The 72,089-nt window shown below is 36.4% G+C and overlaps 1 protein-coding gene across 3 annotated transcripts; it reads right to left on the bottom strand.

Moving 5' to 3' along the window:
• Positions 1-27,924: 27,924 nt before the first annotated feature.
• On the bottom strand, positions 27,925-64,937 carry CRISPLD1 (cysteine rich secretory protein LCCL domain containing 1). Of its 3 annotated transcripts, XM_014870693.2 has the most exons (15): positions 64,850-64,937; positions 63,612-63,934; positions 45,883-46,001; positions 45,617-45,749; positions 44,092-44,207; positions 43,105-43,205; positions 41,835-42,014; positions 41,682-41,742; positions 41,491-41,557; positions 40,746-40,876; positions 37,842-37,885; positions 37,686-37,758; positions 35,538-35,613; positions 31,485-31,615; positions 27,925-29,507 (listed from the first exon to the last, which is right to left on the bottom strand). In XM_014870693.2, exons 2-15 carry the CDS (start codon positions 63,867-63,869, stop codon positions 29,456-29,458), a joined length of 1,542 nt encoding a protein of 513 aa, XP_014726179.1. In that variant the 5' UTR covers positions 63,870-63,934; positions 64,850-64,937; the 3' UTR covers positions 27,925-29,455. The 3 variants fall into 3 exon arrangements, with proteins under 3 accessions (XP_014726179.1, XP_014726180.1, XP_088032505.1); XM_014870694.2 differs by lacking the exon at positions 64,850-64,937 and having other exon boundaries at positions 63,740-63,882; XM_088176379.1 differs by lacking the exons at positions 44,092-44,207; positions 45,883-46,001; positions 63,612-63,934; positions 64,850-64,937 and having other exon boundaries at positions 28,788-29,507; positions 45,617-45,678.
• Positions 64,938-72,089: the final 7,152 nt, after the last annotated feature.

Here is a 72,089-nt window from a genome sequence, read left to right as displayed (position 1 = left end):
GTTTTCATTAATTGTGCACAATAAGAAAACTTTGACCATTACTACTCAAAACATATGTAGTTGTTAATTCCCGTGGTTCCAACTGACCTTGAAACTGAAAGTGCACTCAAGGAAAGATCATTCCTCAATGGAGACAGCTCTGCCTAAGCGATAGTTAATCACAGACTCTACTGAGGCACATATAGAGCCCAAAAATGCATTAATCTCTCAAAAAAATTGTCCATTTAATTTCTTTGCACAACCAGCAACTTTTGTTACCATGCTTTTGATCAAAACCAGTGAGCAAGCCTATGTAGGAACAGACGTCCTAGAAATGAAGTGCAGGTTACTCTAAAACATTATCTTAATTTACCTCAATTTTCTCTAATGGGGCATTAAAATGTGGCATTATTTTTGGTGTCATTTTACATGATGAATAATTGAAGGTTCAGCTTTCTTGTCTGAACCTTGCAGAATTTTTAATTGTTGTAAAATGGCACAAAAAAATTCGACAGAATATTTTCCAGAAAAAATTATTATTTATCATCCATCGGTTGACAAACTCATCAAGAAGCATTTTCAGAGAAGTCTGCAGTATACAATACCTTGGGGATAGTCTGCATTATGTGCACTATCATGCAAAAGTAATCAGATAGAGACCACACATTTCCATATTACAGTTTCCAAAGCAGCTGTAACTAATCCAAGGTAAGTTAGAGATAGGATCTCTAATTTGAAACGTCATCATCTTCTTCATACATAGCACTTTATATCTCTGTAAACTTTACCTTCTTTTATTTATGCCTCACATATATGCATAATGTGCTAACTTAACATTGCTGTGGGAATCATAATTTGATTGGTAAGTTTCTGACTTGTGCTGTTAAATTCTCAACAAATCTCATGACTAATATTGCATTAACATATTATTTGCACAAAATTCTTTTGCTCTTAAAAACTCTGGTGCACAATTGCACGTAAAATGAAAAAGCATTCTGTGCCTCTTTTGAGTGTGTGTAATATTAAAACGTTAAAAAGGAAATAAATCCAGCAAGGGGAAAAAACACCCAAACAATTTACTTGATTGCAAATTGATATAAATGCATGGAGTAATTTGTTTTAATGTGCAGTGAGATTCAAATGTGATAATATGCATCCACATGACATTCTGCTTAATGCTTTCTAAAACGGCTGCACACTGAAATAAACATGATGAATTTCAACCTAGAGAATAACCTTTCCAGAAAGTTATAAGAGCTTGAAATTTGCTGTTTGGAAAGAATACACCTTCTGGGCCATAGAAGGAGACCATTTCATCTAAAGTTTTCAAGTTTTATTCAGATCAGTTAAGAGCTACAAAGAAAGAATGTATTTTGACTGCTTTTTAAACAATAAATTATTTAGGATTTTTTATACTGAAGAAATTAATTTAACAAGCAAACAAAAATTACAAAATCCTAAACTAGTTTTTGAGAAATAACTTCAAACAGTTTGTGGGTTCGAGAAACGAAGTTGCAAAAATATTTCATAATCTTAAGTTTAGATCTCTGCCAATGCAGATCACACACTTCAAGCCTTTTCTATTGTGAGAAAGTCCCACACCAAACATTCAGGATTCAATACTAGAGTCAGTTTGCTATAGTCTTTCCAACTATATTTGCACATTCACCTGAATCTCTTTGCAGAGTTACACTTCACTTCTTAACTGAGTACCAACACAGATGGAGATTCTGAACACAACTGCTCTTTACTGCAGAAAGCATAAGCAGTCCTCACATCATCATCATCATTATACTATAGACTTTCCAGAAAATTAATTCCTCTATCATAGCACCTTATGTTCCACAGATGTCAGGTGTGGAGCCTTTTTTTGTCAGACCTTTCAAAATAGTACTTTTCAAATAATTTTCTCCTAGTTTCATCACTGTTAAATACTAGATGAGCCTTATGGATTTCTCAGTACAAAGGTGCAAAATTCTATATTGATAAAACAAATTTAAGAAGAGTTTCGTGTGAGGAGAAAAAAAGAAAGAAAATTAAAGGGCATGCTGTACCACTCTGAGATCTTTTTCAGCTTCCTATCAAACCCAGTAGATCATGTTCATAGGATGAACAATTTAACGGAGTAAACAAAGCTATTTTAAAAGCTTCATGTCTTCATTTTTGTTGCAATAAATCCTCTTTGAAGCAGAAACCCTTTTTTGAAAGTCTGCAGGAGACAAACTCAATAAGGTTCTTTGTGGCAAAGTATCTTGATCGTAAAGGTTATGTTGAAATCTGTCTTTTAAAAGTGATATACGTGCATACATGGGTTACAAAATGAAAGGTATTTATGCCCTTGCTTAAAGGCAAGAATGTGCATAAACACTGTTGAATGATAATTTTATGATTGCTCATTGTCTAGAATAATTGCTCTTGTAGAGAGTAAGATTCTTATGTAACTCCCATTTTCTTCAGTGGGAGTCTTTTATTAGCTCCAAGGAAAATTGGAAAGAATCTGGTATTTGTATGCAGAGTTAGATGTTACCACTTCCTTCATCACTTGACACTCAATATATGCTAGAAGAGTGTTCTTAATGAGGAGAGGAGGTAACTTGGAGGGGGAGAGGGGGGAAAAACCCCATTAGTTTCTCTGTTAAATCCATGCCTGGAATTCTATGAAAGGACTCAAAGAAGTTGTAATGCAATAGTATCCGGTCCTCACAGCTATTTGCTCAACAGCCAGTGACAAGTTCAGATGATGTAATGCTCCTAGCACGTACATTGTTACTTGAGTGAGTTGCTAATTAATACCATGCTGAAAGAGATTTGCTTGGGTGTCAAGCTACTCAGAGCTGGTCTCTGCAGCTTAGGGAATGTTTCTGCTTCAACTCCCTCTGCTCTTACTGTGCACAGTCTTCTCTTAGCAAGTATTTTTTTTCATTTTCAGGGTTGTGTTGTTTGGGTTCCCTTCCCTCGATTGCCTCAGGGCCCTTAATTGCTACACACACAGCACATATCAAACGCTGCTCCCAAATGAGTCTACCAAAATGAAATTTCTTGTGTGTCCTGGCAAATTATCATTAATTTATTGACACCAGAAAATCATTTTGGCAGCAGTTTTCTAGGATGGGACCTGGACTATAAGAATAAATTTTTAATGGAATGGAAAAGCCATTTGAGAATGATCCTCTTAAAATGTCTGTGAGAAAGCATAATGCACACATATGCTCTAGGGATGCATGTGATTTTTTTTTACATGCAGCTGTTTTTCAGTATTTGCTCTGGAAAGCAGTTGTAGTGATTAACTCATATGCTAGGAATAAAATACATGTCCAGAGTCTGCAAGGAGCTTGCTAGATAAATTAGATAAGGCCTTCAACCTCAACAATGTTTAGAGGTCTAAAACCTACACACAGTTCCTATTTCCAACAGAAACAATAGAAGTTGAACATTTACCTAAGTACTAGTCATACAAATATTTTCAAGAAACTAATCCTTAGCAGAGTCTTACATTAGTAATAGTTAATTTCTTAGTGATATTTCCTGATAGGCATTGAATATTTTTATTTCGAGAAATGGAACTGGAAATAGAATATAATGCATATAAATAGAATCTTAGTTCTTTCAAAGGAAAATAATTATTGTCTGCAGTGATGTAAAACAAACTGTGATGCTCAGGCTTTTTTATTTACAAATCAGAGACAAGCATATTTATATCTTCCTGCTTTAGGTAGAAGATTTATAAACTTCAGCAAGAATTTTGTTTATTTATTTAAATAAAGAAAAAACAATGAAGAATGGGCATTGAATTACACACATACTTCTCATTGCTGAAGTCACTGACCAGAGTTAATATGAAATAAACCCTCATTAAAATGTATTCACAGAGTTAGAGCTGTCTCTGTCTGGGACTATCTGCTCTCATAGGTATACAAACACATCAGCATGCCTGCATCAGGGCCACGCTTCCGTGCCAAGGCCTGGCACTACATCACAGGTTACAAAACAAAGCTTCCAGCAAACACACGAACTTTTTTCACAGATCAGCTCCAGACAGTAATACACCTAACTCACTCATTGAATTAATAATTAGATATGATCTATCTATCCGTAATGCTGGAATTTCATTCAGGATGTCTGTCTATTTTGGACAGTTCAAAGGAACTGACTAAAATTCTATCTGTTTCAGCTTTATTCCTATTCTCTTGTAAGATTACCTAGACCTGGAGCACATTTTTATTAATAACAAGGAATTGTAATATTTCACTATAACTACTTAAACATTATTGCAAATAACCCATTCATCCAATGTATTGGAAGAGAGAGAATTAAAAGTCCCTAAAAGAGATTAGTGTAGGTTTGCTGAAAGCCAGCTTCTCTGAGACAGTCATGAAATATTCCCAAATACCAACTAGATTTTCTACTGGAATTACAGCACAGTTCCCTGAATGCCATGCCTATAAAATGGCAACAGAAAAGCTGTTTCATATAATTAATCTATATGGTGAATTTATGAAGGCTGTGAAGGTTAATCTAAGGCAATAAGGTACAAGTAAGCAGGCATAATCCGAATTATATTTATTGCATTTTTAGCTGAAATTTTGATTGTATGATAATTTGTGAACAATAGAGTGCGAAGGGTGAAGCTGGGATCGATAGAAGTCCTTGGACATAATGCTTGAATGTCTTAATTGTTTACAAAGAGTAAGATTAAAACCATTTCAATGATAAAGTATGCTTGTGTCCCTAGCTAGATTTCTTGTTTAGAAATACTGTCATTCACTAGGGGGCTTTTTGGCAATATTACTCCTAGGGTCTCTTCAGACGGCCCTAAATGCATTAGCAGTAGGCTCAGAGAAACAGCTAAGTGGCAGAATATCTGTATCAAAATGCATATGTCATGGCAGCAAGGCATGACTAGGTTGCTGTCAGGATGATTTGTTAAATGTAAAATCAACAGGCATCCCATAGAATTATATCTTGACAAAAGCTCCAGGTAAGTTCTTTATCTTATATCTAATAATGACTCAATTTCTTTGTGAAAGAAAGCATAAGGAAAGCTCAGATGAAATTTTATGTTCAAACTTTCAAACCTAGAAGATACCAAATGCTGATATCAAGATACTGTTTTTCTCATATTAAAAAAAAAATAAATCATCAGGTACTTAGAGCTAGAAATTTATCCTTTTGTGCTTGTTTATGGCAATTTGGAAATCCTAAAATACCTAAAAGTTCCAGACAGGTTTTTCATATGGAAGTTGGCAGAAGTACAGAATTGTCTTTAAGGACATTAATGGTTTTAGTACACATGGATAAATTTTTATCCCAAAATCCTCTAGTAGATGACTGGTCCTTCCTCTGGACAGCAATATAGATATGCTGATACATTACAAGAATTTTCCTCCATGTCAGTTCAATCCTTTTAGTTTAATAACCTAAAACAACTAGAAGAAGGTGACATCAAGGTTGGACTTGATTTCAGAGTCTGTTTCCCAGTCTAATTATTCTGAAATTGATTCTATGATAATATTATATCATCCACAAAGAGCATCTAAATCTGACTTCAAAGGCATGAGACACAAATGCAACATTTTCCTTAGTAAACTAAATATGGACTCAGGTTTAATTCTCTAGCACTGAGGACATGCTGCACAACTCAGCCTGAGTACAAATACTTTCCTGTGTTTTCTAAATCTATATGTTTTTCCTTCCAAAAACCTATTCTCACTTGTCATTTGGAATAATCTCTGGACAATTATTTTCCCAATATTTTTCCAAGACAGTATCTAAAAAGTTCCCATCAACTGTTAGGAAGAGCAATGCTATCCTCCATAACCTGGCCACTTAATAGTTACACCTGCAAAGATAGTACAGCATTTTTGTAGAGTATACCATTTGGTATATAACAAGCACATACTGCTTCTATAGTTTATATAATATGTTACAATAAAAATAGTGGTAGATTAGTGGTAGATTGCACACAGGAGTTATGGAAGCATCTACACCTCCTCTTCAGGATGCCCAGGAAGCCCAAAGTATCCTAAGTGTCACCAAAAGTGAATGACTACAGTCCTTGGGAACAAGGCAGTGGATGTGCACTTGGGGTGAACTACATCTCTTTTGTGGCTTTATTAAACATGTTGATGAGTTCTCTATTGCTCTTAATTGGACCTGGCAGGTATGCAGAAGTCTCCATATAGACACCTAAATTCTTGTCAGTTTAATTTAATCCAATCCACGATTAGTATAAGGATTATCTGTTTGTGCCTAAGACATCAGATCTGAGGTCTTCCTTCACAAAGTAAGGACAAACAGAATGATACAGAATCCAATTGCTGTTTCATGTTTTTCTTAATGAAAATAGTGAATGCTCTGCTTTTTCCAGCTTTTCAAATTCAGCTAGACAGGCCTGGATATGAAAACAACCTGCAACCATTCAACACACACAAAAAAAAAATTCTCAAGAGAGCATCCATATTTTTTTCGACTATCATAGAGCTTCTAGCTTTGGCTTAGTTTCAAACTTTGGAAATTTTTTTTTAAATTAATATTTACTTGAAAATTATGTGTAGGTGTATATAAAATATATTATAAAAAATGTATAATAGTATATAATATGGCAGAAAGCCACACTGATCTAGATGTGCCTTTGTTCTTCTAATGAGACAAATTATGCAATATATTAAGAGGTTATAAACTATCACTATATAAACTATAACTTTATTGACTTTTGCAATTTCTTTAAATTATAGAAGTGCTGTGTTTGATCTTGTTTCCCTAAGCTGGAGATGCTAAACACTTTAAGCATAAGCACAAAATCCTTCGTGGCATAATGCATCACACCCATCTAAACCTGACGGAGTACACAGTTTTAGTCCAGCGTTTTTGTGTAGTAAATACTTTTACGTATCTGGCAGGATAAAGTAATCAAGAAATTAGGCAGTAAAAACCATTGGTAGTCTTCTTGTCTAAAATGTGCAAGCTTTTTTTGACGATTATTCCCTGAATGGGAATAGAATGACCAATGGAAGGCATGTAGCTATGTAGTGATAACAGCCCACAGCTTGTGTAAGACTCTGTGTAGTTGGCAGCATACAGTAAGATTATTGTTCATAATAGAGACTGGTTATTAAATAGTGTCATAATTTAGAGGAGATTCTGAATGGAAAAATGCAGACAATGGGATAAACTGAAGCCACCGTATCGACTCAGTTTAGAAGGGAATTTGCCAGATGAGTGAAGAAGACAAACAGTGGTTTCAAGTGGCACAACCATTGGTTCTCCCTGCATATATGGATGTGAAAAACAAAGGCAGTCTGCAGTTATTTTAACTCTGCTAGTTCCCAAACCAGATCAACTGAGATAATAGTAAGAGTTCTAATTATTCAAATATCATCCAGATTATCTGTCCTTCTCTCAATGAAGAACTTATTGCATAGAAGAGTCAAGAGACAATTTTTAAATGCTCTATTGTATGACAGTGCTTCTTGACTCACTGATGAAGCCCTTTTGCATTTTACTGGCTTTTGATTTTACTATTACCTAGGAAAAGGCAAAAATAAGTAAGAAAAAGCTAACAGAGTCTTAATTTTGTTTTAACATCTAGGAAATAATACTGAAAATTATTAAAACTAAACTAAAGTTTAGTAAGTCCTGAAACTGACACTCTTGTTAGTGTGAGAATAAATGCACAAGGCTAAGGTTTCTATCTTAACATTCCTGAGTAATTCCAGGTGTCCTTACATCCTCAGACTTTGACAGAGGTATGCCAGCTTTGGGAAGCTTTTGCCCCTGTCCTATCTGCCTCTCAAATCTGATTGATTCCAGTTCCTTCCACCACAATTAAATGCAACTCACTTTTGTGCCAGAAAAGCCTTTCTGTAGGTCTGGGGCATTAATAGAATATTTTTTATGAGACACATTTCAAAAAGATGGTGTTCTGGGGTAAGGGAGCTGGAAAAAGTCTAATCAGTTGCACTCTGGGTAGAGTGTAGAGCACGGTCTTATGGGATATGTCAAACACCTTTTCATGAACAAAGGGAAATTTTTCCATGAAGCAAAACAGTCAGGAACATAATAGTATAGAGTAAGGCAAGATTTGCCAACATATTCTTCTGAAGAGAGGAAACATTTGGCAGATCATCCATTTGGGAAAATTTCTGCCTGAACTACTCTGCTTGCTTCCTTCATGAAAGGAAGAGGGAGGAATCTGTCTCTCACAGTCACATACTTTTGCCAGACCTGCCATGGAGAATGAAATAAGTGAATCCATTTAAAATAATCAGCTTCATTGCTTTAACTCTATACCAAAAATGCCATCTAAGTTACTAAAAAAATGAAAGAAGGTATTTAATGCTTGAAAATGTAAATAACTTCTAAAATAATTAATTGGGAAAAAAAATCAATTTTTTAAACAAAACTCTCAAACGGTATTAGCTATATAGAAAGAATTAGAAATAATTTCATATATTTTCAGATAGAGTTAATATAGGAAAAGGATGCATTGAAATGAAACTTTTCACTACAATACTACATTTTTGGTCCTTGAAATTGCTGGGTGGGCAATATGAAACTCAGTCAAATGTGACTGGCAGGAGGTGTCAAGCCTCATATGAGCATGTAAAACTAGCCAAGATTTAGAGAATAGCATAATAGATTGGGAGTCACGAAATATGGTTCTAGTCCTAACTGCTCTGCTTTCCACCTGTGTCACACTATAATATGAACAATTTGCTAATAATCTAATTTGCAGAACCTTTGGTTTGTCTTAATCTCAAAGTTGTCCTCCCTGCACCCCCCAGAAAAATCAAAAACCTAGGTAGCATTACTGATATTCTCAGGTATGATTATTAAAATATTTTACTGATATATACTTGCTAGATATTTTTAAAGTATGACACAGAAATTAATATGTGGGAAATCTTGAGGAAATTCAGATTTAGGATCACCAAGCAATTTTTCACATAGTCACTTATCCTTCCTTTTTCCCTTCTTTTTTTCATTCATTTCTTGCCTTCTTTTTGCTTCCTGTTGTGTCTTTCCATCCAATACACAAACATAAAACTGAACCAAATCTTAAAAAAACCCTAAATCACAAATTATTATATTAAAATAATTATTTTTAAATTTTTGAAATTATTGATTCTGTGTGGATTGTTTCCAATAGATGATGAGCAGTACACAGATATTGTCTTCCATTAGCTGAAAGAAGAAAGAATAAGAGGAAAAATACCCTAACAGATCTTTTAAAGGAGGGTGTTTAAGGTATGGGCTAAGTGTAAGAGAAAACACAGAAAAATAAAATCATGTAATGGTTTTGATTGGGAGGGGCCTAAAAGATCATCCAGTTCCAACACCCACTGCAAGGACACCAGGTTGCTCAAACCCCATCCAGCCTGGCCTTGAACACTTCCAGGAATGGGGATATTATCCAAGTGACTGATACTGATGAGTGATGTAAAACATCTGTGTTATGGCAGAGGAAATTGGTAACTGACAATTGCAAAGAGACTTCAAACATTATATAAACCTCTTAAGCCCTTACAGATCTTTTGAAATTCAAACGTGATTCAGCATCTTGCCTGTGTGTATCTGGTCCTGCAAAGTTTCATATTTATTCAAACGTTGGTAAAGACGTTCTAAGGACATGCATTTGCAGTTGTTCAGGTATCTTTTCAGTTGGTTACATGCATGTACATCATTCCTCAATTCATCTAAATTTTGTCAGGTTAAATTTGGGGGTTTTTTCCCACATACTTGTTCTGAGTGTCTAAAGAAACAAAATGATACAGCCCAATGCATATTTTTGGACAACAGAAATTCTATACTGTGTGTGAGGCTATACCAAATGAATAGCAATCTGAAGCCAATTATGTAAAGATCAGTAGGTTGTCATATGGGTAATTGGAAGAGTTTAAACACGCATAATAATTATTTCTTTAACAGGGGATACTGAACATGTTTACAAACATGGTGTGAGAAGTACGGTTTGCTATACATGTTGGTTTTGGATTTTTTAAAAATTATTTTATGCCCATAATAATAAAAAAACTATTTTAAGGCAATTAAAAGATAAAATAGATATTTTTAAAAACTTAATTATTAACTACAACTCTCTGCACTATATCTCCATTATATGTAAAATGGAGACAGTCCTAATATGAAAAGAATGATATCTGTGTCAAACACCAAATCCTTAAACACATTTTTTTTAAATTGCAGTATTTTTTTATTCCATGGTTAAAACTGGTGAACAGTTTGCTGTATAAATATTCCTCACAGAAAGCTATTTAAGAATAAAATTTATGGCAACATCATTATCCCTCTGTAGACAGAATATGCATGAGGGTGTAGATACACAAAAGGAATTGATTATTTAGACTTCTGTCAACATTTATCACTGTACCAAGTTAGTCTAAGACCAATGAAATACTTAAGCCCAGCCTAAGAACAGATAATGAAAGGTAAGTGGCTTTGGACACTTGCACCTTTGAAGATAAAGGTGAATTTCATGCACAAATCTAAATATACATTGATTTTGCCACACAGTAATTTAAAATGTATAATAAATCATGTTTAGTGAATACAGAAGAGAAAACTGCTGTGGTTTAAGAATGGAACTTATCAGTCTTTACCAGCAATATAAAATAATAGGAAGAAGCACTCTCCAAGGGAACAGGTAGTATAAAATTTCCAGAAGTATGCAAATGAAATGACATAAACTAAACTATTCTTTCTTGTCTCCCATACAAAAACAAGAAAAAATGTTTTGAAATAAAAACCTGGTTTAGCTTTGTTTTTTTGTTTTTATAAAGGCATACAAATAGGCATACAAACAGGAAACAGGCATGCAAGCAATTACTAGGTAAGGATTTATGCTGAGAGGTATGCAGAGTAATAAATCTAAGTCTCACAGAGGGCATTTAAACAAATTTTAAAAATATATTTCTTATAATTTTTATTTCCTATCCTAGAATCTATTTAGTTATAGTCAAAGAAATACATAAAACGGTGTGACTTTTCTAAAATTGTCCAGTGTCAAATATTGAATCATAATATTTGTTATGTCTTTTTAACTTAGGTATAGCACGTGAAGAGGCAAAGTAGATTCATGGAGGGAGATTTTTATAACAGTCCTTTCATTCCTCCTATGGAATGAATAAGATTTCAATCATGTTTTAGTATATATTTCATTAATATAAAAAGGGCAAGAGGCAAAGTCAAAGTTTCACGGTTTGATTGTCCTCTCCAATCAAAATGTTCAATAACTGCAATGAAGTGAATTCTGCTAACACTGCTCACCTTTGTTCATGGGACAATAAAAGGACCACAGATGACTGTATTGCTTATTAAGACCAGTAGTGCAAGCAATGCAGTCTTTATGCTTGGTGTCTAAACAGGGGTGAATTCCACCTGCAGGCAACCTTGGCCTTTTGTGCTAGCAATTATATTATTATAAAATATGAGTTTTACAGAACTAAATACCATCTAGAATCTTCACCCAGAAAAAACAGCACTGCTGTGCCTTGTTGAAAATTTTTCTATTCCAGAGTTGGCATCCAAGTGTGTGCTTGAAAAATATCTTTGATTTGACATCTACAATGAGCATAACACAATTTAAAAGCATAGATGCCACAGAGCTTAATTTAGAAACTGCTGCTTTTATTAAATTTAGCTACTTTTCCCCTGCAGTTTTACATCAATATTGACTTCAAAGTGCTAGTAGCTTTCATTAAATTGAATTACTTTCTCCTATAATTTGGAAAGTAATGAGGCAGTTACTAAATGAAGCTGTTTACAAGAACAGAGGCTATTAAAAATTACATGGCAAAGTGTGAGTCATAAACAATGATGGTTACTGTTCAAGACTGGTTTCTGGATAAAATTGCACAAAATTCACAAAATTTTTCTAAGTCATCTCCTCTGTGCATCTAAGATATGTGAATTCTACCTGATTAATTATATTTTTGCTCTTTTTCAAACAGATTCTATGATGATGCCCTGCTCATTGTATCTTCCAGTTGAGCATTAAGTGATAAAATCAGTATCTGCTATCAGTAACTTCTGGTTTGTGTCATTTGTTCTCTTACTGAGGGTTGGACTTGATGATCTTGGACGTCTTTTCCAGCTTTAATCATTCTACAGTTCTGTGAATTTCCCAGAAAGACAAGTAGAATTTGTTACAGAAACATTTTCTGTTTTGGTATGCTTTGTAAGTGCCTTTCACTTTCAAAGGGAAAGTTTCTCAGTTTACAGAGGAACATGTAAATATGATGCTCTATGAAACTGATTAAAAGCATAGCAAACAGTATAGGAACAGGACGAGTACAATGTACCTTCTGTATTTTTCAATGATTTATGCATTCACAATAACTGCAGTTTTCCAAATCCTAAAGCCTTTATACCTGAAGTTTATTTTCCTGGATTCTGTAATGATTTTCAGAGCTGCAGTAATGGGAAACTTGAGTCCTGTTTTACTGGGTGACAAAGAACTGCCCACTCAAAAAGAAATAATCTGAACATAGTCTCCTTTGATCTTGAATCTTGAGCATACTTTCCTTTGATCTTACTTCTGTCTTACTTGTTGGTTGGTAATTTAATGCTGAAATTGACTTTATCTTTGCAAGTGGTCACTTGATTGTAGTATAGCAGTCCAATATGATGGAACTTTGTATGAGTAGCTCATGATCAATTGAACCAAATGGAGAAATTCTCCACTGGTACTCTTTGGACGTCTGCCTTTGCAAATGGTGCAGACAGGAGGTTTGATTTCCTGTGATGTTATAGTTTCAGGATCAAATATCTACATCACATTTTTGCATGCAGGGAAGTTTTTTATTTTATTTTATTTTATACCATATATTAATAATGAGAAAATTGATGAAAAACTTTATGTACAAGTTGGAAGCAAGGCATTCTAGATAGCACTTGGGTAGATGGCTTCAACCTTGTTTCCATCAAAACACACATCTTCAGAGCTTCAGTAATACACTTCAGAGTATACAGAAAGACTCCAAGTGGAGCTATAAGGAAAATTTACACCAGAAATAACCCTTCTCTAAACTCTGTCACTAATATAGGTGTGCCCTTTGTGACCATTCCTTCTATAGAAGCTCAATTTATCATAATACAAGGTCTAAACAATTCACTCTGTTTCTGGAGACCCAACATTCTTCTATAATCAACTCTATAACTAAGTGTGAAAAAGCGTTTTTAGAGACTAAGAGTATATATTTGCCCTTTAAGCATGGATAAAGAAGATATCTATTGTGGTCAAGAACTAATGTTTCCAGCGAGGAATTTTGGGTTTTTTTGTGAAATTCTAGTGCTTACTATTTGGGTGGGCAGAACATAGTGAGCACCAATGAAGAATGTGTCTCATGTGAAGCAGTGCAGGAGCAGCAGTGGCCTGTCCAGAGCTGGTTTTGTTGCCCAAAAACTTTAGGGCAACACATCACCTCTCCTGCCCCAAGTGATCAACATAACTGATGGAGCCCAAAGTGGTGAATGAATTCCTTGGTTTGGTTTGCTTGCTTGGGTGGCTTTTGCTGTCCTTACTGAAATGTCTTTTTCTCAATCCTCAAGTTTTGCTTTTCTGATTCTGCCCCTTATTCCACTGCAGGGGAGTGAGCAATGGCTGTGTGGTTCTTTAGCTGCCTACTGGAGTTAAACACAACATATACAAAACAAACATAAATTACAAAAATAAAAATAAACATTTATTTAGATTTGCTTACTCTTATTTTAAATTTAAATTCACAAAGAAGCCCAAGTGCTCAACAGCAGTGAATGTTGAGTAAATCACTCAATTGCACATGTACGGATTCAAATAGGTAATTTTTGACATTTCTTTAGAAAATGTAAGATTCAGTATCTTGCCTTAAGAGCTCAAAGTGAGGTCAATGTCTTGCTCAAAAGCAAGTGCTTTTCTATTAACAAGTGCTAACTAAAATCTCTAAGAGGAGCAACTCCCCACAACTGCCCCCTCCCAAGTATTCACATTACTGTTTAAAAGCTCAATTTAGTAATGTGACTGCCACCTCAGGCCACTCAAAAATATTTGAACTGAAGGCAGTAAATGTTGTACTGTTAACTAACTCCAAAGATCTTGCCTGTTAAACAAGAAACCTGTTCATGACTTCTAAATAAAGTAGTATCACAAAAGAGTCTTACTAGAAGTATTGCATGCTTCTTATTTGTCTCTAAAAGATCTCTGAAACAGGCACTGAGCACAGTAGTCAGTAAGTATCTTTATTTGCTGAGTTGCAAGGAGACTTACCTATGAAAAATGGTTCTTAATTATCTGTTTCATGGGGGATAGCCAACTCTACTACAACTAAATGAATGTATATGGCAATATTATTGACTCTTCTTTCCAAAAGACCATGTTAAATGTTTAGTGTACAGCCTGTACCTGAAAAGGGCTATGGATCTGACAGGAATTTAATGATTTTTCAGTAGCTGGCTTGTTCAGAACTGCAAAGCAATAGAGCTGAACACAACTGAATGCCTGCTCAATGCACGCTCTCAAACCTTATGGGTTAAAGTACCAAAGAGTGGAAAAGAAAAACTAGTAGTAGTGTCTAATCTGTCTCCCAGTTAATTCACCACTTCAGTGCAATTTGATAGTTCATTTTATTTATTTACCAAAGTTTCATCAGTATGAGAGGAGTTTTAAGGACCAGAAGATCAAAATTTTTTGAGAAACTTTACATTCGGTGAGAACTTAACAAGCATTTAAAAAACTCCACCTCTTCTGCCAGCTGAACATGACATTGAAAGTGACCGGTTCTCTTGAAGAAGGGCCTGGTTGAATACTTAACATTTTTGCACTCCAGTAAGTAACTGTAGTTCTCATAGCATAATACAATCTGCAAAACCTATGACTCTATGTCATATATGTCTACCCTATTTTTTAATGTTGTAAGTCATAGGGGGCTAGAGTGTAAATAGAATGAAGGTGAGAGAAAGGAAGGAAGTGTAGCTTTGCATGTGGAACAATTTTTCTAGTCTTGCATGAAGTAGAAGAAGATAGTAGAATGAAAATATTAATAACATACTTGGTTCAGTTTCAGAACCAAAACACTTTTCAAGGAACTCTGGAAATTATATCCTGCAGAAGTTGGGGCAGACAGAATGGGAAAAGTCAATCTCCAAAAGCGAAGTACTTACTTTTCCTGAGTAATTTTTATTAGGAAATTCCTTATGGCAGGAAAAACAAAATCACTTTTAGTATTGATGTGTTCTGAGACTGCTGCAGCCACCTATCAGCTTGCTGCCTTTTTGTGGTCCTCCGTGTTAGCACAGCCTTCAGGGCACAGCTGAAATCCTTCTGTAGACAGCTTTGACATCATTACACCTCCGGTCTGACCATAGGGAATTAAATCTGGCGTGGTACAAGAAACTTTGCAGCCCCACTGTCACCATGCCAGCCTGATAATGCCCTCCTCCTGGATGGGTTTCCTGGCCCTGCCCTGCCCCTCCAGGGAGCCCTGGCTGTCCTCAGGCCCCTGGGCCAAGGGAATTTCTGGCTCATGGGTGGCCAAGAGTCTGAGAGACCAGAAGTTGATGATTTCCAGGTGGTTGGATGAAAGGGGGTGGTAAATATCAGCAGCAGCCTTTTGACCCACCACCAGTGTATGACATCTTTCCTAACTGGAGGAGTTATGCTCGTATATAAAGGAAGGCGTGTCTTCAAATGACACACCTGATGGACATACAAAGCCCAAGCTTCTTTAAAGGTATTGTTTTTGAAGTTATTGCAGGTAATCTCAATTAGCCAAATTCAGGGATCTCATTCTCAGGTCAGGGTGGGATAAATACTTTAAGATATTAGTAATTCAAACATATCAAGATAAATGTTTTGTTGTAGCCCATAAAACTTTGCCCAGCCAAGTTCCAGCCAAATCTCAATTTTCATTTCAATAACTTTTCTTCTTCAATAGCCGGTAGTAGTAGTTTATGCTGGAACTGTATATTTTTCTTCTGTATAAAATTTAAGGGGTTTAAAGAGATTATTATAAAGGCTACCATACTTTTTCCCCCTCAAACATTGTTAGAGGCTCATCTTACCCCAATGACAAACTATTTTGCCTTCATTCAAATTTGCCTATTCACTTTTACCTCTCATACTAATACATCTCATTTTGCTGTGCATACAAACTTTGTAGCTCTGATTTTATTTTTACTGAGCACCTGGCACCAACAAAATCAAAATTATACTTGATTGCTTATACATTCAAATAGAAAGAAAACACTGCTTGTGGGGATAGAAATAATCATCTGCAACTTAAACTACCCCTCAGGACCCTCCAAATATGGAGGATGTTAAACAGTAATATGTGGACAAAAGACCATGTGAGTGATGATACTTTAGAAAAAGCAAATTTTGGCATGGGAGTATAGTCATTAATGTAAAAGGAAATAAGTAAATTTTATTTCAAAACTGATCATGAGCACCTACTTATTTCTCAAGCAGGACAATTTTTGGGGTTCAGTTTTTCCTTGAAGGTGGTGGTGTGCAGCATACACTGTTTTCCACTGTACATCTGTGTTAAATGGTGGAGCAGAGGCACGGGCTGCTCTCAGAGGTTGTACAGCCTCCATCCTTGGAAATATTCAAAAGCTATCATGGTCCTGGGCAACAGACTCTAGATGGCCCTGCTTCAGTAGGGGACCAGAATTCCTGCAGAAATTGCTTCTGAGCTCAGCCTTCTGTGATTCTCTGAAATGTGATGTCAATTGTGCTTATATGAATTATAGTATTCCATGTAAAAGATTTTTACTGAAATTTGACAACCATCTTGGCAGAAGATAGTATAATATTTTTCCAGTGTTCAAATGGTTTGATTTCAAACGAATAAATGCCAGGCCAATTGTTAGCACATTTTACATACTACCTGGTTAGAAACTGGCTCTGCTTATCTATTCTGACAGAATGCAAAAATTGTCACACCTATTTTAATATAGAAATAATTCTGCCAGTCTATAAAAGTCCTTTTTTCCTCTTTTTATCTTATTCTCTTCCTTTTCCCACTCCTTAATATTTTCTTCATATATATATATATACACACACATATATATATACACATACATACATATATATATATATATATATACACACTGGTTTGCTAAAAGGCTGATGGAAACAAACAAGAAAAAATATAACTATCACTGTTTCATAATGTAGTTTAAGTATGTTCATGATTTAGTAGCTATTTTTCCCCAGAATCACATACTAAAATGATTAATTATTGAAATACCTCTGATCGTATCTAGCACCTTCTACAAGATTTTTCAAAGGACTAATTGCATTAAGTATTGTTTTACTCTGATTTTATGTATCTACTCATAGTTTCTAACCCTGTACTCCAGAAATTAGATTTTTCAGAAAATTTGTCTGTAAATGTACAGGTAATGTACCAACAAACATATATGAGTATCCCTATGTGTACCTATTAAATAAAAACCCACCATTATTACTTCATTCAGGTTCAATTAGGACCCTTTGAATCATTAGATTTTTGCCCTGATTAATAGAAAACAAGAGATGTGTGTATTTTTCCCTCTGAGTGTTCCTGAAGCAATGCTAAGGAGGAGAGGTTTGGGCTCTGCAATATTATACATATTCTATATTCTGACAAATAATAGCACATATTAAATCCACAAAACTAATTTTAAAGAGGTTCTTGTTCAGTCCCCCTAAATATTCACTAGATGCAGAGAAAATAATTCAGAGCACTCCCATGGGATTTGGCACATTTTAGGGCCTGGCAAATTATCATCTAGAACTGGCTCACCAGGACACACCTATAAAAACAAGTACCTATTAGTTTGTATGAGTCTGCTCTAAACACTTGGCTTTTAACATTGCCCATTATTTTCACTGTGCTTAACTTAAACTCTAGCTCTGAGTTCAGCTTGCATAAATCGGTTGTGTGCTGGGGGCTCTGCAGGGGTTACCAAAAGAGCCTCTCTCAGTCAAAGAAAATTAATGACAGTATAATTACTTCATGGTGCAAGCCACAGTTTCTGTCCCATCCATGCAGCAAATCCAATTCTCTCCTGCTTTATTTTCTTAAACCTTCATGCTGGAAAAGATAGACTCCATTGTATAACCAGTTACTTATTAAACCAATTATTTATTTATTTATTATTAATAAAAAGTAATAACCAGTTGTATGTTGATTTCAATAGCAGTAACGTTTTAAAAATATCATAAATTTAAAGCGAGTTTTGTTTGTTTCCTGCATTACTATTTTGTGTTGACCAGGAAATGAGCCTGGGAACAGGAAATCATGCATGCTCTATTGTATAAATATATAGAGGTGATAGACTATTAAACCAATTTAGATGTTCTTTTAAAAAGCTTTGCCACTGTTTATTTTCTGTGAGTTTTTGAAGACTGGAGCTTTAGAATTCTAAACTATACCATCAGCTCATGTAAATAAGCAAATTTTCCTTGAAGTCAAGATCACTGGCCGGATTGACACCAGCTGAAATTTTGGCTTGAGCTTTTAAAAATCACTGTGAAAAAATGTTGATGTTGTTTTTCTTGACTAAGATTGTTTGCCAAAGTGGAAAATGAAGCAAAAGCTTCAGGGCTAGAAGAGTTTCAGCTATGCAGCTCAAAGACAGCTGGGACAATGGGCCATTACAGGCAGTTGCTTCTTCCACATGACAGTAAAGTTAGCCGATCCTTTTTTTTACTAAATCTGTGTCCTTTAAACCAATAAATCCTGTTCATCACGCCAGGGCATTTATGCCCTGGCAGAAAGAGATCAAGGGAGCTGTTAGCTATGTCAAGCAAGAGATTGTCTGAAAGCCAAAAGAACTGCAACTTCATCTCCAAACTTGGCATGCCAAGTTTGAGACCAGCCCTGTGAGAAGGCAGGGAAGCTCAAGGCTTGTCTGGGGCAGCAAGGCCTCTTGCAATGAGACCATTCCCCTGTTTCATTCCTTTGGTTGAAGTAAATTGTACCTTGCTTGGAAGAATATCTTCCTGTGTCTTTGTGTACTATTCTTATTCACAGTAGTAGAGAATAACAAGATTCGTCGGCTTGCTGTGCAAAAAAGCTGGCATAGAGACATACACCCAACTGGATCATAGCAAAGCACCCCAAAAACACATACAGGGATAAGACTGTTGAGGAAATGTGTGTAGTGGAGAGAAAGGAGTGAGATCTAAGGTCAAGCCTCCTCATGGAATTATAAACACTGCTACTCAGGCTGTTAGAAGTAAAATGAGAGTCAGTCTTATGCAATAGAGAAGCAAAGAATTTTGAATAATCTGTACACTTGTTAGTATTTTTTCCCCACTGAAATAATTTCATACTGTTTTGAATGTTCTATAATTCCTGCTACTTCCTCAAACATTTCTAAACCAAAGTGCTTCACTTCCTCTGTTCCCCATAGAGCTGTTCTGGTGAAATCAGGCAAATAGCATTGTTTTGAAATCAGCTCATTTGTCACACTCAGATCTCTCTGCTTCGTTTATGAATATAATGTAAAAAAAAATACTTGCTTTTTACAGGTTTTTGTCTCATCTCATGATACAGCAACACTTCCAATTTTAAAATGTCTTCTGAGTTGTGCCTTTAGCACATGCAAATAGGCATGAATAGACTGACACAATGCTTTAAGTGGCAATATGTCTGTCAGTGACTACAAGACTGACTTACAGCCACCTGAAATAGTAAAACTGGTCATCACTTTCAGCCTACTGTTCCATTTTGTAAAGCACGTGTGCTGAGGTGGGTATTTTGGGCTCCTGACAGTGGAAATTTGGGACACTGTTTGGAACTAGATGAAGGTCATAGACATGCATCCAGCTTGAAGAGTCATATGATGAAACTCAAAAGGTTTTTTTAAAGGAAAATAATGTGAAAATATGACTGTATGTACACATATATTTATATATATATAGTACATTAAGAATAGTGTTTGCCAATATCTGTAGACTGCCCCCACCTAAAGAATGAAAAGTATCAACTAATCCCTACTAATCCCTGCATTAAACTTCCTGATCCTGCAGCCACTGGTTGAGCAGATTAATCGCAGACTAGTAAAAAGCACTAGAGGCAAGGCATAAACAGGATACTTTCTATCAATAGATCAACACTATTTCCCTTAAGAGCCTTGCAGAAAAGCTTAATGAATTATGGCCTTGATGAGCAGAGAGTGAGGTAGATTAAAACCTGGGTGAATAGCAGCAGAGAGTCACGGTCAGTGGCACAAAGTCTCATTGGAGACTAGTGTTCTCCAGGCACATGTACTGGGTCCAAGCCTGCTTAACATCTTCATTAACAACCTAGATGAAGGGGATTAGCATATTCTCAGCAAGTTTGCTGATGACACAAACTAGGAGGAGTGGTTGAAGTGCCAGGTCATATTTCATAGTCCTACAACCAAAGTGGAACAACTTTGTGCACCAGTATATACTGGGGGACACCCAGTTGGAAAGCAGCTTTGAAGAAGAAAACCTGGGGGCTCTGGTGGGCACCAAGTGGGTCATGAGCCAGCAGTGTGTCCTGGTAGCAAAGAAGGCCAATGGTTACTCCTCCTGCATTAGGAGGAGTGTTGTCAGCAGATGGAGGGAGGTGATCCTGACCCTGTACCCAGCCCTGAAGTGATGGGTCCAGTTCTGGGCTACTCATCATAGGAGAGACACGGACATTCTAAAGAGAGTCCAACAAGAGGGCACACAGATGATTAAGGCACTGAAGCTTCTCTCCAATGAGGAATAGCTGAGAGACCTGGGACTGTTCAGCCTGGAGAAGAGAAGGCTCAAAAGGATCCTGACAATGTCTATACATACCTGAATGGAGAATGAAGAGAGGACAGAACCAGACCATTTTCAGTGGTGCCCATGACAGGATCAGAGTTAATGGGAACACACTGAAACACAAGAAGTTTCCCCTGAATATCAGTAAACAAATTTTTACTGTGAGGATGACTGAGCACTGGCACAGAGAGGCTGTGGAGTCCCCATCCTTGGGGACACTCAAAAACTGACTGGACACGGTTCTGGGAAACCAGCTCTAGGTGACCCTGCTTGAGCAGGAAGGCTGAACTGGATGATGTCAAGAGGTACCTTCCCACCTCAGCCATTCTGTGATTCCATGATCATGCTCCACTTGAATGTCCCAGTGAAGTGCATTAGCTACCTTCTTATAATGGTCTCTTCATATGAAAGCACCTGATACCAACATAAGACATTATCCAGAACAGGCAATGCTGCCCCTTCTTCTGCTAAAATCATTTGAAACACCAACATTGCCAAAATTTTATTATGATGTCATGATTTTTTAACAGCTGGAGTATTATTATTATTGTCAGGGAAAGAAAAGCTACCCTTACTCCAGTTTTTGAGGATCATCACAGATTTTGGTGTGATTTTTCTATCAAATGACTTATACCAGTTTAACTAAGAAGATAATCAGACCTCTCATTTATCAAATTAGCACCATTATATCTAGCAATAAAGAGCTTGACTGCTTCATAATACTTTTTCCTAAATTTCCTAGTGCTCAAAAACTCTCTATTGTCTTTATTACAACAACGCTGGATATATCCTTGTTATCATGCTTCCTTGTACATGCTCCTGCTATAGCAGGACTCCTTCCCTCCCTCCCTCTCTCTCTTGCTCTCTGTGATTTCACATGAGCATTTCCAGTGACAGAGCCCTGCAAGGAGGCTGCCATCCCTCTAGCCCTGCTGTGCAGAGCAGTATCACCACAGACATCCTCTCAAGATTTTCTCTTCTTTTGAAATTCCCACCTTTGACTAGGAAGGAAAAGAGGCATTTATGCTCTTGCTGAGACACAAAGCAGCTGGGTTAGGTGGGAGGAGAGACACTGCCTCTATTTCACAGTCACTTCTGTCACTAGGCATGAGTTATGAGAGCTGGGTAGCAACTTCAACTGTGCAGATACTTTTTGTAACTCTGGGGTCAATCCAAGAAGTTTTACTGAATAACAAGTCATTCACTAACACATATCAGTTAGTCAGTAGGTTGAAAGATGCTATTTCCTTTACACTGGCTTTTGGGAAAAACTAACTGCATTCCACATAAGCAGATTACCTTCCTTGCACTGTGAGGATAACCCACATATTATTACAATTTTTACAACTTTTTACCAATGCATATTCGCTGGATTTTTCACTCCTAACACACTGCTGCCTAGAAATACATGTATCAGTTCATCAGTACATATATCAGTACATACACATATGTTCAGTTTTAAGTTCTTGTAAATTATTTACTGTAAAATTAGAGGTTGGTACCTCTGTATCTACAAATTTAAATAATTAAATATCTAACTGTAGAAATTAAGAGATTGTTCAGTTTAGAAGACATGAAGATGTACTTGCTAACTAATCTAAGCAATTTGGGAAACCTATTATGGCAAAATTATAAAAGAAACAACTCTCCACCCCATCTTCGGCATCTATCACCTGACTCTTAGAATAGTTCTTAAAGGTGCAATACACAGTCTTTATTTCAGAGAACACTGAGAACTGTAGCTCAGTATTATAAGCAGTTCCAAGGCATAAAGAAGTATTTCTGAAACACAATGAGGGATATTTCTTATTTCATCTTATAGCTTTCACTAAATTACTTCAGACCCACATTTGTTAAAACTAACTGCAAATCAATTTCTTCTGCCAGTCCTAGAAAACAGGAAGTGTAACTCAGATGGATATCCATTTAAGTGTTTTGTTGGTGGAAAGAATAAAGCTTATAGGAAAACTGTTTTCTGAGAGTTTGAGCACTTGTGAGTGAACTTGAAAATTTGCATCAGACATTTGTGCATCAGTATACCTCACCAAGTTCTTATCCCCTTACCAGTCAAACTCCAGAAAAATTCTCATTCTCATCCCCTCTGACCTCCGTATTTGCCTAATTTTACAAACCAAAAAAAAACCCAATGAGCTTTGAGATGTTACTTAAAGGTTATTTAGGCTGGGATAGTAAACAGACAGTTTTAAGGTATTGAGATCAATATTTAATAATATTTACTCTTTGTTTTATATCTTTGTAACTCTTTGTTTTACCTACCAGTTCTACTCATGAATCATGAGTAGCACATCAATTCATCTAATACATCAAAGTGCCCTGCTTTCCTTAAGAGGCATTTTTCATATTCTTTGATATCTCAGCTATTCTAGCTTTTACTGCAGACTTGTCTCACCTTTCCTGTTAAACATTTTCCATGCCTTTGACTTATGTAAAATAAGAAGCTGTGTTGGAATCTCAGCCATCTCAGGAGTTGTAGACTGACATTTTTATACAAGTGGTTCTGAGTTGCTGTTTGGGGGCTGTACTGATGCGAGGTAAGTAAGAGCCTAATGTCTTCTGAGAAACTTTGATAGAGATGATGATTTTCCTCAAGTCTATTTATTACATTTAGGTATTTTGATTGGACTGTACTTCTCCAGGACATGTAATGAAAACTACAAATTGAATTGAAGCATCAGCAGAAAAGAAAGAACAATACTTTTATTGTGCACTAGATGCAACAGCGCATCTCAGTTGAGGTATGACTTCCTTATTTTTAGGACAAATTTTACATATTACAAAACAATAACAAATTAGAAACTGATTTAAAATGCTTTAAAATGCTTTATAAGAAGAAGAAGTAATCAAATTAAACCCTCAATCACTAGCAGAAGGGCATTTATTAATAAGCCACCAAACCCATCTGTTTAGATATTCCTGTTATTTAAAAAGGCAAAACTATCTACTTTACCCCACAGCTCTTATTGGATAACAGAGAAGGGCTCAGAGTGTTTCACAAAATTATTCCTTGGCTCAGTTTTGTAGCTGAGCTGGAATAGGACTATCACGTCCTGTACAGTAAGCACTAAATCAATCCATACAATGCACTTCTTTGTGTACTGAACTGAGCTAAATCCAAAATCTGAGACTAAGTCCTTTTGCATAAAATGATTGCTCTATTTCTGTGCTCACTACAGCCCACAGCCTCAAAGGTCTTGCAGTTGTTCTGACACAATGAAATAAATACTTATCCAAAGGACATGTTCTTCAGCAGGCAAACAACCACCAACAAGAAACAGATGGTTTTCAACAGATAAATACGAATGAAGATTGAACTGACTACAGGAAAATTTATTTAGCAACTGTTTCCAATTTATCTTTGGGATGTACAGTAGCAGCAATTTATAAGAAGTCAGAGCCAGCTTGCTATTTACATTGCATATAAACAAGCCTAAGTGAATAATCACTGAAGTACTTGTTTTTCAAACTGTGTAGGTTGTTTGGAAGTCCTACTACATCTCCTAGCACTTTTAATTTTTTGAGGATCCTAAAACTAATTAGTATTACTACAAAGTCTTCTGAGTTTCTCAGCTTGCAGATATGTGAGCAGGTTCTTGTATTTATTCCAAGATCATATTCTTAATACGGATATTGTCATAGAAAATCATTCATTCAGAAATAACTACAAACACATCAAAGCAAGTTTTTTAAATTGCATAACCAGACTTTATATTAAATATATTTCAAGATTATTGCTAATATTGTTGTAAATGCTTATGCTTTAAATTAAATTTGGAGATTTAAAAGCCCAAGAGTTACTGATATTGGCAACTGAATTCTTTTGTGTGGCTACTAAGACATAGTGCTGTTTGGCCAGCGTATCTCACTTTTCAACCAACAGCTTTGCTGCCAACCCTCAGAGACTAATCCCATTGTTAGTAAAGATAAAACCAATATTGGACAGAGCACTGGGGGCAGATATTGAATTGAATAACTGGGGTGATTACTGCAGTAATTGATGGAGATAGTAACACATAGGAGCATCATGGCCATTTTGGTTGCATGTTCTTGGCTTTCCTCCTTCTGTCTCTCATATTTTCCTGTGCCTTATCATACCAAGCTGATCTGACTGGGGGGCTTTGCTAGCTTCTGAATATTTAACACTCATTATTAGCACTTTTTACAAGATGTTATGATGGTTTAATGATGTAGGCATCTGTCTTCCAGCAAACAGGCTAAGATGAACAAGACAGCACAGATCATTGAACAGCTGATAACAAATTTCAGGTGTCATATTACCATCCTAGGCTAACATGGAGCAGAAATCACATTTTATTGTATTTTCACTTGTCATGTCAAGGACTTCTGCTTTACTAACAATAATATCAATAATATAAATAATGACCATACATAAATTATTATTTCCATAATTTATTTCTGACAGCAAAGACAGGCTGAAGCTGAGACTGACAGCATGCCTTCTTTTTCCATATTCAAAATGCATGTTTTTATAAAATCATATGCAATTTTCTGAGTGTTAAAGTGTGCTGTCATTTGTATATCTAAAGCTCTGTAAGATGCATATTATACACTGAATGAAACAAAAATCTTCAGGCTTTTCACTCCTTCTATAATTCCCTAGAGTTCCACAGATGTGATAAAAACCCTTAAGCCATAGAAGTGTGACACTACAGTATTTCATACAGTATTTATATACATTTCTGAACAGAATATTGCACTGTATGAATAATCTTTGTAACTTCCAAATATTTATGTTTCTAAATCTTGCCCTTTGTATGACTACAGAAATTACAGGAAATAAACCCTCCCTTGTGTATTCACAGGAATCTGGGTTATCTGGCTTTTAAACCAAATTCAAAACATACTTCAAAAGCAATTGCCACAGAAGACACTGTTAATGTGAGTAACTTGGTTACATCTCTGCTAAATGAAGTAAAGCATCATGCATTGTTCTGAACATATCTATCAATACGTGCCAAAAAAAACCTGATGTTATTTTCCTCTTTCAAATCCACTGAGAATCCACAGACAGCTGACAATCTTGACATTTACATAAAACTTGAATCTATTTCTTCAGTTAAAAAACTGTAAACTTACACATAGGTTATCCCAATCTGTGTTTCAGGCTTCGTTTGAAAATCACTTAATGCAAAATTTTAGATCAGAGTGTCCTCTATGCAGAAATCAAGAGACAACAAAGTCTGTGAACCCTTTTATAAGAATTCCTCAGCATCCATATTTTAGGAAATGTTTTTAAGTTTCCTTAGATTATGTCCAGCTAGTACTATATGTCCCAAGTTTCCTAAAGCCAAAGTATCCTTCCATATCTCCCAAAATGATGAGCCACTGTTAAAATAATCATGTGTTACCACTTTCACTGTTCATCACTTTAGTTATGAGATCAGCTACTTTGGCTGGACGGGACACAGCACAGCAAAGCAAAGCATCAACTGGTTCTTACTGAACAGCTCACCAGGCAAATGACCCATGCTTGACTCCTCCCCAAATAATTCCTAAGCAATTCTTCAGAAAATATTCCTCATGAAGCAAGTCTTTATAGGAAAAAACACAAGACTGCAGGAAGAGGCTCATATGTATCCTTTGCTGCCTCATACATGCTTTTTAGGGCCGACTGCACTTACATTTCTTAGGATTTTAGCCCTTCCAAAAATTATAAATGACAACTATAAGAACGGTATTAGTGTATTAATATATTAATGGTATCAATGTATTAATATATTTTCATTACATATAAGTTATAATAATTCTTGTTGGCTATTTCTAGGTCTTCCCTGAGAAGAAAGCCAAATATTATGAATAGCATTATGTAAGCTTTACTCTTTTACTGATTATCCTTTTTTTTTTTTATTTCAAGTTCGGAACACACTTTTTAAACTGCTCAGTTAACCAAACACTCTTCAGAATTTAAAAATTGACTTTTCTGTATTTCATTTCATCAGCCAAGTTTTCCAAGTTTTTCAATACTGTTAGTTAATTCTTTCAGGCTTTGTGTGAATTAATTGTGAGCATCTGGCCTACTGCTTCTGCTGCAGAAAGAAATACCAAAGTGAAGCTCTCACTCTACAATCTTCTGGAAGTTTTTGGAACTTTCTACAACTTCTTACTTACAATAAATACAAAAGAAAATTCCTCAAAAAGCCAGTATTATCTGGAATATTTAGGTAAGAACAGGATAGTAATCACATGGGGGAAAGCAACAGAACTCAAAAAATGTGGGCAATGGAATATGAGAAGAGAAAGGGTGGTGAGAAACTGTCTTCTTGTCACTCTGTTCATCAGTAGAGCTGCTCACAGCAATTATTCACACATGGAGTGTTGGAGGTATCTCTCTTTCTCCTCCCACTAAGCACAAATTTTATTGTTAGGGCCCCAAGGGTCCACCCCTGCCCCATTGCACAGTAACTTCCAGGAAGTGTAGGCTGGACTCTACAGAAAGGAGAAAGCAAGGATACACCAAAGAACAAAAAAAGGCACCAGAAAAGAAAATGGAGGAAAAGGGCAGAAATTCGGTATGGCAATTGTGTTTCCATGAAGGGCTCCATACACCCACCTACCCAAAGTAGGTGCAGTTGTAGGCAATCAAAATGTTTCCTTTTGAAAGCCTTCCTCAGTAGTTATGTGTGCCCTTAATTTCAAGGGTGACTTTACTGCATTTTATGTTTTGATAATCCCAAGTGCATGTATGCAAGATCTTCCTGCATCGCTGCTTTGGTGCTTTTATGAAAAGGTGATGCAAATCTTTCTCAAGCCTTTGACTGACTTGGAGATTCATCACAGTCTATTCATCAAAGTCTACTTGCACTTGGGTTTCAATCCTGAAAAATTGTTAATGCCAGTATTGCAAAATCTATATAAAAGCTTCTTTCAAAGGCCACTTGCAGAAAAAAATAGGGTTATACATAAAAGACTCTTTGTCTCTCTCATCAATTTGACCCGGGTCAAAACTTGCAAAAATGAGATTTATCCATAAGACTTCTGATGCAGTTAGTGCAAGTTTTGCATCTAAACTGCCATTACAGTTTTAGAACCTCAGATTATGGCTGCTTGCAATGTTTAGGTCAGAAATACAATAAAAGACGTGTATTTAGGTTGATTTCTTTCTCTTGAATCAGGACCAGAAAAAAAAAAAAAGCAGTGAAAGGTATTTTTACAATGTCAATTAATTTTATTCAAAACAGATTAAAAAATCTAACAAAGCTTGCCTAACTACATGAGGTAGTACATGTAGCAAAAGAGAAGGCAGAATATAGTATTCTGAAATATGAAGAATATGAAAAAGTTTACAAGTTGGAGTGAAATAAATTCAACAACAGAAACAAAATATACCAAAAATAATGTTTAACAGCTTTTCAGTCTTAAAGCACCAATACACTTTTCATAGAAAGAAACATAGTATCACCACTACATGTTCTTCATATACCATAATATGGTAAAATTAAAATGTAGCAAGCTGTTCACCATAAATGAATTTTTTAATATTGTGAAGCAACAAATGACATAATTGTCACTGGGCTTCATACCACTATACTTCCTGGCCTGCAGGAGTATTTGCCAGGTCATGAGGAGCAAGGTTAGCCTTTGTTACTATTTTCTTTGGTTTTTTTGAACATTTACTCCCATATTAATGTTTAGCATATTGATAACATGTACAGTTCAAGGCTAGAAGCTTGCATATATTTTTAATTGTGTACAATTCTACATTTTTTCTGAAGTCAAATTTAGGTAAATTGAAGGAATTACATGGCAAAACTAAAGCATGTGTTTGTGTGCAGAACTGCAGGCTTATTCCTTAATTCCAGGTTACTGCACTTCTCAATACAAAGATTTTATGAGATCCTTCAGGGTTACATATGTCTGTTTCACACATCCATCCCAAGACAGTGGAATATCTGTGAAGGACTGGGCCATAATGAATTATGGTTATTTGAACTAAAGAACTTAGCAGCTTCCAATAAATATTGTATTAATCTATTTTAAAAATAATAGACATGAATGGCCCAGTCTCTTAAGAATATTTTTAGAGGAAAACATGCTAGCATAACGCAGGGTTTCTTCCTATATTTTATATTTCCCATTTTATTTCAAAATAGGTGTTTGTAATTGTTATGATTAGTGTGAAATTGAGAACAATCTAGCTCTTCATTTATGCTTTCTTGGCTAATGCTACTTTAAATCATCAAAAGTTATATATGTTTTTATTTTACTTTAAGGCATGATTTATTTTATCAAAATATTGGGATGACTTCTTTTATGTACATTGAAAATAAAACCTCAGGCCTCCCTCAGGTATAGTTTTAAGGTTACTGTTAGTGGCATATATAAAGCACCATATAATAATATATTCAGATGAAGAAAACAAAGAACATTTATGAGCTCTGAATTAACTGTAGGAGTAACTGCTAAGAAAATATAGCAATATTTAACACAGGATTCAAAGTATTGTTATATATCATTATAGATTTCCAAATGAATTTTTCTCCCATGTTTATTTTTACAGATGTTTTCATTAAGATTTATATGTAATTTAAACTTTTTGGTGGAAAGCAGTATACATCTTCTGTACAATAATGTTACAGCTTTATACAAATTTAAGGAATCACAAAGAATGGCCTGTATTAATCTTTTCCAAGTGCTCTGGTTTCACTTGCCTGTTTTATGTTTTACTTGCTAGATTCAAACAACAGCAAATACTCTGAAAGCCTTGCTTCCTGGAGGATTCTGTAAACTGAAACATAAAAACATTTCTTGTGTTATTTTTTTCAGACCATAACACTCCAATAACTTTTTAAAATTTTTAATTGTTAATTCTAGTATCCTGCAGCACTTCTTGTGACAACTCATTAATTTATCCATCTAGAATTTCTTTAAACTGCTACAAATAAAAACTACATAAATTTCAGATTTTTTTTCCCGAGTAGGTTAATAGGAACAAAATAGAACATAAAAAAGTTCAAGTAATCCTTTGTGATTAAGGTTTCTGGTTTAAAGAATTGAAGCAAAATACAAAAAGGGTTTTGGAAATAGAGAAAACATACATTTTATGTTTCATATTCTGGCAACTGTATTTGGAGAGAACTTGCAGACCCAGGAGATCACTTGTTTGTTAGTTGCTTATACGATAAATAGAAATAGATTTCTACACAGATCTGATGTCTAACAAAACCAAAGGGAATGCCTTCTGAATGGATAAATATCTGGCTTCAGAAGAAAAGAAACAAAAATATCCAATTCCAATGAAATGTTGATAGAATAAGTATTTTTGCCTTAAAAGCTGGTCCAGCATGTCCTATTTAATGGTCCACTGTTTTTTCTTTAGCAAACCCTGTCTGAAGACTATCTGGGAAGGAAAGAGAAATGGAAGTGGAAGCAAGGAAAGGTACAATGAAACAGGTAGGCAGCAACAGCTTTAAAATTCATCATCTTCTGCTTCATGGGACTCTTTTCCAAACTGCCAACCTTCCAAACTCCACTAATATGATTTATATGCAAATATATGTGTATTTATATGCAAATATATGTGTATTCATACATATTTTAAAATTTGTATTTATAGATAGTATAGAAGACGCATATTAGATATAAAGTATAAATTATGATCAAATTTGCAACATTATTCCTGTCTGCCTCTCTACTCAAGAAGATTTATATGAAGAACAAAAGTTTCAGTAAGGAAGCACTCTAAGGAACTGGACGATCAAAAAGAAAAGTAAAAAAATATGTAAAGTAAGTCATCCATTGAGCAAAGAAAATCTGTATTTTACAAGCTTCCAGATTTGTTGAAAGGTCTGAGAGAAAGAGAGAAGACATTCTCCTACCCGTAATTAAAAACAAGACAAAAACACTCAACATTTTCCTACTTTTGAGTTTTCTACAGAAACTTTCTGTAGTTTTTTCCCCACTCATATTTCTCAGAAAATCTGAGAGTCTGGCTAGGAAACAATCATTTTTAGTCTAAGAAACATTCTTAGCTTTACAGAACAAAAAGAGTGGTACAATGTTTTTAAAGTAATTTCTCTTTCTTCCTTTAGAACCTGGAGAACCCTTTCAGGGATTAAATTTTAGCTGCAACATATAGCCATGTGTTATCACCACACAATGCATCACAAATACACTCAATACAACTACTGAACTTTCACAGCATCTCCATGTCTTTCAGAAAAACACTGTTAACAACAAATTATTTTTTAAAAAAAGGGCATCAAAAATATGTTTAAATGATTGTGAATTTTCATGTTGGGAGTATTAAGTATGATTCAGGATCACTGGATCGATACCGTGTAAATCATTAATGAATATTTCATCATTAATGGAAAATTGCTAATATTATGTTAACAATAATGTTAATCAACGAAGCTGCATCATTAATGTTCATTTTTTAAAAATCCCTAAGGAAGTAAATGTAATTTTCTTATCAAATATTGTGTTAGCTGCAACAGAACCAGCAAAGCAAATAAAAGGTTTACTTTATTTCATAAGCAGCTTTTCAGGGTAATGTTGTGTGAGCTTAGAGGAGGCAGGCAGCTCCACTGCCACAGCTTCTCCAAAGCCACCACAGCTGCTGTTACACAAGCTCTGCAAATCGCCCCTTGTGGCCTGATTGTTTGGATTCTGGACTGCCCCAGGTACAAACAGACACAATGCAAGACTGTGAACCTAATCGAGGTCAAGAGTAAAGTGTAACCTTTGCAAATGGGCTCTGTACCTTTCTGAATATATCCCATTTTGGAAGGAAGCAACATAGACCTTCCTTTTGTCGACTGGCATCACATCAACGTATCCGCCCTGGTTGCGGACCACGCCGGCGTGCACGGCTGCCCGGCAGATGCTGGAGATCTGAGGAGGGAAAGAAGAGATTGGCTTGGCAGTCATCCTTTTATTTCACCATTTTTAAGAGGAAGACAAATCAAGGTATTTAAACCAAGTCTAGGAAACATAAAATAATTCTATTTATTGCACAGCTAGTTTTATTAGTCTTACAGTATTTCAATCAGCTTCATTAGGAATTAGGCCATTTTATAGGAATTCTGAAAGATATTTCAGATCACTTTCACCTTGATGCAAAAATCATTTCTTTCAGATTATTTCAGTTCAAAGTTCAGGAACATGTTTGAATTCTTCAGCCTTTCAAAATAAAAGGACCTATCAGCCAAAAACTCAAACATCAGTGAAATGATCCATAATTAAAGGGAGCACCACAGTTTTCTATCCAGGCATAGGTAAATACTAAAAGCGAATTAGATGAAGGATATAATGTGAGCATTAGACAGAAGATAGAGGTCTAAAATGAAAGTTCTCTGTGAAGTTAACAGCACTTATAGCTGCTTGAAACCTCTATTTTCTGGTCACTAATTCCCCTCATGAACCTATGAAGAATAAACCATATCCTCAGTGACAGTCTTGATAATGTTAATTTAAATAATTGATTTAATCTGGAAGTACTCTGTAACTCTTTCAGCATTTTAATAACTGTCAGAAGAATGAAACTTCTTAGATACTCCAGATTCCAATCTTTAAAACATAGCATAGCAAAGTGCAGTTCCAGCTTCAGTGTACCTTCACTTAGAGACAAGTTTTTTTGGCAGAAAAAATTTTCAATGCAATAGGTTTCTCCACAAGTAACCTTAAAAAAACTTAGCCAATATAAATATAAATAACTGGTCAAACAGGCCACAATTTAAACAAAAACTGCATTTCTTCCAGTTATAATTGGAATAATTTATATATGTTATCGTAGCCGTTTTCAATCTCAATACTACGTAAAATCAGGAATTTTAAATAGCAATGATTTTCCTACTTTCACTCTAAGCAAAGGAATTGCCAGGTTCGCTCATATATAGTTTGTCTTTTAATGTTACAATATTTAAAGCAGTAAAGATCTGAAATTATTTATGTAAATAATCTTTTGCAAAGATGCTTTACAGTTTTTCTTTCCACACCGCTGGGTGCAGTTTTTGAACATGCCAGTAAGGATGCCATTTATACCCCTCTGTACTTTTCCTCCTCCCAAGGTTGCAAAACTTTTGTTCTACCCTGAACAGCAATAGATGCCTTATTGTTAAGATTATAGCACCCCTTATTTATCCATACTGTGGAATAACTAAAGAGTAGACTGATCATGTGCAATTTCAAATACCCAGGGGGAAAAATGGCCTCTGCAATACAGGATTACATTCAGAAAAAATAAAAGATGATATTTACAAGCAATTAACCACACTGAAGAACTACAAGAATACTATTCATTCCTAGTACAATAACACAGCAGTAGCTTTTTTTTTGCAGTTCCCAGTGGAGATATAAAAAAACGCTAGAGGTACAACTGGGGAGAAGAAAGATCAGCTTTTTCACCTCTATAATAGTAACCAAAATGCTACACCCTTTACATCATGAGATAGGGATATATCTTCATAATTACATTTGAGGGCTGCTAAGATACTGGCTGTTCCAACATTATTTGGAAGTTTCTAGTCAAGTAAAAAGGAAGGGAAAAGTCAAGGGATGGAGATTTTGACAGAGGAGGCTGACTACTTGTTGGAAACTGTCTCCAGCAAAGGATGGGGCCATTGTTAAGGTTGGCACCATAACTGGACCAATCAAGTGTGGCTGGGCTAATGCACATTTCAAAGGTGAAGGGAAGATACTTGAATGGAATATGTGAAAAGGAAACAGGATTGCACTATGTCTACAACAAATTTCAGCATATCATATGGGGTTTACATCAGCATCCTTATGTCACTTTCTGGAAAACTTCAAAGATTTGAGGTTGTTTCTTTAATTCTGATGAAGAAATTCCAGAGGATATATAAGGCAGTATTTTAAGTTAGTATGAACACTTCATGCAGCATTATACAGCTGTGCTTTATTATTGTGCTGTGAACACTCCTAAACTTGTTAGTATTTTTAACAGGTCATGGGATCTGAATAACAAGTTAATTATTTTCCTTCTACAGATACTCAACAAATACCTGTATCTAACACAGCATAGCATTACTTTGCAAAGGCATTTAAGCCACAAGTGTCTTTATAATAGGATAAAGGATCATAGGAATATGGAGCTATTTAATAGCTTTCTACATCATATCTCTATATTTTACCATAGCAGAGAATTATGAATACTTTTGCAAAAGTTTCAGGCAATATTTCCACATATGGTTACTAAAGCAAAAATGAGCATGACTAAAGTCCTCAAATGGTATAAAATTATACAACTCCATCAAACTCTTTAGATAAAAGATATTTGTTGGTCTCTAGCCCCTGGAAGAAGTAAGGCAGACACACTAAAAAATTCAAATAAATTCTGCTCTGAAGATACCTATTTATCTCCTTTACCATGATATTCTCTGTACTAAAAACTACTAAAAATGTAATCTAGAACAGCACCTTCAGTGTAAATATCTACTATGATGTTGCAGTAGCATCTGAAGTTGCTAAGACACCCATCTCTTGTTTTTTACCTCTATTTATGTCCGTTTTTTCCTAAAGCAGTATGGCTGCACACATTTCTATATAATGGAGATGAATAATGACATAATACACCCAAAATAATTTTAAAGTATACCTCTGTAACACTAATTAACTTCTCCAGCCAAAGAAAATACATATTCTGAGATTTCCTCCTGTCAAGGTTAAACCCAAGCATATCTTCTTTCTCCTACAACAGTCTCTTCTAAGTCACTGGGAAACTTTGTCTGTAGCCCTTAATTTCAACCACTAAGCTGAAAGAAAATAATCTTCCACAAACTGGACTTGCATTTAAATCTATTTTCACTGCCCTTTTTATACACATTAAGGATCCAGTTCACAAATCAATTATCTTTCTAAACTGGAAATACTATTCACACTCATGACAGGACGAGTGTTTTCAACAAGACACTCAGGTAATCAGAGTAACAGGTAATCGAATAGACATCAGTTGGTTTCAAAATGCAGAGGTGTAAATATTTCCATATTATTTTCACACTTTTCAAAGAATTAGTAAAAATGAAAATCATCATCTGGCCCAGCTGGTTGCCACACTACTCTTTATGACATCCATAAAACAGTTAAACCCTAGAGCTTACTGCCAAAAATACAAACTGCTTTCTCTGACACTACATCCTTGCTTCTCCATAGGAGACATGACAAAGGAGGGGCATAATTTAGAAATTTATTTTCAGACTTTCTACCCACCTCAGAACTAAACCTGCTGAAGAAAAGACAGGGAAAAAAGTTGACTAGCAAACAAAATGACAAAAAAATCTGTTAAAATAATATGACAGCGTGAGAAAGTTTACATAAATACATCAAAACTCTTTGCAAATACTTAACTATCCACGTAAGTAAGAAATATTCAAATAATGAGACTGTGGACATTTATTTTTAAGAACAATAGTTTTTTGTATAGTCTGACAAGTTATGGTTGCATCAGGATCTAAAGTGCAAGAGTTTAAATGAGTATACACTGCTAATTTTGAACAGTGGAAATTTTGATAAAAAATTTAAATTATAGGTCCAGAGACTAGTGACACCTAAAATTAATTTTCAAGTAACTTTCCATATCTTCAGCATCTGACTACTGCTAACCTGAATGGGAGCTTCTGAAAAAGAACTTTTAAAAGATTGTGTAAAAAATCAGGAGAAAAATTATCAATGTTCTATCTTATAATTTTTATATCATTTTATATAAATTAATTATATAAAAATATATATTAAAATTATAATTTTTTTTCACTGAATTTTATATCTGATTTTATAACACAATGTAAATCCCTATACTTACATCAGAATAAATTCGTGTACCAATTACACGGGCATAGTGTGGATTTGCCTGCATACAGTTGTGAGGACAATACACCCTGAAAGATCAAAAACAAACCACATACAGTTAGGAAGAGTGTCAGAGGATTAATATATCATATTCAATAACAGCATTATTAAGTATAAATCAAGTTGATTGTCTGTACATATGGGTCTATAATGCTATTTAAAAGCTGTCAGTTTTTGAGGCTATGACCATACAGGTGAAAACATTGCTGATGTGCTGAGGTCCATAATGAAGTGCTTAAAATCATACTTTAACAAGTCTGGTCTTCTTTCTTTTGGATAAGCAGATGGTGTTCTTGTTCAATATATGTGAGACAAGTAGAAAAGTCAGTGAGAAGAGAGCCTGCTCATTATTCTATAATTTACCTGCTTCTAAGTGCCCCATGCAAAATGTACAGTCAGATACCTTCTCAGAAGAGGCAGATCTGACTGAGGACCTGCTTTGGTTCTGATGACCTGCTGACACCAGCCAATTTAGCAACTTACAGTGAAGCTGAGCATTGGTATACATGGCTAGAATGATAAACCTAGGAAAGTAGTGAGACTCCTAGCTGATTCTGGGAGGTCAGAAACCTACTAAAACAAACACTATTAATTGCATTTTGTTAACATTTGAGAAAAACTTTGTGATTGATGTCTTCTATAGCTTCAAAATACACAGGGAAACCACATGGGAAGCTAAGAGCAGTACAGAAGGTGTCAGCATTTTGTTTGCTAACTGTGATATGCTATAAACAAGAACCATCAGCTGGCTCTAGGTCTACTCTGAGCTATTTCATTTGAGGAATGGAGCCACCCTACATAGGGCAGCCCTGGGCAAGCGTTCTTCTCTAAAATGCTATCCAGGCTCCAATCAATATTTGGGTAGTCAAATCACTTAGGCATGCTCAAGTCTTGCCAGATGGGTAACTAAAACATGCTGGTAAGAGTCGGGAAAGTATTTTGGGCAGGAATGTTGAAGACCTGCTGATTTATAAGTTGGGAGCAATAGGGAAAAATGAGGTTGTGTAATCAATGCCATAGATGACTACTGCTCATAATTCCCAAGACTACATTTTCAGAATTAAGAGCATGCACAGAATCTTGAATGAATCACTGCCATTGTGGAGTTCCTTAAGTTGATACATCAGAATGACAAAATTTTTAACCTTGTATTTCTTTTTTTTCATTTTCCTAAAGACAAAAGCTATTTTTCTCTTAACGAAGCTACCTTCAGTTTTGAATAATGAAGAAAAAAAGAGAAAGATAGAAGATGGAGATTGTACCCATCCATTCCTGTGTTCCACTCCTTAGCTTACTTCTCCACATCTTCCAGCTAGAAGGCCAGGAGTCACAGCCAAACACCAAGTAAGTCCATGGACCCAAGTGCTACACGAAGGGATGTTTTCCTAGCAGTTTTGGCTTTGTACTTGTTTCCTGTGTTGGCTGTAGGATTACTATGAAAGTAATCCTGTGGATATCTCCAGCTTAATTTGTGGTAAATCATGCTACAGTGTATTTACCTTTGACTCATCTACGGTTTTAGGAACCGTTACCAAATTCCTTTGTCAAAATATTGCGGTACAGGCACCTTTCGAAGAGTTAAAACACAGACTTCAAAGAAATGGCACAGATATTTAAAGCCAACCTGCAGACCAGACCTTACACCTTAACCAGATATATTTCAATTTTTTTTAAAAATCCAGTTTCTCCAGAACTCCCAAACAAATTAGTAACTTCCATGATAATTCTCTGAATTTTATCCTTCTATTGTATCTATTTTACAGGTAAATAAATTGAAACAATGTGTATACATATAATAAAGGACAATGAAAAAATAAAAATACACCTTTATACAGTCTTTAGTGTAAGGATTTCACTAAGACTAGCAACAGGATCTTAATGAGTAAAAGAAAAAGAGATTTTCCTAATGAAAAATCCTGCAGATCATCTTGACCTACCTTGCCTTCTACTGAGACGAAAGACTAAAAAAATCACTTGAACACTTTTTACTTCATTTTTACAGCTACTGTTGTCATCTTTCTCAACAACTTAAGATAACTTAATTAGTAAATGGCAGAAAATAGAGCAGCACTTCAAATTAATAACATTTTATGAACTTTACCTTGGACAGTGTGAGGCTGGTTTTTGAAATGGGCACAGTTGTTCCACTGTGGTTTCACAGGTGATAGCCTGAACTGAAGAAAATAAAACACAAACAAATAAATGTGTGCTATTTAGAAAGAACATAGTAGTGAGCTTGTAAGAAATAAATACTAACCTGTTACCTTAGAGACAGTGAAGGAGTTAGCAGATTGGTATTTTCTGAAGAAGAAATATTAGAAATTATCAGTAAATAACATATTTCAGTGATTTATTTTAGTTAGAATAATTTTATTAGAAAATATGGAAATAAATCCAAGAGAATGCCCCCAATCAGTTTTTACTCACTGCACCCCCTTCTCCCCAGTAGGGAATATATTTATTGAAATGATACATTTATTTTGTACTCCCAGTGAATCTGTTTCAAAAACAGGAATGCGTGTTAAACTCTTTCAGGAGTTTAATTTGCTAAGAGAATGTGTGATAGGAACCAATTAAGCAATATATTTGTTTCTCATAATGTAGCATGTGGTTGCTCAGAAGCTTTCATCTACCAGAAGAGCTCATTCACCTTTTCCTATAGGTTCACTCCTATAAACAACTCCAACACTGAGAAGAGTTTCTCCTCACAGCCTTTCTGAAACATTTCATTACATTTTACTTTTGGATCTTGCATCTCCTGCTATCATCACCATCATTAGAAACCCAGTTTAATATGTAAGAGTTCTCTTCCCAGTAATTATATGGCACTCAGATATTTCTGCTTCCTGTTATAAAAAATCAGGTACATAGATTATGTTATTTCATTACAAGTTCATGAACATTTCTATTTTATTCCCCTCCTGCTTTCTTCCTCTTTTAACTCCTCTGATTATGATATTTTTCATCTGTAACAAAGAAGCTGATGATGCCTTCGGTACCCTTAAATTACTTACTTAAAAAAAAGACCAACAAACCAAGGAAACGATTCCCTATTCACCTCTGGAGAAAAATTTCTCCTATGGACTCCACTGTTTGCCTGCATTGGTTTATTTACTTGTATGAGCCATCAATTTCGTATTGCTCATATACTTTTTTTGCTTTCACTGATGTAGTTCATACTTCTGTTGCCCTAGCATTGTTAAATATTTATTTAATAATAATTAATGTTAATAGCCTAGCATTGGTGTAGGAATATGCATTCTATTATTGACTAGCTTGTTGAGCTATTCAGAACAGTACCCTATCCTAAGAAAATCCAGCAGCTGAAAAAACATTGGTATTAGCAATCTTGACAAGAAATGAAAGGAGCTGAAGACTGGGCCATTTGCTGTATGCTGCACTGACACTTTTCTGTATCCTCTATTCTGTTTTGCAATACACAGTAGAGGTGAGATCCACTTTATTTCATCTATTGAATAGTTGAAATAGTAGCTTATGCAAGGCTGCATCTACAGACACTGGTGAGAGTCAGGTAGCTGCAAGTCATCCCCTGCCTTATTGATGGGTCTTTTGAAGGTTTGAAACTTTGGCAAATAATCTTTATTTTCCCGTAGCCAAAATAACTAGCTCTGAGTTCCAATTCTCAGAAGATAGGTGCTAAATACACTTTATAGGCTGCCTTGATTGTGCATGAGTTATGCCTCACATAGCATAGAAACACAGACTTCAACTGATGGGAAATCAATTTGTTCCAGTTTAAAAAGTTTTTACAGCTTATCTATGCCTAAATTTGTAAGCAAGCTAGCTCCTTGTATGTTAGCATTGATATAATCAAGATCTAATTCTCTCTTTGAATCAAACAAGTAGAAAAGAGAAATGTTTGTCTGTATCTTCATTTTTAGACAGGTAAATCAAACCAGAGTCAGGTCATCAGATGATCCAAATAAACTGATTGATATCAATGCCTTAAGTGCTACCCAGATGACCAAATTATAGGCCACTGAATTTAGCCTACCATGTCAATGCTTCTCTCTATGCTGGATTAGACATATCTGTTGAAAAGAGAAATGATGACAGGTGTCATAGCCTGTATCATTTGTTTGCACAGCACAGAGAGCACAGCCTCTGATGATTACCTAACTCCTTGACTCTTGGGTTTACATGTGAGCCAAGTAAATAACTCAGAAAAATCCTGTTTTCTTTCAGCTCAGTATTACCCCTATGGGCTACACACATACCACTATTACATATATACTAACTATAGACAGAAATAAGGACAGCAGTGTAAAGCTCTGAAGAATACATTATGATATAGTGAAGTGCAATCTGCAAATACCAGTAATATCTTAGACTCCAATATATTAGTATTGATGTTTTTCTCTCGTTGGATAATTATATATGAAACAGCCAAGCATTCTCCATTTTTAAGCATTGCTTTTCTGAGTTTTCCTTTAGCATGTCTACAAGTCTTTGGATCTGTTTCACATACCAATCTTAAGGAAGGCACTTCAGCAGGGCATTACACCTCCAAATTAAGTTTCCACAGTATGGAATATTATTCCATCACTGGCCAATGTAGAAATCATGCAAAATATTTGTGCAAAATGTCATATGTAAACTGTGGAACTGTGATGAAATGAATGAATCATATAGGAAGAGGTGCATTTTCTTCTTGTTCCATATGCACACTACAAGAGGGTCATTTACAAACATGAACTTGTAATATTATTGCTTTCTTAACTGTCATAGATTGCTCTGTCCATGTCCAAAACACATAAAATAATCTGTCAGTATGTGCTAGTTTTTGACAATAAATATATACTCTTATCAATTAATTAGCTGAATACTCGCAACATTATTTAACTACAAACACTGACTTATTGCCCAAGTCATTCTGTAAATTATTTAGCCTTCTTTCATATTATGATTGTGCCAACCCTCTGTCCACTATTAAACACCGGTTAAAGTTTCAGAATGGACACAATATCTCTATATCCACATGCATTTTATAGCATTTTCATATTCTTTATGAAAAGAGCATAACAAAATGTTATTTAAAATGTGATATTTTGTATGGCATAAAAATTACAGATGTAATTTTTATAATATAATACAATAAAAACAGATTTAAACCTTTTCTACATTTTAAGAAAAAACTTACCCAATTGACTGAACACCATTTCTGTAAGACTTGATAAAGTAATTTTTCCTCCCTTGCCTAGTGACATCAACCCAACCACCTTCATTGTCTAGGATGCCATAATGTATGGCAGCTTTACAAATACTGGATTGCTGAAAAAACAGAGCAAGAAAAGAAGATCCACATCAGACAAAAAAAAAAGGTTTTAATTACAACGTGTCATTAAAAACTCGGTAGAGAGTCTTATGTTTGACTTGGTTTATATAGGTGTTATTTCAAGCAAATAAATCACCACTTTGTCTTACTCAGAGAAACTATTCTCATTTACAGTACACTTGTTCACAGTAGATGTAATTTCCTATATTGTTTTCCCATTCTACAGAGTAAATGGAATACTCTCAGCTAGTATTAAGGTTATTCACAAAGCAGGTCCATCTTACAGAAAGAATTTCTACAAGCACACCCACAAATTGCTGTACTCCTCCTTTAGTTCCATTTTCACGTATTTGCATGCAAATATGTAGACACAAAAATTCTGCTTCTGTGTATGTGTAAGAATGAAGCACATTTGTACAATACACACAGAATAGCAGATGCAAATTTAGGTCATCTGATGCTTTCTTAAACATTTGGTGAAAGCTTTTACTTTTGGTGAATGCTGACATCCCCAAAATCCATTCTTAATAGGATTTTAACTAGTAGGCCAACAGAAAAGACATTTCATTAAAAACCCTACTGGTACAAAATCTAATTTAAAAGTATTTACCATTTCATAATGTACACTTCCAATAACTTTGGCTTTGCTATCCAAACAGCCAGCAGGACATTCATACCTAAGAGAATTAAATACAACTTGGTTTTAAATCCAGGGATTACAAAAAGGAGAAATATTCCAGCTCACGTACAAATATAGCCTTTCAGAAAAATCTCAAAATGACAACTGTAAATTTGCCATACCTATTGCAAGTTGTTCCTTTGCACTGATCTCTTAGCCTTACTTCACATGAAACAATCTGAGCTAAAACAAGCAAAAAGCAAATTCACTGCAATGAATTTGATACTAGATAATTCAATTTTGTTGATCACTTGCAAATCAGGTAAATTCCTTACACATTTGCTGTGTGCTTATCACTTCATTTTTCTCACTGTCATCAGTGCCTGTGGAGGCTGAAGGCTGATGTGTTCTTGGCCGGCTTTGCACAGTTGTATCCTGGGCTTTGGATCGCTGACGTTCAATCTCATTGGTTTCCTCTTCTGGTTCATGGGGGGAATAAGGTCTTTCTGAATCCTCTGTTTCAGAAAGTGGAGGAAAAAAAAAATCTCAGAGAATAAAAAAAAAAATCAGCGTGGAATATAAATCCCTTACCATGTTTCAGTGAAACAGCTTTATTCTCATAAAATGGGGAACAAAAGGAAGAAAGCAAGGAAAACTCTCCACTGCTTCATAAGATGGAGCACTCAAGATTAATAAAACACCTCAAGTATGTTTGTGATAGTGAGAAAATATATCCTTTTTTTTCCCAGCATGTGTAGCACAATTGAAGTATGAAATTGCTCTTAATGCTCCTGTTTTAATATCTTTATGCTATCAGAAAACCAATAGGACAAAGACAATCACTGTTACACATGACCAAAGTTTTACCAAGTTCATAGACAGCATGCAATTAAAGCTTATTTCATTGTAATATACACTTGAAAATGAGGCCCTTCTATTCATACATAGTGAAAATAATTCTGAAACACTCCTAACTGTATCTAAATTTCTTACTTAGAACCATAAGTGCTATTTAGGCACACACATGCAGCTTTCATATGGTCCATATGAAATCTCAGAAGTTATTAACAAAATTTGCTAAATGAGTTGTTCACAGAGTAGAACAAAAAGAAGTAGCAGCTTCATAATACATTGCGTTTCAATACTATAAATGCTATTTCAAAAACTGTAAGTTAATAATCATCCTAACTGACATTTTCTTTAATTACTGATGTCTTCTGGCTTTGTTCTTGATTTTTCACACACATCACATAACTATGTCACTGAGATGTTTCCCTATAAACAAATGGCTGCACAGACTTACAGTGTAATTACAGAAAGGCATATAAAGAGCACACAATGAGACTCCATCTCTGTGTACTAAAATCCCTGAATCAGCAATTATCAGCAGGAGTTCAGTGCACTTCATTCCCTCTGGTGAGACTCAGCCTTATGTATCACAAGTACATATCCCCATTCACCATAGTAAAGTAGGGCCTAACTGATTTTTGGGCACATACATAATATATTTCATTCCACTATTTTAAAGCACAATGAGGAAAGAAATCAAAAGAAAAGCTACATTTCTATTCCCATTTATAGTTGTAATGGTGAAATAGTACATACCTCTATAACAAAGATTTTCTCTACAACCTCCTCCAAAACTAGGGGGACATGCAGAACAGGGGCGGCCAGGTTTATAAGGAGCATGACCCCACCAGTTACCCCTTTACAGGAAGAAATAGCAAAAAATGAGTGTATTAGCATATTAATATTAAACAGCACTTAATATATCAAGAAATAAATTATGAAAACCAGCAGACATACAGACCATAACATGATTTTTTTTATATTCCCAAGTTATAAAGCAATAGGATGAATGGAAATGGCCTAAAGTTGCACTAGGGGAAATTCAGATTAGATATTAGGAAGCATTTTTCACTGAAAGGGGTGCCAAGCACTGGAACAGTCTGCCCAGGGAAGTGGTGGAGTCACCACACCTGGAGGTATTTCAGAAGTGTGTAGATTTGGAACTCAAGGACATGGTTTAGTGGTGGACTTGCCAGCATTAGGTTACTGGCTAGAGTCAGTGGTCTCAATTCTTTTACAGTCCAAATGATTCTATGATTCTACACCACATATGCAGGATCTAGTTGAAGTCCAAGAAGAAAAAAAAAATTAAGAACTGACATAAATTGCTGTAAGGTCTTTTCAGACTGGCATAGCACCATAAGACTAAATTCCTCCCCTTCATGAGGACAGGCTCTACTCTCTCCTAGATGGTATATCCTATAAAATTTGATCTTAACCATGGGCTTCCTGTTACACATTCCTTTAAGTCACAATGGGGAGATACATTTATTTTTCAGAAAGATATCACACTATAATAAAGGTCTCTGATGCTGTATATATACTAAAAGATAGGGCAGAAAACTGAAGCACCAGAAAACTCACAAGAGTATTTGTGCAGCCGAAGGCTGTTTGGGAACAATGCTGTATTTTGTAACAGTACAAAACCCAAAAAATCCAGACTGATTTCCTTGCAGATTATCTCCTCATCTATTATAAAGTATCTTGCCCCCCCAAGATAATTTTGGGTGTCAATCTACTTACTTAGGAGAATAATTGCACACAAGATAAACTGCTTTTGGCCAAATCTGTCCCCAGATGTTCATGTTATGACACAAATTAATTGCACAACCAATTCTGCTACTTGTAGCCCAAACAACCTATGGAAAAGAGGAAAACGTAAAAACCAAAGATGATAAACTTAAAATCAAAACTATCTCTGCTATACAAAACTCAAATTACCAAAGTGATGCATTCCCCTCTGCTATAAAAGTGGCCTAATTACAACTGTCAAAAGGCCATTCAGTTACATCCTTATGAGAGAAAAGTTTTACCTTGAAGGAAAAGATATGGGTCTCATTTTTTACAAATGCTCTAAGCATACATTTGAAAGTGTAGCAAAACATTTACAGAACATGATCTGAAGAACTGAATCTTGGAATCATAATTAATTGATAATCGTGAGTTAGAAGAACCCCTGTTTTGGAGTTTCCAGCACAACCTAAAGACTCAAAGTGATTTGGATTGGTTAGACTGAGACAACAGATATTTTTCAGCAGTAAAAGGAAGAACAAAGGATAAAGTATTAACAAAAATACTTATACACTGAATAGACCCAAGTAAAGGATTTTAAATGAATATGTTTTCACGTCACTGCAATCTAAGGTGGCTGTGCTCCTTTACTCACCTTTCATTGCAGATCTCAAAAATAATCAAATGACAAAGTCTGGAATGTTCAGATCATACAAATATGACAGGTGTTGAAAATCTATTCATTCAAGGTAAGCCAATCTCTAGATCCAGCAGGATTTAAGAGTTGAAAGAGCTAAGTACTGTGAAGAACTAGTACCACAAAAAAGCTCTATATATTTGTTGATCTTGCATGCAATAGTAAATGTAACTACAAGTTATGGACATGGTAAATAAGAACATAGAGGTAACTTTATTTTAAAAATAGTACAATTGTAAATTATGCTTGTAAACAGAAAATAAGTGTTTAAAAAGTAAAAATTTTTAAGTTTTCCAATGTTATATCAAAAATTATATGTGGATCATGGTATAATCTGAAGACCATGTATTTCCCATTCACTGAAAACATGACTGGTACCCCATAACAAAAATTCAGGCTAGATACACAGATTTCAGAAGTATGAAGTAAATGATCACTAGGCAATTTTAAAATCTTCCTGAATTAAAACAAGCTCTTAAAAACTACTGTTTGATCTGAGGAATTCGCCTAAGAAAATATTTTTTTTTTCATGAGCTGTTTCTTCAACAGATTATGCAAAGCGCACTGCGCAGTAACACTCAGTTTAACACTGGGGTTTGCTTATGAGTTTTCCTCAATCCTACTGATATTTATGAGGATGAAATTTAAGGTTTGCATGACAACTTTACTTTGCCATTGATACCCAATGCTTGCAACTGAGTCTAAACAAGCCTCTTTTGGACTTTTGTGCTGTGGTAGGTACTGCAAGTTTAGCATGCTCAAGGGTCAGACAGCAACCTAGCTGGAAGTCTCTGCCACTCTTTTCCACAGGTGATTAAAAAATCAAGCACACCTACATACCTGTGTGTAATGTGTACAAACAGGACCAGAGCATCTGTATGGACAATATGGATTGCATTCATGAGGATGGGGATATGTGAAGTCTTTCACTTCATCATACCATGCTTGGACATGAAATGTTGGAGGTCTGTACCTAGGAAAGCCAGTAGCAGTGTATTAGATCATTCAAAAGTTGTAGCATCTACCGTTTTCCCTTTAAGTAACAAGCACATTTTGTTAGATTTTTAAAAATCTCATATATTGCAGAAAACAGTATCTTAAACTACCTTCCCCAGTGTGCTCCCAGATTCTGTCCAATTGATGGAAGAAGGCTTGCTGGCCCATGCTCCCACAGACAGGTTTCAGCCCATGACTCTGCAGATCTCTCCAGTTCTATGTCCCATGTCTGAAATTTAAAACAAAAGAAAGGGAAATCTCCTTAGAAATATTTGGTGTGCATTTTATTCTTCAAAAATTCAAAAAACTGATTTTTTAAAAATTTTATTTTAAAGTTTCTTTTACTGAGGCAGAAGACTGATAAGTAAGAATTGAAAAATACATGCTGCATTTGTGTTTCATAAGAAAAATGTTTTCCCCACAAGGAAAGAAGTTTTAATCCCTTCACAGAATTCCCTTTAAAAACCACGTGCAGCCACGCTGAACTGAATAAAGCACAAATATGAAACTGAAAGGCTTAGTTCAACTTTCCAAGCTAAATTAAGTGTATTTTCTGTCTTGTGAGATTGTTTTTCAGTAATGGGCATTTTTTTTTAACCAAAAGGGAATTATCCAACCTCCTTTCAAACAAGGCTTTATGTCCTCTAAACCAATAGTTTATTTGAAATGAATGAGATTTCCTCTTCCTTTTCTATAACCACCTTTTGTTGAAATAATACACAATTCAAGCAGAAATTATGAAAACAAGAGTAAGGGTAATTAATTGATTTTATAGATAGGTTGGCAAAAAAAGGGACATTCATGATAGTAAAGAGCCATGCTTAGAAGAAGTAGGAAAAAAATTATGAATTTTTGTTTATCCTTAATTTTTATTCTTTAAGGGAGATGGAAGAATAAGCTTGCAGCTGAAAGGCAAATCAAGTTTCTGTCTTTCAAAAGCATACTAAGACATACTCTTCTTGAAAAAAGTCCATTGCTCTAGTGCAAGGTATCCATATTTTCGCTTGGCTTTTGGAATTTCCTGATAGCTGAAGAAATAGTTTCTAGATACCTGACTCTCTAACATTAACACCCAGGTTAGGAAACTAGAATATTTCCAGGAAAGAAACACATCTTGATAGAACCTGAACAATTTCATCATATGTTCAGACTAAATTTCATTAAGTGAGACTATGCTATTTAAATTACAGTAAGTCAGTATTTCCAGATCCAAATTCCTATGCAGATACTGGTGATCACGTCTAACAATTTTTGGCACAGATGAAATGTAGAAAACTCCTTAACACAGCCAAAAATCACACAAATATAACAAACAAATTCTGTGTGATAAAGTTTATTTTTCTATTGATTTTGACATGCAGTTTTCAAATTATTAATCAGATAACTCATTAAAAACAAGTACATCCTTGGTTATGCAAGGCCATTATTATGGAAAGACTTTATTGTCACTTAATTAAATCCTAGAATATCTGTTCTTTCTTCTCTTCTTCAGAAGTCTGTAATGTATTGGATTGCATTTTGTCTGTTACTAGTATTACTATTATTATCAGCAAGTAATTCACAGGATATATTTTGACAGAAATACTCAAATAGTAAAATAATGACAGAATAAATCTTTTAACCCACCTATGGATACAAACACCACTGACTTTAGAAAACTGTACAATTTCCCATTCACTCTCCTGGGGCATTATATTTCTGTGTCATAAACCACAACTTTTTTTATCTCCACAAGAAAACATTTTAATATTAAATAATGAAGTTTTATGACAGTTTGTGTAACTTTCTTCCCTTTAGCTGTCACACCACCATAAAATCTTCTTCTCCCTATTGCACCCATTGTAAAAACACATGAAGATTAACACACTTCCCCCATATATATATACTTTGTTCTTATAGGCTGCAGTGGAGTTGCTTCATCTTCTACCACAAAATCACAAGACCATAATATTTTAAAATAAAACCCACTACAATTTGTCTTTGTTGCATATATTGTATGATATTAAGTCACCTCCAAGTCTTCTAATATGTAGATTTAGCTCTTAGAATGAACAAGTCATAAAGTTAATACATTTCCCAAAGAATTGCTATTAAGAATGGTTTTGCCAACTGGACTCTGAAATACAAAGTCAGAATAAATTAGACTTATAAGAAACAAAATTTCAGCACTTGCTCAGTTTTAGTTTTACTTCCTACCTCCTAGGCTAGCTACAATTTCTTATAGCTCTTACAACCTTCAGAAAGCCAGAAGATACTCTCTTGTAAAGCATGCCCCCACATCTTCCACTCCTAAAACAGCAGTGATGGTTAAAGGAATTGTACTATTCTATTTTTCTCACCACACAAGTTTAAAAATGCTATGCAGCTATTTTAACTGAAATAATGTTACTTTTTTTAAGTTTAGAGCTAAGCAATCAATAGTACTTGCTTGAATCAGCTGCACAAGTTTGTGAAGTAGTTACCTTTAACAAAATTTTCTTTAAAGAGTGATGAAAGCTATGCATGACAGAGCCATCCACAACACTGAAAGAATAGCTTTTTGATGAAAAACTTAAATTCATCGTTAATCCTCCTGACAGATGAACACCCACACTCCAAGTACTGTTGAAATTGGATACAGTCTTAAAAAAAAATTCTATCTTCTTTAACTGTTTCCCTGCCTTCATCCACAGTATAATTGTCTTTACTCCCTTTACCTTACCTAGCCAGAGATAAGCACACTTCCCACTTTCTAGGCCTCATAATAATGCACTTTCCTAGCAGCAGCTTCATTTATGATTACCAAGAAATAACTTAATTTCTTTTTAATTTTAATCACTTAAGTATATTTTGAGATATGATGGAGTAAATATCAAAGTGTTACATATTCAGGTGTAAAAACATCAGTCAAGTGTAAATTGCACTATAGGGAAAAAAAACTCCTTAAGTGCAGTGTTTATTGTTCAATGGGCTCATTTTCTCACCAAAGCCTCCACTTCCTGAAATGTCTTCAATAGAAGTTAAAAAAAAAACCCACAAAAAAAACTCTACTAAGGATCGTCAATTTTATAAAACATTCTGGAAGAATGTCTCAATGTCCCAGTTCCAAATAATTTCCTAGAGATTAGAGTCACTTTCTTGATTACCAGAGGCTTCAAAGAAAAAGTGTGAATAAAACATCACTAATCTCCTACATCCAGTAGACGAAAAAGAGATAAAAATGCTAGAAGTCACAGTTACTTGTGTCTCCCAGACCTACCAAGACAGAAGCCATAAAACACAAATCCAAATCAATGTAGAAATGAAAAAGTCTCCCAATCTCCAGGATCACTATAATGACCTTTAATAAAAAGAGGGAAACCTGGTATTCAAGGACCGTTTTCTCCAGACTCAAGGATGAGGCATCCTGATGAGCAAGAAATCAGGCAAAGGGGGCAAGAGACCTGTGTGGGTGAATAAAGAACTCCTTCATTACTCAACCATAGCCAGGAAATACACAGGAGATGGAAACAAGGTCAGGCCACTTGGAAAGAATACAGAGGTGTTGCCAGAGTAAATAAAAATTAGAGAAAGAAGGCCAAGGCCCTTCAAGAATCTGGTCAAGGACAACAAGGACAAAACAAAGGGCTTGTTCAAATACATCAGTAAGAACAGGAAAACCAAGGAGAGTGTGGGCCTGTTACTACATGGAGCAGGGACCCTGGCAGCAGCACACAGAGAAGGCAGTGACTGAACACCTTTGCATTGGGCTTCACTGACAAGACCAGCCCTCAGGGATCTGTGATCTAGGAGACCAGAGTAATGGAATGATGGAAGGAAGATTTTCCCTCTGCCAAGGAGGATTGGGTGAGAAAACACCTAGCCACACTGGCATCAGCAAGTCTATGGGCCTTAACAGGATGCATCCACAAGTGCTGAGAGACCTAGCAGACACAACAGCGAGGCTGCTCACAATCATGTCTGAAAGCCTGTGGAGGTCAGTGGTGCCTGAGGACTGAAAAAAAGCAAATGTCACCCCAGTCTTCAAAAAGCACAGAATGAGGACCCAGGAAATTACCACAGAGTCAGCCTCACCTCAATCCCTTGAAAGGCAGTGGAAAGCCCCATTTTAGAAGTCATCTCCACCAACGTGAAGGACAAGGTGACCATGAGTACTAAGCACAGATTCACTAAAGGTGCTTGACCAGCCCGATTTCCCTCTATGATGAAACAACTACCTTGGATGAGGGCAGAGCAGTGGATATCATCCAGCTTGACTTCAGCGAGGCTTTTTACCCTGTCTCACACAATATGCTCACAGGCAAACTCAGAAACTGCAGATTTGATGAGTGAACAGCAAGGTGTGTTGAGAGCTGGCTGAACAGCAGATCCCTGAGGGTTATAATCAGTCACTAGTGGTGTCCCCCAGGGTTTAATAATGGACCCAATATTGTTTAACTTTTTATTAATTACTTGAATGAAGGGGCAGATGTCTCCTCAGGATGTTCAGTGATGACACAAAGCTGGGAGGAGTCACCCATTCCCCAGAGAGCTGTGCAGCCCTTCGGCTGGATGGGATGGAGAGATGGGCATAGAACTGTGAAATTCAGCAAAGGCAAATGCAGGGTCCTGCACCTGGGGAATAATAACCCCAGGTAAGAGGTGGCCAAGAGACTGCAGCCAGGCTCCTCTTGGCACTGCCAGGCAATAGGACAAGAGGCAATGGGCAGAAACTGATGCAGAAAGTTCCACCTGAACATGAGGAAGAACTTTACTGTGTAGGCAACTGAGCATTGGAACAGATTGCCCACAGAGGTTCCACAGTCCCCCTCACTGGAGATATTTAAGAACCATCTGGATGCTATCCTGTGCCATGTGCTCTAGGATGACCCTGCTTGAGCAGGGAGGTTGGACCAGATAACCTGCTGTGCTCCCTTCCAATCTTACCAATTCTGTGATTCTATAAATGGTATCCTAATCCCTGATGCAACCATTTGAAAAACTATCTTAAATTTATATCTGACAACTCCAGTAATGCAAAAAATTATATACAGGTGCTAGTAACATGACTACGTATGGAATTTCTGAAAAAAATTAAAAACTTGTACAAGAAATCTGTAAGATTGCAATGCTGTATCAGAGCTTACTCCAAAAAAAATAGCTTAAATGTATTTTTAAAGGCTAATTCCACACTTACATGTAGGTGGAATTTGAAGAATTCAGAAGATTTTTTACTGAATTATCAACATGCCTAATCATTGCTTCAGAGATAGGATCAAGAACAGAAAGGAGCCACTCTACATTTTTGATACCACCTTCCATTTTGTTCTTCTCTTTCAGTAATTAAAATAGGAGATCCAAATTTCTCTCCTAAACTGATTATTCTAATTGAAGTTATGTGAAGAAAAAACTGTATCTTAATTCTAAGGATAAAAGACTGTTTATTTTAAAGTTTTTTCATACTAATCCTGACACATTAGTTCTAAATATAATGCATTTCACTCAGAAAACAGGCTAAATGAAACAAACATGTAAAATAATCTGCCTAAGTAATTAAAACATACCTCTTTCCCGAAATAGGAATTTTATTCTTGTGCTTTTTATAGCATTCCCTTGTTTCACTTACATGGTGGTAAGCTTTGGGGTTCAAACAACAAAAAAGCCTCTCCATATACCAAGATAAACACCTAAGTTTTCATGTTCATTCAGATCAAACAACACAATGAAGTTCAAACAAATACAAAACTAATTAGTGATCTTTAAAATGCCAAGTTGGTTGGCATTTTAAAAGAAGCCAGAATAAAAATTGAAGAATATGAAGAGTCACAGCAACCTATTTATTTTACAAACTAACAGAAGTAAGCATTTCTCAAATTTTAACCACAATGTCATTTGTGATATTAAACTTGCTACTGAAATATATATTGAGCTGACCTGAATTAAGCTTTAAGCTTAATTCAAGAAATTCTTGAATACTAATTGAATTGAATACTAAGAAACAGTCAGTATTTTACAGATTTAAACTAAGGACACTTTTAAAACAACTTAACTCTTTGAAAGAAATAATAAACTTGAAAAGAAATCTCTGCATAGCTATAGGCAAGGATCTTTTTTTTTATTGCCAAAGGATGAATTAAATCTTCAAACACCCTACTTAAAAAGATAGGAAATTCCTTTTCATAAAAAGGGAGACTATAATTTTTTGAAATATAGGTGTGCACAGCAGCTGATTTCTCATCCACTAGCTCCCTCATCCATGTTCTGACGTGACCAGGTTTCAATGACTTTGCTCTATCAGATTTCCTTGGTAAATACAGGGTACTGAAGGGAGCACAAGAAGATGAAAGTGCATCATGGCAGCTGATTCCCAGGTCTGACAAGCACTGACTTGGAATCGTTTGGTACTACATGCAAGGTAATTCAACTTGAATTATCAAGAAAAAGTATTGCTCATTGTCAGAAAGCTACATGAGATCTACCTTTTGGATAAGGTATCATCATCAGGTTTGGCTTTCTACATTGAGATAGGCACACATGGAAAATATCACAAACTGCTCAGTGGTATGAACCTCCTTGAACTATTCCTTTTGTTTTGCAGAACACTGGTAGAGTGCACTTTGAAGTTGTTCATGGGTATTCATTCCACAGAAAGGCACAGCAGAAAAAAAAAACAAACCCTGAAATGCAATTAGCATGAATGTCAGGTTCTCAGCATCGATTTTTTGCTCTACAAATCTCTTTGAATGGCATCACAACACTTGTCAACACAGGCATTTCTTTCATCAGTATCCTGCTAAAACTTATGCACCATCAAATACACACAGATATGGCACTACCAGTATTTCACAAATGCTCTCAAACACTACCCTGGCTGAAGCCAAAACCCAGCTGGGCAGGTTAAATTGAATGGCAGCAGCAGTTACTGCCTCCAGCTGCTGACTCTTCCTCTACCCCAAAGGACTGCACCGCACCGCATTTTGCAGCAGGGATGCCACAGACAATATGGATCTTCTGACTGCTTCTGGTTTACAACATATCACACTAAAATAAACCACAACTAATGCCAGTTTAGCATTACAGACTGGACTAAAAAAATTTGAATTTAACCTCTGTCAACTCGGGGTTCAGGTAGAGTGTAGACCTAAACCAATGCTCTGCTTAATGGAGGAGTTTCAGTGAGGCTACCACATGTTAAATGAAAATTCATCAACAGCCAAACAAATTACATGGGGTGGGATTAACCTCCCCTGACTTTAAACAGCCTCAAAGCAGATACCTATATCTGAGCTAATTAGCTAAACACCATTTGCAGTTACATAGACAAATAAGCATCTATAGAGGGAAATAATTTTAGCCATCCACCTTGAACTGAGATAAACTGTGTGTTGAAGATTCTCATTTTTCTCTGCTAATTAAAGGAGACTGACTCAAATGCAGACATCTACACTACAGACATCAAAAGCTTTGTGAGATGAATCCCATCATTTGTGTTGTGCAAGTGTTAACTCAAAAATGTACATTCTCATCCAAGCCACACCAGCATGAGTCCACCTATTACATCAAAAGGTATTGCAACAGAACTGTGAAGACCAGTAGCTCAAAAAATATTTTCTAGTAAAAATAATTTAAAAAAAACCAAACCTCAACAGTGGTAACATTTTAATTGGAGATATTTTCACATATGTTGGAAAGCAGAAAAATAAAATCATATGGACTGGGACTATATGGAAATTAAAGAAGAGCTAAAATTTAAGCTCAGTAAAGATGGAAAAGTAAGTACAGTGGGCACCACTGAAAGTAAACGTTTACCATGGCATAGTATAAATACCTCATTGCTGTATACATTCTAAATATAGGGAAAGAGCAGTAAAGTAAATACCACGGTACAGTATGGGTATTTATTTATTTTTTAAAAGAATCCACTGTATTAAGACTAATGACACTGAGAAGGAAAAAAAAAGTAAAGATGAAACATAGAATGAAAAATGCCATGAGCAAATACACTAGAAATACAGTGGAAAACTAGAAATCACCTGCATGGCACCAACACAGAAAAACAGAAAGGTACAGTTAAAAATTACTTCAATGGACTGATCCTGACTGAAGTCTATTTAACCTTTTCCACTGAGCAAAATGTATGTGTATTATCCACATTTTTATAATTTAAAATTGTAACTGTACTTTCAGAATAATATTTACTTTCATTTTCTTCTAGATTTTTATGATTGTAAGAGTAAAGAAGATCTTCTTGGTATGTAACCTAAACCTCCTGCCCTGCAATGCTAGTTGATGTTTTATTGTTGCATAAAAGGAAATCTCTCTTTCCTGTAACTACCTTTATTTGTTTCTCAGATTAGCTGCTTCATTCCTTCAATCCTCTCATAAATCACATATTCTGTCTTCATAATCAATCTTATTAAGCTCTTTCATTCTTTTTAGAACGAGTAGACCATTCTTTAGAAATTACCAAAAATGGGTATTTGCATTTCAGGCAAGTTCTCATCAGTTTCACACACAAATAACTCCTTTTACAAATTGGCACCACATTAATTTTTAAGTCAGTGCCACTCCTGCATCTTTATATTGCAGTTTTACCTCTATGTTTTATCCCTTGTATTTCACCTGTTTGATTTCTTCCTCATTCCATACCTTGCAGTTAAGTTTCATCATGTTGATCCTTGGCCATTACTGATACTTCCCAAGTTCTAATTTTCATCACGTTCTTTAAAACAACCCTATGCTGTGCCCACATTTTATATATATATTTATATATATATACAAAAACATACAGACTGCAATTTTCAGGTGTACTCTTTGCTCACACAAGTCAAAAGTGTTTAACCAAAACAGAAGAGGCTTCAACAGCATCAACACCCTTGATCTTCCGCCTGTTTAAAAGGAGGTTCTGTCACAAACACATCAGGGTAGCATGTGTCAAGAAATTTCCAGAGTCAAAATATGACACCTAACACTTCCCTAATTACCGGGTCATTAAAAAAGTAGAGTGGATTGGTTTGACATGATCTCTTCTTGATGAACAGGCATTGACAGTTTTCATCAGCTTGTCTTTCAGTCATGCTTCAGCAAGGCAGTTTCATCAGTACCAAGATGCCAAAGGAAGTTCATGAAAACTAATGATAATTAGCACATCCGGAAAGTAAATAACTTGTACTCAACTGAGATGCTTACACTCCCGTCATTCGAGTCAGAAAAAAATGTGGCCTCCCCATAGTCTGAGGTTCCTTATGCAGCAGTGACCACAAAAACTCAGGAGTACTATAGCACCAGGCAAAATTTCCTTGAAAATAAAAACCCAGCAAGGCTAACTAGTACTGATATATTCTTTAAGCACAAAGAAAGAATAGCTAAAACCGCTAAACTTTCCTCTACCAAGAAAGTTAAGACAGGCATTTTCTGCTGGAAAACTACTACCTGGCTAGAAGTGAAATGGTAAGGAACTTACATGCTACCATGTGGCAGACTGGAGTTTACAGAGCTTTAAACTGGGCAGAGATCCCTGAATAGACCTTGAGGTTTCAGCTACTCTTTTGGAAAAGAGTAAAAAGTAGGAAAACTGTGGCTTTTGCCTGGAAACAGGAAAGTGGTATAAGGCCAAAAATATTGTTCACAAACACTGAAAAAATTGCACCAATATTTAGAAGTATCTCCTTATTACAGCTTCATGTGTTTGAGCTTTTTGTGTTGAAGAAGTAAAACCAGGAATAGGAACCAGAGACATGACTAATCATGTTTAATTCTCTGTCTACTCTAAGCATGTTAAAAAACCCATGCTGGAATATTCAGCTTTCGAAGGTGTTCTAAAACAGTGCATTTACTTTGCTACTTTTTAAAAGCAGTGCATTAAGACTATCTATTAGAACATAACTAAAAATCATCTATTCACTTCCATATTCTAACAGGAATGGAAGAGAAGCAACAGCATGAAAGCTGATCCTGATTTCTCTAGTTTGTCTATTGACGAATTATGAATTGCACACATTCATTACAAATAGTATTCATGAATATTTATAGCTAATCACAAACTGACCAGAGCACAGGTCCTTACCTCAAATCCTAGTACAGATTACCAGGTTAAACTCACTGTAACTGATGGCTTTCATACAGCAGTTTTAGAGATGTTACAGAATTTCCTGGACTTTGAACAGGAAATAGCCATGGTATCTCAAATATGTGTCAGCCTAAATACTTTTAAAAGATGATCACTGTGTTTTGACATAAGTGAATTGAACTTAATGCCAGAAAGCATCTATTGACCATATGTGACCTGGCACTATGGTCAGAAATATTTTCAAATAAAATCTAAAAAAAAACATTGGAAAATGTATTAAAGGAATCCCTGACCACTTGAAGATCCAACAGGGAATTCAGGACAAATCTATTGTGATATCTATCAGGCAGGCAAAGTCTGGATTTAAAATTCTCATTTTAAGAAACTTATCTTTTTTCATAATAAAGTGAAATTTGTCCATCTTTGTATTACCAGAGGATAGTCTTCTGAATGAATCACACTTTTTCTATGACAGCCACTCATGCCAAATCTAAGGCTGATTATATTTACATAGAACAGGATAACTTCATTTCTCACATTTCAATGAAATAATGTTAAGAAATAAGTAAATTTTTTTTCTCAACTAAAAAGAAAAAAATTAGTTAAGGAAGATTCCAAGGCAAATACCATAAAGATGCCAGGCAACAGGGAGCTACTTTTATAAATCTCATTGATCCTTTCAGTGTTCTGTTCATATTTTCTACTCAAGCTTAGATTCTGCTACTACTAATGATTAAATATTAATGATTTTGTTTTGCTGGGGACAAAGAAGTTCTCTGACAGCAAAAATAAAAGATGAACAGTGTCTGTCCTGTATTGCTAATTATTTTATTTTGGGAAGGTTCCCTTAAACTTTGAGACAGTGAGCCTTTTTCCTACTTTCCACTTTCAGTTTCTTTACTTGGAGCTGCTTAGTTGTTGTTGGCATTACATCAATAGAAGTCATACCACTTTTTTTTCTTGGCCACTTCACATTGCACAATCCTTTGCTAAAACTGCCAGGGAGAATAAGAGGATAAGTCAACGTCACTGTGCTCTTTGATGCAGAGTCAGTAGCCTTTGAGCACAGGCAAAGAAGCTGAAGCACTTCCACCAATCTTTGAAGTGAAGCAGAAAAGTGGAAAACCAGAGGGAAAGGGGGCAGGTTCACTCTGAATAGAGCTGCTCTGTTCTTGGCACCCAAAGTGCTCTTCAGCCACTTAGGGAATTCCACAAACCAAAGCCCTCTGCTCAAAAGGAACTGGAATTGTTTTTGATCAAGCATCCACTGAAGAGTTTTGGCAAGGTGGGTAACAAAGACATCAGAATGTTTTGTCAGAAAGGTCTAGGAAATTTAACAGGGCACTTCAGAACAGAAAAATTCACCAAAACATGTATATCCACTATAAGGTCTTCCTTTATGTTTCCTAATGCTGTTTCAATTCTCTGAGGAATACTACAAAAACACCAAAAAAACCCCTCAGCTGGGAACTTACAGATACACAGAGAGAAGCTGCTACTCCCAGATTTAAAATTATCATAGAATCTAAATGCATCACAAAATAGCAATACAATTTATTTTGATGCCTATTCAGTCATTATGATGCCATGAATAATCTTATACTATCATGCAAAAGCTCTGTCCACTAGTGGGTTCATATAATCCAAAGTCCAATGGTTTCTACTTAACTGTAACAGAAGATTGCCTACAGGAAAATTTTAAAAAATGAAAATAAGCAATATTTCTTAATTTTTTTCTTCTGAAGTCTTCCTGAAGCTACTGAAATGGAGAGGCAAATCTTCGAGCCTCCCAAAATATAAGGCCTTTCATAGAGATTATGAATTAGTCATTGTTTTGAAAGGAATTTTATGGTATCAGCATATCATATATTTGAACACATCACTACCAAAGTTTTCAAAGACCTAAGACCTTCAGAGGTATTATACCAAACTAAGAAAAAAAAATTCTTTTTTTCCCCTTCTGTGAACAAAATATGGGTCCAATACTGCTGCCAGATACACATCCAGAATTTTCCTGAAGAACCACACAGCTATACCAAATAAATATTCTAATCTGAACTGTTTTAAAAGCACCTCTAGAACTTCGTATTTTCCTCACATGTTTTCCAATGTAAAACTTGACAGAAGTAAGTTATGGGTTTTGCAATGACATCCCTGGTATTTATTGGCAGGATCTGGCCAAAAGACCAGAGATAACGAAATAAGCAGAGACTTTCTTGCCCTAGAAGACACTGGTGTCTCCAATTACAGTAATTACAAAATGCAGTGCATGGCTTGGGGCCAAGAAATACCAGGCTGAAATGCTCTGCTATCTATCAAGCTGAAACCTGAATACTCTAAGTACAGCAAAGGCACATGCATGGAATGAGGATCTCACATGAATCATTTGACTTCTTTGTTTGGGAAAATATGTATGAAATCAAGGAATGAATGCTAAAAGAATGGTTTAAAATAGAGTGCATTAGAAATTCATTAACCAAATTTACTTTTGTGAATGCGATTCTTGGTGAATTATTTTATTTTGCAAACTACAACTGTTTGGAATATAGAGGAATTAACAATTTCCACTATCCAAATAATAATAACTATTTTTAAAGTCTCAACTGCAATAATCACGAAGAAAACCAGTTTTCATTAATACATTTAGATTTACTAAGGTGCAATGTTACCAATGAAATTATTGGGAAAAAAGTTTTTGCAATTTCAGTTCAAGATACACAACTAACGCTTCCAAAAAAACCCCCAAAGACTAGGAAGGCTAAGCATGATGGTTCCCATTTTTTCCTTAAAGGATAGGTCTTTGGCAAGAGAGGCTGGCAGGTACAGGCAGCTCTAGAACATAGAGCACTTTCCAGTGCTGTTAAATTCATGCGCACAGCAAAAAGAAAATGCTCCTTACACTTTTCTTTAAAAGGAAGCAATCCAGATTAAAAAATATACAACATGCATTTGCCATGCATTTTCATAACACACTGTTCATCATAACCTCAAAAAAAGATTTTTCTTTTTCTATTTAAGTCGTAATGTCAACAACCCAAAAATTTTCTCAGCTTTGATGGAGGAGGTCTAGGAAAGAATGATCTAACATGCAGTCATAAGGTCATGTAAGGCCACCACAGAGGAGCTTAATGAATTTTTGCAATACTGTTCCCTACAGAGGAGCTTATGCACGTTCTCACACCAGAATTCTTCCATACAGAAAAAGAGGCAGAAGGTGAGGTGCAGGATCCAAATTAGCCTTAAGAAACAACAGCCAAAACTGACAGTATCAAATTGCTGTGACCAAGCAATATCCTTCAAGAACCTGGAAGAACTTGCTCATTAAACTTCTAATTACTGTGCACTACACTATCTCTCTTGTTACCACATTAACAAAAACCAGCACTTGGTTGATAATATTTTAAAAATCTTCTAGAAGATGCTGAGAAACCACAGACTAAAAACCACCTTCCATTAAAATGACTTTATAGGATAAGTTAAAAAAATATGAAATATACAGATAATTACTCCCATGTATATTACACCTTGAAAGTGCCCACATGTGGGAAAGGGTTAAGTGCAGTTAAGTTTTCCAAAGAATTCCTAAGTTACTTAAAAATTAACAAACAAACAAAATCAAGCTATCATAAGATAAAGAAGTGATAAATGACAGAAAAGGGATTTAAGAATACAAAATTGTTTTTCAGATTCCTTGCAAGATGCATCCACAATCTCTGCAGCATACCTTCTCCACAATAGCCCAAGAAAAGAGAATGCAGTATAGTATTCACTATTTATGATAGATAAAAACAGGATAGGAAAAATAAAATATAAAGACAGGAGACTCATTAATGCTAAGTGATTGGAAGACAAAATGATTTATAGCATTCAATGTGAATGAACAAAAAGTAGTAAGGACATTCTTGGGGATTACAGCCAACTATATATACATAGTAGTGTAGTAAATGACCTCTTAGAACAACAGAAAGATCTTGAAGTCATTGTGAATAGCTCTATGAAACACATCAGCTGTAGGACACTAAGTCAAAATGTAAAAGAATGTTAGAAATTATTAGGAAATGAAGAAAAAAATACAACTATACCAATTTGCAGTATGCCGTAACTATCCACAGTTTGGTTTGTCCCCTTTGATTTAAAAGGAAAACAAGATAATCATAGCAAAATGGAACAGCTTTTCAGATAGAACAGTTTTCAAGTAAAAGAATTAGGATTCTTCAGCTGAAACCCTTGTGATCACTGAGGAAATTATTATTTCTCACAATAAAGGAAAATAAGGCATAAAATAGAAGATCAAGTTTAAAGGAAAACAAATGTTCTTTTTCACTCACTGCATAATTAAATTTATAGAGCTCTTCAAATTGATGCCATGGATTCAAAAAATAGAAGTGGACTCAGACGCTTTCAGATTCATAAAGAAAATTCCATGTGAAAGTATTCCATCTGATGCAAAAAGTACAACAGCAGATTGAGGAAATCCCTAAACTGCTGTTTTCTGGAAGCTGGGGTGCTTCATTGCAGAAGTTTCTCTTTCCATATACTTTATTCTTATCTTAGGAATCCTTTACTGCTCACCACCAGTGCCACAGCACTTGGGAAGATGAACTTTACATCCAGCAAGTTCAGCCAGACAACCATGAGAACGCTTTGCTCATTAGACCTAGCTACTGTGAATCTTACTGCACTGTGACTTTAGATCTCTGAACTATGACAGCCCAGTAATGTTTGCTTTTTCAACACATACGGGAAGAGTGTACAGCTCAGTAATGCAACTTTTTAGTTTTCCTCGGCTTTTTTTTTTAATAGAACCAAGATCTTATGCTGCAGGCCTTATCTCAAAGGATGGACTTTGTAAGTGAGTAATAAAACAAAAAGCTCCTACCCAGTGTGGTCTCCATCCCACTCATTCCTTAGCTATGCATTCCAATATTCTCTTATCAGCACTGGTACTCATCTGATTCATGCCATGCAGGGAGACAGTGTCATGACTTTGAATTTAAAAAAAAAACCCTAAAATTACATTTTTTTTAATAAAATCTGATCCTTTAAGTACTTGGATCAGTCTCATCGGCAACTCAGGTGCATTCCATCAGCAGGAGCAGGACAGAAGCACTTCAGCCAGAGCTGTCTATTAGTCTAGAACATCTGAGGTAACCTAACAGTGCAGTAAGAGAGCCTGCAGTCCCCACATACTTCTCCCAGCTTGGATATCTTAAACGTCTCAACTATACCACAGATTTATAGAGACAGTTTTATCAGGGAGGCACCTGGACCTTGCTGATCTCCATTCAGGTTCAGTGAGACATAAAACTTCACTCTCCCAAGCAGAACTAGCTCTATTCACAAGGAGAGGGTTTACTAATACAAAGGGTAGTATACAGGGACATGACCGTGCCAAAGCAGGAGACTTGTTTGACAGCATGTCTATATTAATAAACCACACCAAAAGTAGACAGATGTATTTCAGGTGCACTCACCTATCTCATTAAACATCAGGCAAGCATTTAGATAGATGGTTTCCCTTTTCTGGAGCACTAATAATTATCTTTACTAAGACATTGAAAGAAAATCTCTACGAGAACCATAAAAATATATGTGCAAACAATCAGAAGTCCTTTCCTCGTTCTGTTCAAGAAGCTTGTGGTTCCCACTGTCTTCTAAACCCTCCTGTCTCCACTTCCAATACTGACTCTCACCTGCTTCCTCCAGATAAAATCTTCCTCCCCACTTACTAAAAGGTTTAGACTTTTCAAATAGCCTCTGAGAAAATTTCTGTGCTCTTAAACTCCTTCCATAAACTTCTGATCCAAATCACAGTCACAAGTCTTAGCTTAACCACATCTATTCATCAAATGCTCTCTCTCTCCATCACGATTTCTCAACATCTTCTTGACCACTCAGGCTCTCTCCACACCGTTCTCATAGGTCCTTATCCCTCCACAGGTATCTATCCCTCTGACCACATACTTTATACAGACCCTTTTCCTTCACAGGTCTCAAACCCTATCCTAATCCCTCATTCTCTTGGATATTATGCCAAAAATTGAATCCCACCCTCTTGAAAGCTGCTGCCCTGTTCTGAGTAACATCCTTGATGTTAAAATTGGGTAATTGCTTTTCCATGCTACTTGTACTCTCTGGCTCAGGCATCATTGGAGAGCACAGAAAAAACAACAAAACCAAAAAAGCTTGTTCCAGATGTAGACCTAACACAGAATCTAAGCCCAAGTGTGTGCAGTGCTGGAGGAATCTTTGAATAAAGCTGTCAAAAACCTTACTTCTGTGAGTATATCCAAATTCTCCTTTCCAAGATACATAAGACAAGCAAATGTAGTATGGCATTAGGAATGGAAAAAGGGGCATAACTACAAATCAGCTACTTTTTCACAGAATCTCAAGTAAAAGGCTGCAGTATTTTAACATGGGAAAGCAACAGTCTTCCCAATCCTTGTTTTACAAAAAGATTTAATAGCTTGCTTTTGAGCTTTCCAGAAAAAAAATCAACCTGAGTGACTGGGAACAAAATGTTAACCTCTATTACAACAAGGTGTGAAAACTCACAACAGAAAACAAAGTTTACAAATATGTGCAGACAGTTGTAACTGAATGGGTTAAAGTTGGTTTAGGTATTATCATCCCTTTGCTTGGAGATGATATGTGGCAACATATCCCAGGATTCCTTGAACAATTATAATTCTCTGATGGCTCTTAGTCTAATACAGTAACACTCATACAAGTAAACTTAAGTTAGATTGCCTTTAATTGAGGGTGGATTAGACAACTTTTAAATGTCCCCTCCCACCCAAACTATCCTATGATTCTACTGCTGGTTTAAGCAAGCATGGTTTTCCCAGGACATATACATGCTCAGTTCCATCAGATCTCCAACCTGAAAGACATCACTCCAGTCTAGGAAAGATATTTTGATCTGGAAATGTGTTAATATAAACATCTGTCATGGAAAGTGTCTGGAACCTGTATAGTATTTGACATAAACAGCTCAACCTATACCAATGTTATTTCTCTGGTGCATGAAGAGATAAGTCAACAATATACCACATAGAGGAAAAACGTAAAGAAAAAAGAAAATTTGCCCATTTTTGTCAAATCTCTAGACTTCTTAAAAGCTCTTATGGCCTGATGTCATCTACTTTGCAAGGAGAGATAGAATTAGCCTTGAACTATGGCATAAAAACAAAGTTCAGAAACAAGGGACTTAGTGCAACTAATAACAGTCCAAATATAGAGGCTTCTTAAGGAAAAAATAAATATATTAATATATTCATATTAATATATTAATAAAAATATTAATTAATATTAATTTGAACACAGAAATATACAGCCCTCCAGTAACACATGCCAAGTTAAATAGAAGATGTTTTTGTTGTAAAACCCTCATTTTGCTCAGAAATTCCATCCAACCTAGAAGCATAGGAAAGAACACATGCATGCTATCTTGAAACTTCATAGTTCGGTACTCTTCTCAGATGGTAACTTTTTAAGCCACAATTACAATCAACTTTATTGAGTACTGCAGTTTTAGAAATTTGCCCCAACACTGAGGAACTGCAGCTTAAATTTAGGAGAGCTGTGAGAGGTTAAACACATGAATATAAGTAGAGCATGACACTTGATCCACAAACAGGCACTTTTATCTCACAGTTCATACCTGTACAAAAAATAAAAACAAACAAGTAACAAATTCTTTAAATGAGAAAACAAGCAAGCTAAGACTGAAAGTATGCTGTTTGATAAAGTGATAGCAACTGTTCTAAGAACATTTTTTTCTGCATGTCACTATCCATTTTTCCTTACCATATATTCCATATTGGAAGCTGGTGGATACACCTGACCCCGTAATTTATTATGAAGATCCAAGATACTTTGCATATCACTGTCTGTGATAGCCCTTTTCCCTCTCTGCTTGGCGATCCACCACTCACCATCTTCATCCATGTACTTTTCCAAAAGTTCCTCTAAGAGCGTGGCATTGGGAAGAACCATTGCAGAAACGGCTTGAGCTATGAATAGCAAGGTAGTTACTCTGAGCCATTCCTGTACTACATACTTCATGATGAATGTTCTCAAAATGCTCAGGAGTTAGCTCCAAGACAAAGTCTTTCTTCCAGGTTTGCTGGCTGCAAATGCATAAGAGAGAGTAATGTAATGTAATTTGTAGACTGAAGGACTGGCCTGTATGAACTTATTAAGCAACAAAATCTCTAGTTCACACAGATTTTGTAACTGTTGTTCTAGGGGGAGAAAGCAGGATGCTGCATTTTTTACTCTAAAAATGCACACAGTTGATTTGGGAAGATAGCTTATCTTCAGTCTTATGAACTTCAGTTTGTTCAAGTGGTTTTATATATTACATTCACACGCACATTTCAGTGCCTGTATGCAAAACGCATGCTTTTCATATCTACTTAAAAGGAGCCAGACATCAATGAAGATTAGACTGTAGATAAGGTCTTCCAGTACTGGAACTCAACAAAAGAAGGTTAAAGGCTTGCAGTCATTGCCAAAATGTAAACAGAAATCGACAATTAAGTTAATACAAAGTATCCCCTCTTAGTGCATTTCAAATGATGACTTTGATTAAAGCTTTTGTTTTACGTTTTCCGAAACCCTAATTAAACTAAAGGTATTCAACTCGGACAGGAAAGCGGGGGAGACGGCGTTTTTCTAGCCACCAAGCAAAGGAAAGCACTGAAAACTCTCAGATGAAGCAGTACCACTTCCAAGAGTGCCGTATTCTAACAACGCCTACTACACGACCGAGTGCTTTAGGTAGGAAAGCCGAGGTCACTCCTTCACCCTGGGCGAATCCCGCCACACCGGCCGCAGCCGCTGGGAGGGAAACACAAAGAGGCGCAGGGGCAGAGCGAGCCGAGCGCTCCCGGCGCCCCCGCCGCCGCCGCCCGGCCCCGGCCCCGCTCTCTGCGGGGCGGCCGAACCCGCCGGAGCGCCCCGGCCGCCGGGCCCGCCCGTCCTCCCTCCCGCCGCCGGGGAGGATGCTGCGGGGAGGATGCTGCCCCTGCCAGTGCCCTTACCCCTCCGGCGGCGGCTGCCTGCTCCTCCCGCAGCCAGCTTCGCTCCGCCGCCCGCCTCCTCGCCACGCCCGCGTGGGGCCGGGGGGCGCGGGCACGGCCTCGCCCCGCTGGCCGCGGCGGAGCAGCGCTGGGAGCGGCGCGGCGGGCGCGGACGTGTCCAGCAGCGGGGCTGCCGCCGAGCTCAGCCGCCACCGCCGCCTCCCCCGCCCGCCTCCCGATCGCCGCCACCACCGCCCCGAGTTGCTCCACGCTTCTCCCCACGGCTCCCGCCCCGCCGGGCATTTATCGCGGGCGGCGCTGACGTGCGGCGGACACCCCTCCCTCCTCGGCACCCCGCGGGGCGGGACGGCCGCGCTCCGGGCACCGCGCCAGCCCACGGCTCCGCACCCTGCCCTGCACCCTGCCCCGGCACCGCCCACGGCCCCGCACCCTGTCCCGCCACCAGCACCGCCCCCGGCATCCGCACCCTGCCCCGCCACCGGCACCGCGCCCGCACCCTGTTCCGCACCCTGCCCCGCCACCGGCACCGGCACCCGGGGGCGGAACCCGCACCAGCTCCCGCGGCCATACCTGGAGTCCGGCGGGCAGCGAGCGCTGGCTGGGACCGCAGCCTCGGCCAGAAGCTGGCCGCGGTCCTGCAAAAGCTATCGCCCAGAAAAGTCGAGGGGGCCCCATCCCCAACCGCCTCCATCCTTGGCAGCAGGCAAGAGGATGCTAAGCCGGCCTGCTCCTGCTGAGATGCAGGAGAGAGAAAATCTGTGAGCTCCGCAAAAGTCCGGAGCATGTGAATATGTCTGGAGGTATCAGGACAGGAATTTTATCGTGGATTCAAACCAGCCACACGAGACTTCTCTTTACAAAGTAGAATTCAAAAGTTTGTAACCGCTCATTTCTGTGCCAAGCGAGAATAGGCATCAGATACATACTTTTTATTGTATCGAAGTCTTCTAGACTGAAATTTTTTGCGAGCTGATGGGGTTGACATTTCATTTACTTAGTATAATTTGTTACATTGAGCTAACGGCAGGATTGACCAATTTCCAGTCTTCACAGGACTGCTGTATCAGCTTCCAAAAGTTTTCTGTATTTTCATTTTCAGAAACTGAGAGGCTGAGGTTAAAATTCATCAGAATCCAGCTGGCTTCAGACCAGCTCTATAAATGCTTCCAAATTTCATGGGCCCAAGAGAAACAATGCCATGCAAGTAACACACTGCTGCTTCTTGTGCTCTCTGTTTTAGTAATAATTTCCTTAAAGATTTTGGAACTAAGTGCAGGATGCTATAGGTACTCTTTTTCTTACACACTGTGATATGTAAAAATTCTTATGCTCCATATTGGTTGATCTTTATAACTTTTTTCCCTGCAATCCTGGAATTGGATTTCTGCACTCAAGTATTGTACACTAAACTTTTTTTAGAACAAAACTTTGTGTGAGGTAAAATGCCACTGTGCAGCTGGATACACAGACTAGATGCAAGTTTTTTCTGTGTTTATGCACCAGGATAACTTATCACTTGTCATTTTGGGTACAGACAAATAAGTCGTATTTACAGACTGGCCATGCAGAAGAGTTTAAAGAAATAGGAAAGAAACAAAAAATTAGAAGTACCTGCTGGAGTCTGTGTGTCAGATCTGGAATTTTTTAATACTTCACTTTTGTATTGCTGTATCTTGTTTCCATCGTCTCCAGGCCTCTGGAGGCAAAGATGCAGATTCTAGACCATTGAGGCATAGCTTAGCATTATCACCTGGTAAAGAGAATGTGTCATTTATTCTGAGTACTGGCACAAGTGTTATTTCATTATAAAGCAGCAGAATACCTTCATTACTAGACCCAGTAATGGTTGCACACAAGAAACTGAAAATTTTTAGAAGAGTGAGGGTATTTATGGGGTTCACATCAACTGGAAATTGCAATAGTTACCCTTTTCCATCAGCACTGGATACTTGCTGGGCTTCAAATAGAATATAGATCAAATATGACTTACTGTCTTTAATTTTGAGTATTCATAATACTTTTAGAAAGCACTTGATAATATTTGGTCTTTGTCAAATTGAAGGCATTGTTTTATGATGCAAATTTTAGATTCATTAAAATAAATTCTAATGCAAAAACAGATAGGCCTCACTGCATTTTTTTATTATTATCAAGTAATTTTGCAGCAAATGAATAAACCCATTGCACTCCATAACTGTGCCCTTTGAGTTTGATTTATGGCTGTATGATTTGTGGCCACATATTTATGATTATGTGTTATGATTTTGACAAACAATATTTTGGCACATGCACTTATTTTTGTATATTAATATAATTAAACATGTCTGGATCTCTTTTCTTAATCAGAATGGGGGAGGCTCTTTTTGGTTTGTTTTGGTTTTGTTTTTTTGTTGTTGTTGTTGTTTGGTTGGTTGGTTTTTTGTTTGGTTTTTTGGGATTTTTTTTCTGGATTGGTTTAAACTTCTGCCACTGGATATATAACTGCCATTCATAATTTAAAATTATTATAATAAACAGTTAAGCACTATTAAATCTCCTGAAACTAAAACTAAGTATCCTCCCATACCAAAGGTATATGCAGACAGTGCATACGCAAACAGATGGCCTGAGTAACTTTTCTGAATAGTTATAACAGCAACAACAAAAATTGCAACCAAAAACCCAGTTGAAAAAAATTAGTAAGAGGTCACCAGGTACATGCTGCACAAACACAGAGAATATGGCACTAAGAAAATCCTGGAGAGAAAGATTTTAGCCTGGACTTTGGCTAAAATAGATTTAAAGTGTGAGGGGAAGAAGTATCTTCTGCTGTCTGAATCTTCCTGCATTTGATAACAGCAAGTTCCAGCAGTCATTGCGAATAAACAAAGGCGTGAATAAAAGATATTTTACTTCATCATCATCAATTTGCTTTCCTAATAGAAAAAATACGTGGAGGATGCAAATATGGATAATTGGGCTAAGAAAGAGTGACACCGCCACTTAAGAAAGACAAGGAAAGATTCTAATACACATAAAGAATATTTAAGAAATCTGCTGAATTATAAGACCTGGACTTTTAATTGAAAACAGAAGAAAGAATCCAAATCCAGGCAATTTTTCTGTTGATTTTAAGTGTCTTTGGTTAATCCACCTTGTGATTTTCTGCTTGCTGTTACAACATCACAGTACTGTATTGACTAAAATAGCCATTAAAAAGTCTGATCCATTAGAGCGATTTGGGAACATCTTATTTTTTACCCAAAAATGAGACCTACAGAAACAGTGTTTAATTGTTACCTGGTCCTGACAGTGACTAAAAAGGCAAGTAATAATCATGGGAATGTTTTTTTTTGCCAGAAAGGCCTGCTGTACACCTGAAGTTTAAGCCCTGGAGGTGTACATTACTGTGTATATCACAAACCTGCTGTCAGACACATAAACTCCAGTGACTCCCAAATCAGGACCCCCATCTGCCTGTCTGTACTAACAATGAGGCCAATTTTTAGGACTCACACAAAAATGGCCAAGCAGGAGACATTTCAAGAGAGATGTCTGTATGGTGAGATACCAATTTTCAGATTTAATATCTTCCTAATGTGGAGCAGGTTCTTGAATGCTCCTTTGCTGAGGTCTAATATGCCTGCCATGTTGCTGAGTAGTCTGAATTGATTTTGCTTTTAGTGACTCTTGCTTAAACTGTTCTTTTTTGTTTGTTTGTTTTTTCACAATTAAATATACATAGAGCTAGAGAAAGTAAGTAGATCCATGTGAAAGTTGGTGAGTAAAATGGATGAACTCTGTTCAATGCCTTGCTTTAAGCTTTTGCTGAAACTGTCCCAAAAGAAAAAGAAAAAAAAAAAAGACTTCCGGAGAGGACAACAAATGAAGTATATGGGTTACTAGTTTAAAAAGTTTCAGTTTAAAATTTTAATACAGTAGTTACATGAGGACAGAACTATTATTTTCTAACATTGTATTACTTTGAAAAAGGCATTCTTGTGTATTTACAGGGATTGGAAGCAATTATTTCTACTAAGGGGAGCTTCTACTCTGCTTCTAATTGAGACTAAGAACAGTTTATTTTTTTAATTTTTTTTTAGTTTGATTCTGTCTAAGATCAACAATGAACAAAAGTTATCATCAATTAACATTCTCCAATGGAGAAATGTCAGAGCTGCAGGCCACTGGGGAGCTGGGGTGCATGGAAGGCAGGATATCATTAAAAAGAAAAATGTTATGATTTAAGTTACTCTGAAGATACATTTTAAAAGAAAGTTACAGGAAATTGTTCTGATTTTTGAACTGTAGTTTATTATAAAACTGGTTAATTTACTCCACTTTCCTCTTAAGTGCATCAAGATCAAAAAGTATTTTGTTTACCAAACAAAAAGCTCTTGAAATAAAGAACAATTGGACTCTTCTGAAAGTCTCTGACATCAGATTTTAGCACATAGAATCATTATTTCAATATGGCTGTTCAAAAAATAAAACAAAAGACAAATACACACTGCCTTTTCTTTTACACAGTATCACAAGAGACAATCAGCCAGCGTCTGAAGGAGTCGGTTTCCATTTCCACCCCTCTCTAAAAGAATTTGAGCCTGATTGCCCATGATTAATTTCCCCAACCTGTACATTACAGTGAGTCAGAACAGCATTCTCTCTGTCACTTCTATTTCACAAAATAATCAAGTATACTTTGAACCAGAAAGATGTGTAGTAACACTTCTGTAACCCAGTGATGAGGGCACTTCTGGTAAAATGAAGTCACACTGAAAACCAATATTTACATTTAATGTATTTGAAATAAAGTACTAATTGGGGCAGGTTTATGGTACCATATATATTCTTATTGATGTAGTCTCACGTTTATGTTCACTCTCAAGCTCACAACCATACGCTTTTTTTTTTTTTTTTTTTTTTTTTTGCGGGGGGGAATAGGGGACTTATGAGCATATTGTTTTTTCTGCCTAGACAGTTATACCCAGACAGCTCCAATAAATTCAGGCCTTAAGTGCAGAAACACTTTGTTCTAAATCCCTTTGCCACTGATTGATTTGGAATACAACTGAGAACTTTGTTGGAGGTTATTGTCTCCAGCTACTTGTCCCATAAAATTAACTGAATTAAGTCTTGCTCTTGTGCACAGTGAGTGTTGCTGCAGAGACAGGACTGGAGCATTTTGCCCAAAACTAACTTGTACTTTGAGAGAGGAGTTTTGTCAGGATAAGTTTAGAACAAAACCTGTAGGACACATATTGAGGAAGTAAGAAAATTACAGCCCGAAAAATATTCCAGGCTGGAGTTTTCAGCTCCGTTCCCAGCCGATAAGCTGGTCCAGCTCAAGGCTAGGGAGAATTTCTCCCAGGGTGATAATTTGGTCAAAATAAAAAGGAATTAATAACAAGATAGAACACCTGTTGTGGTGTGTGACCAAGCCCTGGGAATGAGGTGTCTTCTCTCTGAACCAATCACCTTTTCTCTGCTCTTGGAGTTGCGAGTCATGCTATAAAACCAAGTGTGTTTCTGAATAAACTTGTCTCTTTCTTTCTATCGTGAAAGACGGCCATGTAGCTGTGCATCTTATTTCTGCTGCACTTAAAGGGTTAAAACCCCTTTCCACGGCTACAAAACCCACTACCAAATTTCATTATTTTTCTTATATTTTATGTGAAATGTGAAGAGAGCTATTGCTCAACCCAGTGAACTGTGTTGTATGAGCAACTTGCCAGGAAGAGATGTGGCCTCTTTGGGGAGACTTCCAGCGTGACTTATATAGCTCAAACCGTGCACAGCTATGGCACACACAGTCTGCAAATACCAGCCTCACATGTTACCCATGGTGATGTCTGCAGGGCCTCATCTCTACTCCATGTTGAAAATGGTTGGGGAATGTTGGAGGAGAAAAGACTGGTGATCTTTACTGTGTGGGAAAAATGATACAGGCTTCTGTGCTGAGCTACTTCGGCCACTGAACAAACCAGAGGGTCCTACTGACACTGAAGAAGATGCTGTGGGTATCTAGAAGCCACCGTCTTAAGATTCCAGATATTATACTGCCAGCAAATTCCAGATTGACCTTTACTCCGTCACTGCATGTGAATTATGCATTTTTCCATCTGGAAGGAAGGTGAAGATTCATTGGTGACACACTTGATGTCCTGTTATTGTTTGTGTGCTTTGTCCTTTGCAGTAGCAGTAAGGCAGATGGTTACAAACTGTAACTTCATGTGAAATTGTCAGATTTCAGCAGCACTACCACCCTGTCTCTGGCAAAAGCAGCAGTTAACAGCACTGGAGTGACCAGCACTGTGAGGTACCTTGAACTAATATCAGTGCTCCAAATCCTGCAGGTTCAGAGCTCTTGTAAGTAAGCTGGGAGAGGTGTGTGGGCAAGGTGATGAGAAGTAGAGGAAATAGCACTGCCCTGCCCCAGAGCTAGAAATGGTGCAAGGCATCAGTGTTTCCTGCTGACAGAAGTGCTTGGGTCTGCTTTATGTACATATAGAATAATAGAATCACTGGTTGGAGAAGACCCTTGAGATCATCAAGCCAGGTGTTAACATTGCACTGCCAAATCCACCCCCGGAACATGTCTCTAAGTGTCATTTGTTTGGTTTTTAAATCAAAACACATGTGGAAAAGGACCTATGGAACTGCTTCTACATAGGCTACTCTTCTTTACTCACACTTTCCTGCAGCATAATCAGGGAATTTCCAGTGTCTTAATGGTCAAGAGTAATCTATCTCTAAAGAACAGATTTTTACCCTGAGAGAGACTGCCATATCTGTGCCCCCTTCTAAGAAGAAGATTCATCTTCTTCTCACACTATCCTGGTTCTTAAAATCTGGGTGCCATGGTGAGGCTAGGAAGTAGAGAAGACCCAGCCTACTGACTTATGACTGGAAGAGAACAACAAACTAGGCTGACAGTGACACCAGCAGAGCCTCTTCATGTGAGAAACAGGCTCAGGTGCCAATGCAGAATCACCAGCATTAGCACCTGTAGCATCACACACCATCCATGTCACCCTAGTGAGTGTCTGGCAGCAACTTTCTCCTACAGATCTCATACATCCAGCACCTCTGTGTAGGTACAGATATTCATTATCAGATCAGGCAGTAAAAAACAGTATGATTTACAAGTCTCAGTCCTTGCTTGGTCTAAATCACATGTCTTTTCAATGTGGGCAAAATCAGTAAGAATATTTAATTCTGATTTTATGTTGGCATGAATAAGCATGTTAATTCCACTATT

This window comes from Sturnus vulgaris, chromosome 1, assembly GCF_052056855.1.
Source record: "Sturnus vulgaris isolate bStuVul1 chromosome 1, bStuVul1.hap1, whole genome shotgun sequence".
Lineage (NCBI taxonomy): Eukaryota > Metazoa > Chordata > Aves > Passeriformes > Sturnidae > Sturnus > Sturnus vulgaris.
The sequence above is the reverse complement of the archived record's forward strand: the minus strand, read 5'-3'. Positions and strand labels throughout refer to the sequence as shown.

Bases quoted from the DNA above. Each gene is read 5' to 3' on its own strand.
- CRISPLD1 (XM_014870693.2), bottom strand. From the start codon at position 63,869: ATGAAGTATGTAGTACAGGAATGGCTCAGAGTAACTACCTTGCTATTC. The intron at 41,743-41,834 runs GTAAGGAATTTA...TGCTTGTTTTAG, and splicing joins GATAAGCACACAGCAAATGT to CTCAGATTGTTTCATGTGAA. The intron at 29,508-31,484 runs GTACAGAGCCCA...TTTATGTTTCAG, and splicing joins AATGGGATATATTCAGAAAG to TTTACAGAATCCTCCAGGAA.